General features: G+C 35.4%; 1 protein-coding gene across 1 annotated transcript; it reads right to left on the reverse strand.

Moving 5' to 3' along the window:
• Positions 1-3,089: 3,089 nt before the first annotated feature.
• LOC124365252 (cuticle protein 19-like) lies at positions 3,090-35,096 on the reverse strand. Its single transcript, XM_046821216.1, has 3 exons — positions 35,021-35,096; positions 12,731-12,988; positions 3,090-4,060 (listed from the first exon to the last, which is right to left on the reverse strand). Exons 1-3 carry the CDS (start codon positions 35,030-35,032, stop codon positions 3,644-3,646), a joined length of 687 nt encoding a protein of 228 aa, XP_046677172.1. The 5' UTR covers positions 35,033-35,096; the 3' UTR covers positions 3,090-3,643.
• Positions 35,097-72,089: the final 36,993 nt, after the last annotated feature.

Below are 72,089 nucleotides of genomic sequence, written 5' to 3' on the forward strand. Positions count from 1 at the left end.
TATATAGGACTTACAACTAGGACTTTTCCTGTTTTGTACCTTTATTAAATGAATTTTCCAAGTATATTACTACTTCATTAACATACATACATTGTTTTTGTCTATGACCAGTAAAGAGTTTGACTTTGACTTTTACACTCTAATTTTACTTTTACTACGTATGCATACGCATGGTATTCATATTAAATATTAATACACGTAAATTTATGATTGTAAAGAAATAAATTGTAGGTCAATAAAATGTTGAAATCAAATCATATTAGTTATATTTTAAGAGTAGATCATAAATATTTTCATCTTAGCTAGTCGTTGGGTAATATTCGGGCTTCTTTCGGTTTTTACATTGATACCTTAATCACCTACACATTGGCCAGAGGATCTTTTGAACTAACATTAGTGTAATTGACAACTTTTTCTATTATATGTTCTATATATTTTATAGAACTTTATTATAGAGATTCATATAGAAAGAATGTACACTGATGATGGTTGAATACCGAAACACGTGTATGGCAATAAAAACATTTAAAGAAGAAGGGTTTTAGTTGATGTTTCATTATACTAACGAAATAATATAATTGTATTGACGCCAAATAAGATAGTTTAATGACGACTAGAAAATATATTGGAAAAAACCAAATTTACAAAGTATGTAAGGAATACTAGACAAAGAAATGTTTAAAAATAAATCGATAAAGGCGAGATAAATATCAGTACTGCGAAACCTTAGCGAACCGGTTTTCTGAGAATTTTAAGAAAACACTTCTGAGTTGGACCAGTCCGTATCTCCTTATCAGTAAATCTCACAGCTGTTATGGGAGCAGCGTGCAGATTACAGATAACCCGGTGTGGTAAAGGTCATAGAGGTCACGGCTATGTCGGGCACCATCACTTCTGCCACTTAGTGACCGACTTGTACTGGTTGTGTTTCTTCGACGTTTTAGCGCCAAACTCGTCCGATCCGCGTCTTCTCATAAGGAGCAGAAGTGGACAGAGCTTTTCCTGGCTAGTGATGACAGAATCGAATACAAAATCGAATAGTATTCGAATACAGCCTGGGTATTCACATATTCGAGTACTCAATAACATATTTGAGTATTTTAAATTACAAATATCCTATAGTAAAGTAAAGTAATGTATAATTGTACCAGGCGAAGTTAGAGCTAAGAAGACCTCTCTAACACTTAACCTGGGGACCAACGGCTTAAAGGTGACTTCCGAACCACCACCAAAGGCCGAGCAGGCGGATTGCTTGCAAGTACAGGATCGCTCAGCGGTCACCCATCCAAGCAGCAGTCACGCTCAACGTTGCTTGATCTGGTTATCTTGCGATAACCGTTGCACCCGCAACACTACGCCATTGGCTGTCTCAATACAACAATGCAATTCTTTAAGACTACCGTTAAGTATTGAGAGTCTGTAATATTAAAAAATAATCAGGTTTTACAAGTATTGCCTAAAAGTCTGTGTCAGGATATTACTATTATATCCATAAACTGATTTACGTGTTATCGGCATATCTTCATTTAAAGAATAATTGACTAATGATTATGTCCATACCCCTTCCTTTGAAGAATATCATAATGATTGGACTCGTTGAATACTTTTTAAGTCCCATTAAGCTTATTAATATTATCATTAAGTTGGTTTCCCTTAACGAACTATATTTTGTATCCAACAGCAATAAAAGAATCATAAATACAGAAGGGAAAAAATCTCGAAATTTCCTTTGGAATGCTACAAACAGAATAGAATCGCATTGTAAGCGATACACGTTAACTTGTATGCTGATTATCTACGCTTTGAAGATGCCTATGGATAAGACGGATTACTAGATATCGTGTGATTACAGTTGGTTTCATCATTCTAAATATGTTTTATATTACTATAATATATTTTTGAATTTAAAGTTTTTGTAATTCATACAATTAAAATAGTTTTCAAAGAATTATAAGCAGTTATACAGTACTAGTTCTACACATAACGCAGCTGTGGTGGGAAGGGTTGATTCAATGTGAAGGTCGAGTTAAGCTGCAGTTCACCTTCCCCTTACATGCAGCATCTGAAATCTCGCAGTCTTGACTCCTGAAATCTGGAGTCATGTTTGTCTGAAAGGATCCAAAAATAGTTGGCGGTGAAGAACCTAGAAGCTCAAAACTAAGTCCTTGCATCGTTTTGACATCACCTGTGCTTTGGAGTCTAGGTGTACTAACACATATAGACTACAAAATGTAGTGTAATCTAGGCGAAGAGGTGTTCTCACTGTCCCTAGTTTATTTGTTTGATTAAATATACCACTTGACAAAACTACATGTGTACGTTTAATAATACCTGATTTTCTTAGTACTTTAACTTAAAATGTAAGCAATAACGATTTTAACTCCACATGAAAAAGAATTTTTGTCGTATCCTACTGTAAGACCGATTTAAATTTTGATAAGTTTTCAACTATCATTAAATAACCCGTCAGCACAATATTTCATATTAATTAAAACTACTTTAATGGTTTACCACAATTACGTTAAAATAATAATCTGGAGTAATAGCCAATCCTATGAACAGATCGTTTCAATTTATTTTTTACAATCAATCTAAGGATAATTTTCTCGAACAATTATTTAATTAAATATTTATTTACAATTCGTTATGTTAATTTAAATGCGGTTTTGAGAAGAATATAAATTAATTTTTAGTTAATTGTGTTTTTAATAATATATTTAACAGGAACTAATAAGAATACAAGGAAGCGAGTAGCACTTATCGAATAGTCAGAATATTAAGTATAGGCTAGTTTAGTTTTGGACATTTCCTCGAACAAGAACAATTTTGTATGAAAGTTAAGTTAAAACCTATAAATAGTCTATGTTTATGATATGGTCACTGGAAGAGGCAAATATATCAAGTAAGAATGTTTCAAACGTATAAGTATAAATGACATTTCACAATTTAAGTATCTGTTACGTCTCTTGCACGCAATCCTGTGCTCACATTGAGTCAGCGTCAATTGACCACAAATCGTGTTGCCAGGAGGATTGCCAGAGAAGATAGTTCTGGGATGGGATCGTGCACTGGAGAAACAAAGAACATAATTAAATGCTTGACTAAATGTTTTATTGCAAAATATTGTCACAGTTGGGATCACGGATCACGGACTTAACTCTACTGCTGGTATCACGCCACTGGTGCTCTTGCATTCTTGCGGTGCCGGACTAAATAAATAATATTACAAAACGTTACTGGATTTCGTGACAAGAACGGAAAAGCACCGGTGGTGGTTGATCGAGGAACCCTAAACTATCTATATTACATCGTATAAAACCTACCTTAAACATACATTTTACGTACAATTAGACTTAAACTAGGTACAAAAGGCGCTCTATTATAAATAACACAATTTACACAGTTGGAGCCAGCTCGGTCGAGCAGGCGAGTTGGGCCGGCAGTCGGTTAGTTGTTGGGCGAGAAGACCGGGGTCGTTGGGTCCCGTTCCGGGTCGGGCAAGTTGTGGATTAAGAGGGACCTCACAGTTGTCTGGCGTTTACAAGGATTCCGTTATAAGGAAGAGGCGGTATTGAATGTCTTTGGGGGCAACTGTTAGGGCGACTCCGGCCGTTCAGAGAGAAATTGGCCACTGAGGAATTCACTAATAGCCACTTCCGGTTACGCCGTCGGGGGGTCCTCCTGCAGGGTATCCGGTGAAGGCGCCGCCGCCACCACCACCACCACCACCGCCGCCGCCGCCGCCTGATGGAGGACTAGGGAAGCTGCCGGGGGCGGGGTAGCCACCGGGGGGTGCCGGAGGGGGGCTGTACGGAGCTGGGGGTGGGTAGCTCGCCTCACCCTCGTACTTGACGTCGGCATGGAAGCCTGTGGCCCAGTCAGCGACGTAGGTGACGATCTGTGTCCTGCCGTCCGGCAGCTGCACTCGGTACTCGCCCTTGACCTGGTCACCGTCGCTGTTGGCGTTGTGCGAGTAGAAGGCCATGTGCACGGGGTCGTTGACGGCATAGTCGAACTCGAATGGCATTCCCGGGACGTGAGGCATGCTCAGGTGAGAATCCTACAACAGAACGTGCCATTAACATGCGTTAAGTATATTCCAAGTATTGTACGTTGTACATCCTTACCAGGTTTCCCTGAGGTTGCATCCAGAATATCTATGTAATGGCTAATTTTAAATGGCTTCATGTTTGAGCCAAAATTATTTGTCTCTGATTTTCTAGTTTCCAACATGGTTTTCAGTAAGACTTCGTTAACGCTCAGCCGAATTACACTGAGTGATATCGATATTTTAATTATAATTCACAAATACAAATAATAAATTAATAAAATAAATTCCAACATCAGTTATACGACAGTGACACACCTCTTTTGGCAAGTGCACTCGTTACAATTATTGAGCATAAAATAAAATAAATCTATATTCTATTGACTGTATTGTAGAAAGTGGTGGATAGTTCTCAACACAACCGTAAAGTGTTGTTTCCTCAAGTCAGACCTGACTCGACCTGACTATATGTCTCTGCTAATTGGTAGCTCAACTCGTCCTTTCTCTGTTTAAAATGCATTCCTTCCTGAAACAGGAACACGGGAAAGTGTAGCTCTGAGTATGGGACTTCTAGTTAATTAAAGCATTGAAGTCTTGGAACACACGAGGAAGTATACACTTAAAAGCAGGCTGCACTGCAGATCATCTTGGTTCTACCCTCTTAAGAAGGATTTTGAACTTGAAACAGGTTTATGAATACGCTCCTTTTTAGGCGTAGAATTATTTGTCTCATTTATACCTATCCTAACGCTTCTTTTCGATACGTTCATTAGTTATGTAAAAAAAGAAAAAATGTAAAAAATCAAGGTCGTTTCATTTCGGCTGGCTCTATTTGTGCTGTAACGTCTAATGGTTTTATCAAAGCTGCAAGACATCGTAAATATAAAAAAGAAAAGCTTTTGGAATATTCTTGCGCCATGCACAACAACTGTTGTTTCTAAAATGTTATAGGATCTCGTAAAATGTCCAGGTAGTTACTTCGAGAAGTATAAGATAACATGGAACCTAAGCAAGTGGAGTCCACATAATTAGAAACCATGTTTAGAAACAATGTTTTGTTACATTGCAAGATGTTGGAGTTTTTATTTTATTAATTATTTTGCTATGAACATGCTAACCGTTATAGAGTCATTATATCATAACAATGGTTGCACTTTTTACCTTTAAAACAAGTAATGCACAAGCAGTGTGACATTTCAGAGCATGAAAGACCCACATGAAACCTACTTTTTTCCGCTTTACCGAAATAGATGTGTATTCCTGATATATTATGTATGTAAAGTAAATATTGTTACATATTAATATTTCCACAGCCACCGCTGGCTGCAAATATTTCCATATTTCGCGCGCTGGCTGCAAAAATGGCGGGTAAGATCCACGCTACAGAATTCCGATTGTTACCAAGAGGACTCGTGCATTAGTAGCAGTGAACGTGTCAATGTATTACATGGTCATTTTAATATTAAGAGATAGCCCTGATTGAAATATAATAGTCTCATAGTTCCTTATGTATGATGCACCCACGTAGTCAAAGAATATGTTTAGATTCAACAGTTAAGTACAATTTTAATGAGGCTTTCTTCGGTTCAAATACTTTTCTATGAAGTATTTCTGCCATATAGTCGATGACATAGATTTACTAAGCAATTAGGTTTTGTGCGGAACTTATACACCATCCCGCATCTATATTACATCATATAACCAAGGCAACCATAAAGTTCTGTTTCCTAGATAAGAAATGTAGAATTTATCCATCGTAGCCTCACCCAATACGGAATGAAAGTGCTTAACATTCATCACTATCCGATCGGTACAGCTGGCACGTAGAGGGTGCCAGAGTGGAGGGCGTGGCCTGTGAATTACGATAATGAGGAATGAAGAATTACAAGTACTTTCCCTGGCACTACGCTGTCGGTAGTCCGAACGCGTGTACCTACGGGGTGTCCATCTTAACCGTTGCATCATTTGGATCAAAAAAATACGATACATATTTTACTGCAAAATTTTTAATTTCGGACTTCATTCACTTTTCATTGACCATGTAGGAATGAATTTCGGAAATCAACGGTTTGCCGCTATTTTTCAAAAAGTGGATCAACTTTAAGATTTTGTCATCACCATTCCTTATGTTCTTACAATTTTCAACGAAAAATAACATTTTTACTGTCTCTTTAATTTTTAAAAGTTTATTTCTTATTCGTGTAGAAGCTACGAAAGGTTTAACTGTAACACATTTTACATTTACAGGTAATTTAAAATGTCATAAAACACTTCTAGTATAGTGACTAGAATCAGCAATAAAGACAGTATAATTAACAAATCACCAAAATGAGTATAGAGGTGAAATATTAATAAATAATTAATTACCTTCATTGTTAGTTTCTTAATTTAAGAATATTTTCAACATTTCTAAACTAGTAACTTCAAAAGAAGATTGGCAAGACCAAAAACGTTCAAAAGTAAAAAAAATATATAGTGTTCTAGAACAAATTTTAAAGTAGTCCGCCATACTGGATAACTGTGGGATAATTTGAAAACTTAGTTAACGAGTCACTGAGAAATAAGTAGAGCCCTTCTTTTTAACTTGCCCGTACATTGAATCATTGTAAAAATTTAAGTAACACTGTCGTAAACTATTTCTGAAGCTTTTAAAAGTAAGAGTAAAATTAAGTGGCAACTTAGAGTGAGATCTTAATTGTATATTCGTAAACCTAGTTAAGATAATATCCCAGTCACATTGAGGTAATAGATATCTTTCGATTCTCGTTCAAGTCATATTTGCTACTCAAAAGAACTAAGTCGACAGAGTTTAATTTTGCATTTTCATTAAAATGCTATCAAGCGATTTTCATAACTCGACGAATACAATAGCAGTGATGACGTAACAATTGCGAACCACTAGTGAGAGAGGAGGAGAGAAGATTCTCACATTAAAACGTCACCGAAGGTTACAGCCTGTTTAACGCATCCTGTGTTGTAGCACTAATTGATGTCAATCATCGGGTGGTTTAGTACTTAATGTTTTAGGAAAGTCAATAATATTAGTAATACATGTTTTCTATCGATGTTAAATACAGTAACGTCTTACATATACTTGTGAATATTATTTAATACTTATAACAACCTATTTTTGGATTCATATTAGTAACCTAATTTAATTTAAACAGTGATAATCACTGTAAACAATAATTTAAATAGCAAAATTGTTAAACAGATTTTTCTGCAAATAAATTAACGCTTTCGATTTAGTAGATTGTAATAATTGATGAACAAGTATCGATATTTCGATAATCGATACCATTAATGAACAATTATCTATACCATCGATGCACAAGTATCGATATAATAGATGAACAACTATCGATACCAGCGATGAACAAGTATCGATACTATCGATGTGAAAAATCGGTATACGACAGCTCGCAATTATGACAGCGGCTAGTTACGGCACGGTGTGGGAATTGTTTCACCCAGTTCACAGTACCGAATGTCCAGTAGCGAGTTCGGTTCTCAGGCCGAGATATTTCCACGCTAACCAGTCTCCAGCTGTGACGTAACGCGGCTAATGAAGCTCTGTCCCATCTGTAACCGGCAATTACGGTTGCTAAATAGCGTTCGTATCCGATACCGTGAGTTAGTGCTGTAGTAGATGGTGATTAAACGACTGCGAATCCTAATGATGATTCGAGTACTACACGGCTTACTAAAAGACCTTAACATCGTTCGCTGTTGAGATATCCACTGGTACATACAGAGTCTTCAAGAACCACGAATGGAATCGTTATCTAGAGCGCTTCATTGCTAAACAACTGATTTCTACGATTTATTAAAAATTATTAGGGACTTTACAGGGTTTTCTTTAACTCGTGTCCTTGTCTGCCTATTAGTCACTTTTTCAATACCTCTGGATAGCAAATTCATACATATTTGATACTTGGTACATCTCACATCACAGCATCGTTTGGAAACAAACCAATACCAATATAAAACTTCCTGCCTATCGTACAGTCAAAACCGTAATGGCCCTCTGGTTCTGTATACAATAATAAAAATTATTAACCTATACATTAATGCTTTAGATAGATTATTTATTTGTGATATAAATTGGCTTTTTATAATTACAGACTACCTTAAGAAGCAATGTATCACTAGTGTTACGGGATAATGTACCCTTTCTCTGGACTGTCTGAGGTCTTATTTTTACCTATTCAATCCCATATTCTTTATTTTTAGAACAAAATATTGCTTCTATTAAAAAAATTACCAATATTAAGTTTACTTAGATATTAACTATTTTTAATTAATTGACAAATAATAGTTATAGAAAAATTGTTTACAAAATTTAGATAAGCAACTTACAGAATGCGCTAAAAACCGCGTAAGCCTAAATCACGGTAAGTATTGTAAAAATATACTTACTTTTAGCTGCCTAGTTTTTTACTGAGAATTTAAAATTGCAATATTGATTAACTTAGGAGACCTGTTAAAAGTTTATATTTTAAGAAATATTAACAGAAATTCAAAATATTATGAATAAATAAATATATAACATTTTTTACATAATAACTACTGTATTTAATACAATTTCTTTATGTTGTTAATTATTTTTGTGGGTTAATTTACTTGAAGTAATTGAAAGGAAGCATCAAAATAATACTACACCATTGCAAGAGCAATAAATCATACATTGATTTTATATGATTAGCTAATAAGCAAGAAATTCAAAACTATTAATGACATCGATCATCAACCTCGCTAGTTTTAATATGAGGTTATAGAGAGGGTTAAAAATATCAAACTATGACTCTTAATTACATTTTTCGTAATTTAATACGCTTAAAACTGACCGACAGATAAATAAAATAGTAGTTATATTTTCATAAAACAGCTGGATAGTAAATGGATTAAACGTCGCCACTGTGTACGGTTAGATGTTTAGATGATTTTTTTGATGCGAACATTGATTTATGTCAGCGATTAGTTTAAAGTAATATATGATCTGAGGAAGCAATTACTATTTCACGATTTTAATGATTTTGAAACCGTTTCATATCGACCTCCACCACTTTAAATCGATTTATTCTTTAATTAATTGCTGGACAGATTGCAATACGAAATCACAACTTCCGTCATACCTTTCGTTAAAGTCTCCAATGTAAAGTACGAACAATTTCCCCTGGGTGAAACAATACCGGCTGATTTGGAGTGCTTGGTGTTATACAACACGTGTTGGCCACTGTATCTGATAGCACTCGAAGTGAAGTGGCGCGAAGAGGAGAGGGTGTGACCCTGAGGTGTGACGAAACGTGAGCGAAGACGCGAGTCGAGCGAGGGGAGACCGCCATGCGCCGCCGCCACAGCCGCCGGTCACCCACCACACTCTTCGGTGAAAGGTCACGAGCTCGTCACGGCACGATCGTACTTGACATTAGCCCCGCAACTTTATGTACGTGTCGTAAACACCGGACCCACTTCACTAATGCGATGCATGCGGTCGCTGTCGCCTTCTCAGCCGCAACCCTCCATCCTGATACTCGCTGTAAGAAACCGCTGTCTGAACTGTAGATCACAGACTATCAATGAATTCGGAGAGCAGACGGCTGAGCGATTTAAGACATTGACTCCCTATCTGAGTTAGTGAGAGATAGCAGGAGATTGCCCTCTTTTATAATATAAAGTCTGGCTATTCAATTTGTATAAAATAGATTAGCGATAGTACTTTGATATCATTCAACAGGTCATTCAAAAATGTTGGCTCTAAAAATCAATAACGTAAAGCCTATAATTTTATCAATGATTTTCACGTCCTCCCATTAGAGTATGGACATTGTTATAGTCTGTGAAAGATCGCGTACTCTGTCCTGACAACCATGACCCGTAAAAAGGTAACGAACGTATCCTCGCCGACCCAAGAGCCGTTGCTCGACTGTGTTCCCAATATACAAGATTCGTAACAAAATAAAGGAATTTATGAAATAATAAAGAGAATTTAATGATCTTCATTCCACCCTATCAGAACCTCCCACAGGCTAGTGGCCCGGGGACATGGGCATAGTAAGGTTGAAAAAAGTATCGACCTATGCTTTTTTGAATAAGAAATAAAATAATATTGATGAAAATTATTTAGTTTCCAAGACAATTTATCCCGACTTTTGGACAATCATGGATTCATATCAAGTGAACAATGATCACTAGTGCAATTTAGCACTCTGCACAAATTATTGCCCAATGGCATTGACGCTACCAATAATTGCATTGTAAACATGATGCTACAGTATTGCATCAAACAGACAACAAAAGGCTATATACTTGTAATCGATCGACCAACAACCATTCGTCTAAGCGATGAGCACCTTTCACCATACTTGTCCCACACGTAAACATAGAACTTGACAAAGGTATTTTTCACACTGTGTTGTGACAAGGCTTTTCAGTTTTATGTTATTTAATATGTTTAAAAATATGATCGTTAAAGATCTTTAGTTGTAAAATAAGTTAATCTGAATAACATGTTATGCATTATTTATTTAAAGTTTGTTGTTGACGATGAAAGATTTGAATGGATAACAGTATTTCGGACGTTTTCCATCGTTATACGTTACAAATGGCATAAGACAACGTTAGGGAACATTGCTGATCTGAAAACCATCACATGAAATGGGATAAAGCCAACATAATAAAACGCGAGGCTTCATGCATGAAATTAGTAGACCTACCGGTAAGGAGGCGACATCGATATTCTTGTTAGTATCCCACTTTCGCCTGTGCTGGTGTGACATGTGATTGATTCTCGTACTCGTTACTTGTGCTCGGGACTGTGCAGTGATAACGCGTGGACTGGACTCTTAAGCAGCCTTTCGGATTTATTTTAATCCTTTTCTTTTCTTATTTCTGTTCTTTATTCTTGTATGTCTCAATACCTCTCCCACCTGACGAAGAGGATAGATTACAATCCTCGAAACGTTGTGTTTACCCTTCGTAACAAATACCGTTGGGAAATGTCCGAAATCTTGTTATCCTTTCAAATTAGGTACGTTATTTCAAAAATAAAAATTGTCTCCTTTTGTGAAACAGCCCTAATTTAAGGTTAAGCGAGCAGTAGGTGGATGATGCAAGCGAGAGTAAACGGTTCACATTCTGCATGCTCGTGACCGCTCATCGTGCGGTCTCTCGCCCTTGTCCGCACGCTGGCCGCCGTACCGCACCTCTCTTTCCACCGTTTGAATATTTCAGCTGTGATATTTCACGCGGCCTTCACACACAGGAGCACCCCACTTTCCATCCTTCAAGGCTCTCTGAATTATTGTTGGCCGCAAGTCGCTCCACGGTTGCGCCACGGCATTGTTCCTTCATTGTTTGCCGCTCCGAGATTATCAACAAGTTAATATTGTCCGATCTTGATGCATGGCAGACTACGTACAGTGCACCGCTTCAGTGTGGGTTGGCTGTGTAGACCTGTTCTAGGCGGCTCTACTGGAGGCTGTTATGATTTTAGCTCCATAATACTATAGAAGGTTAACTAGTTAAACTTACTTATTAACTAGTCTCTTGTTAAACTGTCATGTAGAATTTTAACTACTAAAATTTTCCAACGAAAAACGTAGTAAATGTGAAATATTGAATCTAGCTCCAGTTCACCTTCATTTTATTGGAACGTCTGGTATCTGACGCTGTCTCAGACTTGACTCCTGAAATCAGGAGTCATGTTCGTCTGAACAGATCCAAATAAAGTTGGCTCAAAAGGAACCTTTACATCGTTCGTTATCAGGTAATTAACATTTGAAGTGACAGTCTCATTGTCTCATCAGGTGTATGGCAGAAAGGGTTGAAAATGGTATTTTTTTAAATTTCTCATACTTGTCTGAAATATCTCAAATTTGTATGAGACGAATTTTATAGAAGGAGGCTAAATTTTTAATTAGCCTTATTCTTCCCAACGTCATTTGTGACTGGTCTATGTCAGAATGTTATAAACTAGCGTAAGAGGTGGAATAGGTTCAGTACAAGTTCCACAGTAATGTTGGGCTTGATTAAATCATTCACTCTAATCTAGAGTCGACGCCTACAGCATGATGACCGGTTCTCCCACATGGGTCATTTGTTTATTTAGTAGTTACGGTATACATTAATGAATGAAACCTGAGTATGTTTTATCATATTTTAAATAGTTAGTCGAATATTAGTGTTAGGTTTTGTTTGTTCAAGTGTTGCATTACGGCGTTAAGAGGTAGATGCTCTGGCGGCAATCTTGGGCTTAAACTGTAAGTTCATTGTTAAACTTAAACCCTTATAGGCCCTTTTATATTTAAAAAATATTAAATAAGCAATCAAATGCTTTTAAGTTTTTTAATGTTTTTGTATAGTTACTTGGGCAAGATTGTCTTGCACCCCACCATTTAAATGTAAAAAATTATATACTTTATTTTAAAAAGTAAAAATCGTTTGGATCCGTAACAATTATGTTTTTAAATCAAGAATTCTCCCACTATTCGGCAATACAAAAAGATGGCATAAATGTTTTTCAAGATTACAACTGACTCTTGATGAAACCATAACGGTTTATTTATGTATTGGTGATTTTTAGTATTGATATCAGAAGGAAATTTCTAGAAAAATTGTAGTAATAAATTATAGCAACGGTCAAAATTTGAAGAACTCAATCAACACCGGTTTTGTACTTACCGGGCCGTAATTATTTGGTGGACCCGCTGGTGGGTAGGGGGCACTAGGGCCTGGTGGTGCAGGGGTGGGTGCAGGTGGTCCCACTGGTGAAGAGGGGGGTGGTCCGTACCCTGGGGAGGGGCCCGAGGGGGACGGCGAGGGGCCCGAAGGGAAGGGTACACTGGGGGGCTCGTAGCTGTAGCCTTTGTCAGGGGGAAGGTACTGGTTGGAGGGCCCTTGGGCGACACAGGCTGTGGCCAGGCATAGCAGCGCTATACCCTGCAACACACACGAACAACACATTAGTATGATATAGAATATGATATATGATACAATCTAGTTTTACTGTACGATACTTTGGCAGTTTTGGAACAATATTTCGTTCTGGCATAATTATTGAAGTGACTACTCTGTCACGGAACGTCACGCTTGTTTATGTTTTCAACAGTAGAATGATAGCTTTACCGAAACGTAAACAAACCGCGTCATGTAAACATCTGATCTGAACTAACATGCCATTTAAAGCATGTTTTACTGAGACTACATTAGTCAACAACTAGTAATGAGAATGTTGTCTGTAATCAGATGTGACGGAGTGTATATACTATTATTATTTGGACTCACAAGTAACAACTATTTGTTTATTTCTTTTTCAGCTAATTCAAACAATTATTCCAAGTCATCCACTAAACTAAATAAAAAAAATGGTGATAAAAGGTTTGAAAACAGCAAAAAAGAGTGTTATATTAAAAAATAACAGAAAACAGAAGTAAGTGTAAATTAAAATACAACTGATGAAGTGACTACATTTCATTCAAAGACCGTTCAAGACAACGTTCGCAAATATATAGAGCCAATAAAAGAGCAGATCGTTTAAACAGATGGTAGCAGATGGCGCTGATATTCCTCAAGCAAGGCAAAAAGAAATTGCTAAATTAAGTAAAATGAGATATTTAGAAATGGTACTTTTTCAAGTTATATATTCACCGTCCCGTTATAAGTAGTCACTTCTGTCCGCCAGTCCCGTCACTGCCTTACTTTTTTCCTGTAAAGTATTTTTTCGTTAGACTAGAGCATCTATATATTACTGAATTAAGGAATTAAATTCCCCGCGAAATAAAAACAAGGATTTTTATTTTCCTCAATACGTTTCAGTTCAGTATTGAATTTAAAAATATCGCGGTAATTTGGATGGCCGTGGCGTTCACAATTATATTTACTTTTAGGATATTCAACTGTCGATATAATGAATGAAATATGTTTTATAACTGAAAAATTTAAAATCATGAATATGAATAATAATTTAATAAACTATACCATTATGTCTGCTTAAATATTGTTTTCTCTGAAAGAAAATTCTATTAACTGAATAAAAAGACCAATTTAGAGCAAATGCGATGATGTATAAAAAAGATATAACAATTATAGTAAAACACCGCAAAGAAGTTAATTGAGCAGAACAGTTTTGGGTATCACACATGTCAAAAACCCGAATATTTTGGCAATGTTTTGTTGTGAACATTCGTTAAAGAAACTTTTGTGAAACAAACTTGAGATATTCCCAATAAGATCAACGTTAATACCATGTAATTAAAAGCCATATTGCTTACCGTAACGTTATGGGAAATTTCTCAATTAATACCTTATTAATATGCATGTAAACGCTTTTTAATTTTCTTCTAAAGTGTCTTCTTTTTTAATAATTAGAGGGGAAGAACAAAAAATGTATGCCCTTTTTTAAATAAATAATAAAAATATACAAAAAATGAAAAGAACTTGAATGCGTATTGGGTACAACGATAAAATGAGACCCATACATAATTCTGAGCCTTTAAATAACTAATAAAAAAATGTATAAAAAATTTAAAATCTTTTGGATGCGTATTAGTTACAACACGAAAATGAGACCCATAATTCTGAGACCGTAAAAAACTAATACACATATCTTAAAAAATTAAAAAATCTTTTAAATGCGTATTGTAACTAATACTAAAATGAGACATCTCCTGTAAGTATACGACTAAAATAAATTCGTTAACTTGCCGAAGGTTGGAAATTATTCTTATCGGACTAAAATCAAGATTGCCAAAACTTCAGCCGACTATTAATAAATTGCCGGCCGTAGTAAAAGTGACCTTGAGTTGTTAATAGAGTTTGGATATGTATTAAAAAAATCTTTAAAATAACCCATCTTCAATAACGCTGTGACCAAAAAATTGTTCTTATGGTGAAAAACTCAACGTTTTACTAACATCTGTTCTTAATATAATAACATTACGGTTGGTACAGTTAAAATCCGAGGTAACCGTGAAGAATTATTGCGGATGAAAGGAAGGTCACGAGTGCAGATTCATTGTTCGTTCTCACACCAATCGTGGAATATTGGAACATTATGTAATAACATACCAAAGGTCACATGGGGAAAAATCAGTTCCTGAATCCTTTATATGTGAACTGTGAAACGGAACAATAGCATATTGTGGATTGCAAAGTCATCTAGTGGTGCTATCTAGATCTTTACTTCGCGCAGTAGCTTAGTATAGAATTTAGAATCGTCGATTCTCCCTACAGTGTCATAATAGTACTAGTATTCGTATTCATAATTGACTTCATCATGTATGCTAATTCCCACTGAAAATTTGTTCATTAAACTGCAAATTTAGATATAGTAGCTTCAACAGCTGCATATTTAGATTTCTGTGACTACCTTCCACAACAGGCGACAATGATTAAATTAGGTACGACTGCACCACTCCACGGGTCGCGTAACAAGGCTTCGCCGAGGTTGCATAAAAGTTTTAAGTTTATGGCTCATTTCATTAGGGTACATGTGTTGCTATGTTAAAATGTCATAAATGATTTTACTGCGTTTGTTTACAAATTTATGTGGATTGCTGTCTTATTAGGCGTGTCTTTTGGAATTACAAGAAACGGACAAGGAGAAAGCCTTGAAGATGAGCCACGTCCAGGAGGACATAAAAATCGAAAAATGTGGTAAATGTCAACGTCATAGATGTCATGCTACGGGATGTACTGCTGACAGGATGAAATAAAGGCATAATTACAACGCCTTAGATGAATTGTGCATTGAGATAACGCACCTGATCATCGAGCGAAGATATCACAAAACATACATCATGCCTAGATAATGTATCTAGGCATAACATCATGCCCCATCCACCATATTCACTAGACCTGGCAACTCCATGTCTTCCATTTTTCCCACAGGAAAAAAGGGCGCTTTTGGGATTCGATTATCAATCAGACAGTGAGTTGAGTCATGCTCTTTCGGATGTACTTAACAGACTCTGAGATATGGGCTTTAGTGAGACTTTTGAAAACAGTGGGAATCATTGCAGAAGATCAAAAGGAGTACTTTAAAAGTGTATAAAGAGGATTGTCCACAAAGAGTGTACACAGTTTTAGAGTTATTGTCGTAGTCCTGTTATTTGTATTCACCCTCAAGAAATAGACACATCTGGATTCTAGTTGAAAGCGGAAAGTAGGTTCAACTAATGACTTGCTAACTGCCTACAGTGAGTATAGATTATATATCTAGTGGGTATAGATGAGATATCTCGTCAGATATCAAGCGAGTTACGGCATCAAGCGATATTGCTTTGACACGACTGGCAGTTCTGCATGCTAATGTCCCTAGTTGCCAGTGTTCAGTGCGTATAGATGCGCAATTTGCATGCAGCTAGGAATTTCTAAGCTGGCATAGTTGATTACTTTCAAGGTCGATACGGTAAATAGTGAATCAGTGAATATGGTATAGCCATTGACCAACATATGGATTTTGAAATTGATTCGTATACTAAGGCAAAATCGTTACTAATAATATTCTTTTTAGTCCTTCTCGAAAAAACGAAACCAAAATTATAAACCTTAAAATTTCAAAAATATCTTAACCTTAAAATTCTACATCTTACATGTTGAAAAGAAAATTTTCAACTTTCCTTCATACTATCAACGTATAAATTTAAGCACGGATTGTATAGCTCTAGATTTCTATATATAGTATTGTTATCTTTTCACACAAAAGTATCCAACTATATTTCATTTTGGTTACTTTACTTCTAAAGGCCGAATGATATTGCCAAACTTTAATCTGGCTTAAACATTGTTTTATATTTACATTATTTGGGTATGTTACTTATTTAGTAAGTTTGGGTTTAAAATAGCAATTCACAGAAGTATTATCTAAATGTTACTTCACATGCGATAGCAAAATTGAAACGAATAAATGCATTGGAAAGAGTTTAAAATGGTCAGATCAATTTCTGGTTGGGTATTTTTTTCAAAGTTGTTAGTCACAATCCTTGGAGATAGAAAAGTAAAACCAAGAGTTTTTTTGGCACTTCAAGAGATCTAGGCGTCGCAACGGGATTTTCTTGGCATAAACGACTTTTCCGAACGACTCTGTCGCGGTGTGCCGTGATGAAAGTAACCGAAGTGGGGGTCAATTACGATTTGAAAATCAGAAAGGTTCACCAGACATCTAATTGTTACACGGGGATTCAGAGTTACTAATACCCCTGCCTGCGCTGTTTACACCCCCTGGGGAAAATGCTAATATGATAGGAAATCAAGAACTCGTTGTATTCATATTACGGTATGTATTTAACTACACTTTTCCTTATAATAAAATGTAGTCCACAACCCAAGCACTTGTTTTTTAGTTTTTAATTGGCTGATTAGTCGACGACTAAACGGACACATAAGCCCAACGACATTTACACAACACAAATAATTACATGGGAAATAATCAGAAGCGACACACGTAAAATACTGTTTCTACACATCAATACTAACATTGAACTGGCAGTGATTTAAACACAAGTTAACCTTATTCTAGCTAAAGTTTCCTAGGTAGTGAAATTCAAATCTGATAACTTTATATCTCTTGTTGGTAGGGAGGATATAAATAAACATAAAACATTGTTTACGCCGTGCACCCGTTTTAACATGGAAATAAAGTTTAAAACTGTGTTAGAATTGGAATTCGTCTATATAAATAATTTTACTGTTTCATTTCATGAGTTTTAGTCAAGGGCGTGGCAAACGAAGCGGTCCAAGGGGTCCGGACCCCCAAGTTTTTAATTGTATCAATATCATTTTTACTAAACGATTATTATTATTTAAACAATTTAGTATTACTGATATGTACTGCTGAAAGATCGTTCTCAACATAGATACGGATCAAGAAGTTTTTAAGGAACAAAATTGGGCCTTACTTTCTGTCCACTTTGGGAAAATATCAGTTGTCTTACCCCCCACCCAAAATATTTTCCTGGCTATGTTCTTAGTTTTAGTGCCTTGTTGCATTCTTATAAGTAAAAATATCAACTAATATTTTAAAATAGAGTATCTTATGGGTAATTTTATACTTGGAAGAAAATACTGTACAATTTATAAAGATAAATGAGACTTTTCTATGATTCTCTTATAAAATGCAAATACAAAAGCCACATCAGCTTTAGTTTACTCAGTTATAATAATGAATATATAAATAATAACGAACATTCATTTGAATACAGATGAGTCCTTTGGAATTCTTGAATTCCTAGAGCGTGACGTCGCACCGTTGTGACTAGTTGTGGCCGTCACGATCAGGGGGTAAAGGTAGCTTCAATTTGTCGTAATGAAGACGCATTATACCAATTTAGACCTGGTGGGCTGAGGGATAAGGCCAGCCTTTGCCGAGGTCATTAGCAAGTATTAATTGGAGAGGAAGCTGTTTATCTAGAGGCTATCGCGGAATCTGGCAACGGCAACCTTTCATAGCAACCACTTGCCTCTCCCGACCACGACTTGGTGGTCGGACTTACCCAACCAAGGTTTGGTGCTCAGCTTTTGGTTGGTTGCTCGCCTTGCACTCAAATCCAGTTGCAGTTTAGTGCTTGGGTACTTGGCTGTTAGACTTTGTTTTCATCAAGTACGCTTTCAAAATCAAGTTTAGTTTTTTATTTACTTCCTCTAAATCGTCGAGCAAGAACTTGGAAGTCAGATTTGGCATTGCTGGAATTTCTCTCTCTTACAGCTACAACTTGAAAGTTATATTTAGCTTGGACAAATAATTATCGCCAAGAAAGCGATACTTCTGCATGGAATGATTAGTAATTGGCGAGATAACCGAGCATTTTTGGCAGGAGACTATTCTAGTACTTACTACTAACTCGTCATATATTCATCCTATGCATATTCCTTATCCTATGCTATACATATCCTATTCAAGTATATTGCTTTGTTAATTAATTGGGGCTGTAGCGGTTCAGCGTCGTTTTTCGCTTTATCTTACTTGCGAAAATTAGAAACATAAATACACATATAGAAAATTTCGTACATAATTCCCATATTTTACCATATCGTATGGTTCGTACATTTTTGTGTGAAAAAGGAACTAAATGGTTCTATGGCCCGTGGAACTTTGTATAGCTGTACTTGGTGTCGCTAGACCGAAGATTTAAACCATGTTCATCTATAAAATTCATAGAAACCCCTTTATGCTATAACATGCAGTATCGTGTCATGCACTGCTAAAAACGAAGGAAATATGTATAACTATTATTCGTTTCCTTCCACGAAGAAACAAAAACAATTTGATTACCGTCAAATTATTAAGGAGTAGAATTTACATTTGCGTACAAATACGTTTTCTATGAAAAGGACGCTGAAATACATAACCTAGAATAACCTCCTTATTTTAAAATAATTATAGTTATTTTCCAACGTATTTTAAAAGGTTTTGCAATAAAAATTACAAGTTTACCAATTTTGACATACTACGTCACGGTAACACCTTTGAGTATTCTTTTATATTGGAGACTAGTTATGCACTATATGCGTTGTTGCATATGGTATCGTTTTGAGTAATTTATATGTTCGACGTAATTTTGGAGCGACTATCTAATTAGAAGAAATAAATCTAACCCTATCAAACAAATTTTTTATCTGGACAAACTCAATTTTTCATTATTTTTATACGTTTTCAGCTGGGTAAATTAATTATTTATTACATTTGAAGTAGCGCCTAATTAAGTAATACTGAGATAAAACGCAAGAAAAAACTTTGGAAGACCTAGAAAATCGATATACTATTATGGATAAATCCAAAATGTTTCGTTAATACTGGCTAGATATATTTTTTATTTCTATTAAGTGTGAATGGTGAATTTAGCTCCAGTTCACCTTCCTCTTACGTGCAGCATCTGAAATCTGATGCTGTTGCAGACTTGACTCATAAAGACTCATAAAAACTAGAGTCATGATCATCTGAAGTGATAAAAAAAGCCGGTAACGAAGAACGAAGACGCTCAAAACGAACCCCCCGAATCGTTTCTACATCACAGACACCCAGACTACAAAATGTAGTGCAATCTAGGTGAAGAGGCATTCTCGTTGTATCATCAGGTGCACTGTGCATTGTGTATCAAGTGGATATACAATCTCAGATAAATCCACATTATTACAGATAAATCTGCTAGAACTGAACTTTTACTGTAAATCGCATTTTCTGATTAGATGACACTTCAGAACAACTTGACACAATAGTACTGCAGTATTACACCAACTGGAGATGAAAGCACTTTACTATGACGGGCTTGATGAATACAGCTTGCCACATCCCTTCACGGCTAGCGGCTCAGCAGGCAATCAGCGTAGGAATATTGATGTAGCGAGCAATCAGCGCGGCTCAGCAGGGAGAGTCAGCACCTAGCTCTCGCTATCAGATCCACGAGCCGTCACATTGAGTCACTAAGGAACACGATCCGGTCAGGTTCGACTCGGCAGGATCATGCTCATGCGCATGCGCCATAATCCAGTCATTCACCACGGACTGCGCAAGCGTTGTGCCGTGAACAGTCGTTGCATCGCGTCCCACGCCCAGCGCTCTATTTCTGTAGAGTAAAACTTCCCGCGAACCGACACACAGCAGTGAAAACCACGTCATCACCAGAGGTCGTTAAGTGTTGCATGTATTCCCCTCAAGATTTGCATATCAAGAATGCCGCATCCCACAAAGATTACATTAACCACCTGTTGGGACTTTTAGATCTTGTGGTATTTTTCAATTTCTATTTGACCGGTGTAATTTGCTCTCCTTCAAATTTGCTTAACTTGTGAGGAAAATGCTGAAGATTGAGGGCAGATCCCCCTTTAACTTTTTACTCCATTGAGTATTATTATGCAACTGCGAATCCTTTGACACAATAAGCATTTGAAATGTTAAACCAAGCATAACAGCGATAATTTTAATGGCAGAGTAACTGTGATGATACAATGTTTGCCTGAAACATTAAACAGACTGGTAAGGTAATTTAATTCTTTATATAGACAATATTTAATTACTATTTGCAATTGAAGATAATTAAAACCATTAAAAGGCTAATTTCAATGTGCGCCTATTATTTATTGATAGTTCTAAGTAATTTAGAGTTTTACCTGCTTATTTTGTATTTCTGCCTCTTTATCACTTAATGCCTAATTTTCATTTTTTCAAATGTGTTGCACGGGTAACATGATTCATACGAAGATCCTTGCAGATAGTTAAACTTGAATTCCTGTGCGTGGTTGGTTTGCTTACTGATCTTATAATCGCAACATCAAAACATGTTGACTAATTTAAAACTGACATACATCAATACCTGGTACAATAAAATGTTTGTCGGTGTGTCATTGAATCAACATCAACACTGTTTTGGAATTCTATCTTGGAAATAAAAAGGTACTGGTAAAGAGGTTTTTATTTCGCCAAGAAGCTTTCTCTGACACAACTTGGAAACCAATGGCCGAGCAAGCAGACTGCAGCTTGCAAGGACAGGATCGCTTAGCGGTCATCCATCCAAGCAGTAGTCACTCTAGACTTTCCTTGATTTGGTTATCTTGCGATAAGCGCTGTCCCCTTCGATACTGCACAATCAGCCTTAGAATTTGAGGAAGAGATTGGCGCCGATCAGTTAGCATCAGAGGATTGCCAGAGAGGTACTTCTGCGTCTTGCAGTATTACAGGACGTATGATGTTAGGTTTACTAATTGTTATTCTTCTCTGGGAACTGTTCCTGGAATTGATTTTATCAGCTGGCCTTGAACGATAACATCAAGGAAACATGGCTGCGGCCAATAGAACTGAAACCTCTTACTCGATACAACAGATTGCAAGAAGAGAAGGAAATGCACTCAGCAATGTGAGTACCGAAGTATACGATGTGTATCCGGTGATACAAAGCAGTGACCGTCTGATCCTTGGCCTGTATCCCACTGCGACCTTCCTTCCCTCACATCCTCGCCCAGCACGCCCGCGTCACACGCTTTACTAGGATCATCGCGATTGTGTAAGCCAGTAGACGCTACAGCCGCACCCTTGTACTCCGTTCCTATGATGTATTGCAATAATCCGGCCTCATAAATTATGTCCCTCGTACAATCCAGATTCACCATTCTTCTCCGAAAATATCCATGTCAATTTAGATCACCGTGGCGTCGCATATACAATCTGGAAATTTCATAACTCCCCACCTCATTTCTTTGGAATTTCTTGACTGTTTATGCATCGACTACGGCACTACGCACTATCACCATGGGGAGCTTACAAAGTATGTATTTCATCGATACAAACTTATCATACAAACAAGTCATATCTTTTCTAGGAAGTCTAAGTAGAGAAATATTCCTCACCCGCCAGCTGATTTCTAAGGAGACCATCTGTGCGATAAATAATAATTTTGGACTACTTTATTATCGTCAACCTTAAATTGTGTTATTTTTAGTTCTTTAAAATAAAGTTATTATAACTGATGCCATGCGCGTATATAAGCGGTATCTCAGGGCGTAAGCCCTCCCCCATATATTAAAGGACAAGCATTAAAAATTGCTCCCTGTAGTTTATTTTAAGCAAAAGCGCATTTTAAAGTTCTTATCTCATCAATTCCATCCAGGGGGTAGGGGAAATTCCCGAGCAACTATTCTTGGAGGGTATTCTGTACCTCCTAAACCACCCAGTGTGTCAGACCCCCTGGAATAATTTACTATATACACCACTAATTGACACCCTTGATTTAAAAATTTAAAAAGATTTTTGCATTGCATGAAATATCACCTCAAACTTGCATTACTAGAGCTAATGCCTTAGTTGAGTTCTGTACCATATGCTTTTATTCAATCAAATGAAAGATTCTACATACCCGATGTAGAATAGTTTTACGTAGGCTACTACCATGGCGAACTACGAGTTTCACTACTCGGCCTACTGTACAATTTATCATAATTATGTTAGAAATATCATTTGGAATTATGTTAGAAGTATCATTTGAAATTATGTAAAGAAGTGTTCATGCATTGGTAAAAATAAACTAAACAAGATGACTACAATAGTACGTCCACCCTTACTTCGGCAATGCAGTGGCCTCGCTATCCCATGATTATGTATACAAAAATATATTTTTGGTCGAGCAAGTAACAATCCTGAAGAAAGTAACTGTTTAAGTTATATATATTTTAAGTTAACAAAAAATCGCTAAAATGTGTTTAAATACGTTTTATAGTTAGTATAGAACATACAAATTTTCGTAGGAGATGCAGTTAAAATTCGTGATTTTGAAAAAGATAACGCGAACGCGCTTCTGGGAAGGACGGACGCTCCACATTGCGTTGGAACATTCTTGATACCAATCCTCACACTGAAAGGCAGATGTAAATGAAAAGTAAGAGCACTCGCACTGTAATACTTCGTATCCAAAATACTGCAAGATTGGGTTCGTTTCCATGCGAAATAACTACAAACTTAAGGAAGCGGGAAACTGTTTCTGACACGATAAAACCTTAAACGTTGTATCAAACTTTTTTTGCGAACAATTTTAAAAACACATCCAATTTCAGTGCTTTAACTGACGGGTGAAAGGATTCGTGATCAAAGTAAATGACGGTTCAGTAATAGCGATAAAAACAAACTGGCCAGGTAATGATGAGCCCCGTTACAGTCACTCCAAGCTAGCTATGAGATGACTTGCAGAATAGCTTGCAAGGACACGCTCATCCTGGCACCGGTTCCTCCCCCTCCGCCTCGACGCAGGGAGTTATGACCACCGTGTCTGATTGACAAGTAGAATGGCAGCGACATCTGTTTAGGTTAACGGATGGAATGTGTACTTCAGTTTTAATGAGCAACTGCCAAGATGATTCATACTGCCAGCGGTATAAGCGGCAGCGGTATGTTTATTACATAACAAGAAGGATGGCTGGTAACGTCGGGAGACAGGAGACAGGATGACCTTGACGGCTCCTCTCCTTGGTCCTGCCTCCTCGCAGTCCTTCCCGCCTTTCCTCGCTATCATCTGACCACTTGGATACTAATTGTCTGCGCAATTAGTTATAATTGGAACTCAATATTACTAGTGATTTGAATAAAGTGATGACTTCAAAAATACCGGAGATATTTGTAATAGTGCATTTATCATTTCCAAATTTGTGACATTTAATTTACCGCTTAGTTAAATGATTTAAGAGCTTGCTGTTGACAAATGACCTTGAGTTTTTTCCCACGAAACAATGTTAAACTTTATACATTTTGTATCGTACTTTAGGGGATATATAAATAAAGTTATAAATAATAATAAGTGTATACCTTTTGAATATTATTAAGTACAAACTGTTAGACATTATTTCTGAATAACGTATAAAAATACCGTATGAAAGTATTTGGATTCTTATTCGTCACATTTAAAAAATTAGATATTTCCCAAAATTCTATGAAAAAAACAAGACCGTAATTGTGAATGAGGTATAACATTGTTCTTATAGGGAACTACCAACATGATCACCAGTACAGACCATTCTTAAATGATATAACAGAAATAAATTATATAATAACAGGCATTTACCATCGTTACGGTGTTATATTTTTGTAACATATAACAACAGCAATTTTCCGAAATCATATTGTCATTGAAAATCATCCAGCGTTAATAAAACAATAAATGAAGTAGATTAAGCTATTTTCCTTAGAATTACTTTTTACAAAGCGTTAACACCCATTTTTCAACTTAGCATTTTGAGTAAGCAGTAGTGTGTTTACTTATCAAAAAAGGCGAGAAAGAGTTATTTAAAAATTGGGTTCAAACACTAATAATATACTACGGTAGTTTACTTAATGGTGACATATAAAAGTAAAGGTTAACATTGCAGCTCTATGAATTTCCTCAAAAGAATTTTTTTTTCTCAGAAACGGTGGTGGAGTTATTTTAGTATCGGTTTAAAATAACGCACAGAGATTCCCTCTGAATGATATACAATTTGATATTTTGTATTATAGAAGAAATAAAACATCCATTAGTTTTTTATAAAGTCTAATGGAACATATAGGCACAACAGCAAATATTTCCTTGTTGAAGTTTATCACCAATTCGAGTCACGTGACCCTGACTCACCCGCTCGTATATTTTGGCAACGTGCGGCCCACTGGTGGGACATGTGGGGTGAAAGTGTGGTGAAAACTAAGTTGGACATAAATAACACCTGACATAACATTCGACCGTAATACTGCATGCACTGGTTCCCCCACAATGCGATACACTTGTTATAGTATACAAAATTTAGTATTTTATAAAAAAATTAAATTTATACAAATGTTGTTTTTAACCAAAAAGACCAGCTCTAAGTACGTAGGTATTTTTTTCACTTTTATTTAAAATATTTCTACATTTCTGAATATTAATCACTGTTTGTTACAAAAAGACGTATTCTCTGACCTTAACCACTTTTCGTAATGGTAAACACACATTTTACGTTATCTACGTGGTTCATAAAGCTATAGATTTCTTACATTTACAACTTACTGAAGTGGTTCCACGAGTAGTATTTGGAAGAAACACGCAGTTTTAATGTAATTTCATTTAGAAACCTTTAAAATTTACTGTAGCTTAGGTGCAAAGAGGAGGTATTAAATAACAATTAAAAATGCCTTTGGCACAAAAACGTTAACTTATAAATCATATTTCCGAAGTTTATTTTATATTGTATACACCTATATTGGAACAAGGACTTTTAAATGCATATTGAAGTTGAAGGAAATTAAATAAAAATTGCCAGCAATGATTTAAAATTCACAACTCGTTAAGCGTGCAATACGCAATTGAGATGTCGAAGGGTTCTAAGTGGTCAGTTGAATACTATGTTCCAGCCACTTAACGTCTCATAACAACAGCTGTAAATCATGTGTAGCCGTATTCAATGAGCAGCTCTGCCTGTCTTATACAGATGGGCCAAAGAATCTGAGTGCGCGGCCGAGGCTCTACTAGCCATTCACGAAACATTTACCTCATCTACGCTTTGTTATTCTGCCATTGATTTAAAAGAACCCAGCTAGTGGAACACCTTTTATTTGAATATAACAACAAGACAACTGGATTACATTTAAAACACACAAACCAATACTTAAAACTTTTATTTTGTGAGGCCTTTCGGTAGCAAGGCTAACTTCGTCAGACACATCACAAAAGTAAATACAAAACGTAAATTTGATTTTAATAATAGTTAGACATACGTGATTTTAATATTAATTTATCCTGTGTGGTGCAGTGTGTAAATTAAATTAAATCATTACTGGAATTATACTATACACATTTTGAATGTTATTTTTGTAATCTTCGTGAAAGTAATATTGCATTATGTATTGGTCCATCTTCTTGATTTGATAAATCTTCTTTGTTTGTTTGAATTATGTAACATAATTCCCATGCATTTAAATATCTATGTGTGTTAACGTATTTCAATAGTTTTAGGTTTTCTTTTGATACGCGTACCGTATATCAAATAAAATGTGATAACTGCAACAACAAAAACATTGGGCAGACAAAAAGAAAAATCCATACAAGATATAAAGAACATTGCTCCCACATCAAATTCAACAGAAAAGAAAAATCGGCTGTCGCACACCACTGTATGAATACTAGACTATGGAAAAAAATAAAAATGGCCTCACAAAGTTTTAAGCTTTGGTTTGTGTGTTTTAAATGTAATTAAGTTAATAGTAGCCAATACAAGCTCTATCTGCAACATTACAAGACAACTGAATGAATCAGTAAATAGTCCAGTTCTTGCCTCTTGGATCACGAGAAACACTGAAGGCTGGACTCTAAGGGAAAGCCCTTTGGTCCCTCTGTACCGGATATATCTCGGCCAATAGCGTAGTTTAGAGGCTACTGCGGTTATTGCTAGGTAACGAGTGAGGCAATTCCTTGGATGGGTGACCACTCAAGGATCCTGTCCTTGTAGCCAGCCAGCTTAACCGACTGTTGGTGATAGCTCGGAGATCATCTTCAAGCCATTAGTTACCGGATTTTGTAACATAGAACGCTGTCCTATTTTGCCGGACATCATATTCTCCTTAGCGATAATCCTAACCGTGGTAATTTCGATCTCTTAATAGCATTATTTCAAGAACCAATCGCAACTGTTTATTTTTAGTTTACACGTTTAAGGAGTTTCAATTTTTAAAACGCCACAAAAAGGAAGGAGTACGCCGCCATACCATGTGACACGTAACACGCTCGCTGAGGTTCAATGCTAAATATCAAGACTATAGGTCGTTCATATTGACGACATCTTCCGGTAAACAAAAGAGAAATGCCAGTCTATTAAATGCTAGTTAGGATTCAACGACGGTCAGCAAAATTCTATGACCGCACATACAACATCATAGAGCTCATAATTTTCTATGCAGAAATGAAGTTCCATGTAAAATTTTAATTGATTAAATCTTCCTCGAGATATTCTGCCACATGGTAAATTCATATTTTTGTTCATTAAATCGGGTTTCATATCCGTGTTAATAACAAAAGAAGCTGAAAACGAATGAGCCACTTCACCTATTTTTAGGTGTTTCTGATGTCGAAACTATATAAAGGTTCGTTTTGAGCTTCTTCTTCACCGACTTTCTTCGGATCTCTTCAGACGAATTTGACTCCAGATTCCAGAAGTCAAGTCTGAGACAGCGTCAGATACCAGACGCTGCAATAAAAGGAAGGTGAACTGTAGATACATTCAACATTCTAATTGAATCAATCCTTCCTACCATATCTACGTTATGTGAAAAAGTATATATAGTTACACAACATAATGTTGGATATGTTGGAATAAAAGACTACATGTGTTAATATGTCACATGTTACAATCGAGTTTGTTTACACATTGATTTATTGTACTATTTTCTCGTTGCCATCATTATTACAAAGTAAAAATATTCGCTAACGCTCAGCCAAATTCATTCCTTTGGAGTAACATCCACCATAATCTAACTCAGTGTTTAATTTAAACCTCATGAACAATTTAAAGTCTCCAGACCAGTTCGTTTTTGAAATATCATGTAAAGATTCAAACATTTGGACTGACAGAAAGACAGAAATGAAATGTTTCCATCTCCATGAGTCATAGGCTTCGCTAACACTCAGCCAATTACTTGCAGCTTTTGTTAACGAAACTGTGTGTGGATTTGTGTAAAATTCTATTTACCTATAAAACATGTTCGTCAAAAAAGCAACAAAAATAAAACACGAGTTTCATAGAACTCGTTCCCTAAGAAGATGCTTATCGCGGAATACGATCAGTTGTGCTGGAGTATGAAGCCATTCTCAGAGATAATAGGGTCATAAAGCAGGAGGACGGCGCTAAATTTACCGCGCCGCTCCGGCGAGCCACCGTGACGCAACATCGGACCGCATCTATATTTCGTCACGCGGGAAACCGCAATCGGACGGGCGGGAAATGAACGGATCCGACCCGGGACACAATGTGATGGCGATAAGGAACAATAGTGTTACGTCTGTTCACACCAGGACAGTTATATAATTTATGTTTAATGTGTCCGGCACAGATCGAACTGTTCGGTGGGCCATAGACCTGATGGAAGATGTAGCAGGTGTTATTTAATACCTCATTTGCATCGGGCAGTGTTCGTCTTAAGTAACTAATCTAAACAAGGAAATAAAGAACAAAAGAGCGGAGGCGCCCGGTGGCCTCACGGTCTAAAGCGTCGAACAGTGAATCTAAGATGGAGGTAGCGCGGGTTCAAATCCTGCTGTAAAAAAATACTCAAAGACGGTTGAGATAAAAGTTGGTCCTTAAGAGAATTATGCTGAATACGCCTTATTCATGTTAGCCACAAAATGTAATTTGCTAGGACTTTCATAGTGTATATTATGTAAAATTTTAATCGAAATGACTGTAATTAATTGCAAATAGGTATATTTTGTAATTTAAATTTTACTTCATTAAGATGGAATGTTTTGACAAATTTGAAACTTGAAATTGAAACTCAAGGAAAGTTGTTTTTTAAGAATACCTCAATCCTACTCCAAGTCTTATTCTGACCATCGTCAAGTGCCACAGGCCTGTGCGAGGATCTTACCAAAAAGAACAATATGGAGAACTGATACAATACAAGGCCGATAGTACTGATAAAAATTGCAACGGCTCAGACATCTTAGAGGACTCTATCATCGGCACTCACAAAAATGGTATTAAAATAGTTAAGAACACAAGTTGTTTCATAAGTTGTAGTAATATTTTTCTGATTTAGGTAAGAAAGTGATATTTCAGATGTGCAATTACGAAATAATGAATATTTTGAGGTAATGCCCGGACCCTCTGGGCTATTAGATAATCGAATTGACAAGTTTCGTAATATATCGCATTATGACACGTGCAATGAACCGCTACCGCGCATGCGCAAGTACGGCGTCTGCGCAGTGCCGCGCAGTAGGAAATTAAAAAGAGGTTCCTCATTTTGCAATGTCTGAACATAATTTGCACTGACGAACTAGAAGTAAAAGACCTGAGGTTATGCTATCTGCATTATCGAATCTTAGATTGGCTGTCCAGTCTAAATATACCCTGGTGACTACTGATAGAGGTCAAGCATGCGGAAGATCGCTGGGGTCCGCCTTCTTAATTTACAGCCGATTGGAAATTGGAATTATGGCTAAATAGCAATAACTGAGTAAGTTACAATTGATTTCTTGGTTGTAGGTTATTTGCAAACTGTTTATCAGTTCGTCATTATACCTCCGACTAAATTTACATTTCAATCTTTTTAATGTATCGAATGCAATGTCAGTGCACACCCTCTTGTAATGGAACAGAGGAAACTCAAAATTCTCAAATTGAACTACTTATCAAATGGTAGATAAAAAAATGAGTTAAGATAAAAACACATGATGACAAGAAAACATATTTCTAATTAGAGCCAGTCCTATACCGGAATAGGTTTACTCACATAACACTGAAACCGTAAAATTAAAAGATTAGTTTATTTAAAAGGAAATTAAATGAATAATGAACATTTCGAACTTTTGAAATAGTAATTAATATGGAATTTTTAATTTTCCTTGTTTTATTTAATCTAAACTGTTAGGTTATCCTACATGTAATTTTATAGTTGTTGCTCTTCGAAAGGATGTTGGTAGTTTTGAAAGTAATATAACAGGGTTTTAAAACAAGTTTTTATGAAAGTTACAGATGAACAGCTATTTTATTATTCTGTACATCGTATAAAAAGTTAAATAGAATGTTTTCTTATGCTTTAAATTTATTGTGTCTCAAAAAATGGAGTCAATATTTGTCAAAACAATATTGATAATACACCTTTAGAATCTGTTTACTTAAAACTGAATGTAGAAGAACGAGTGATATTTATGAAAGTTCCATTCATCGTTTGACATTTAAAATCAAAATAATATTGTTCTATTGTATACAAACCTATTAAATTAAAGCATATCAAGTTCAAGAAGAAACAAATATAGTTTAATCTTGTAATGTACAATGTTTAAAAATTACATAGTCGAGGAGATTGTCGTTTTCCGCCGTATTTGTTTGGAAGAATCTTTCGATGTTTCCTAATAGAGGTAGACCTTATATCAATTTGATTCAACACAAATTAGTGTTTAGACAGTATTCAAGATAATAATAAGAGACAATTTTTATCTCTATTAACGAGCTTTTATGAGCTGAATTTCAGTTTATTCCTTCATAATTAGCATAAAACTAGTAATTGTTGAAAACAAATTCGTTAAGGATTATGCGTATAAATTTTCGTGTACCCCAAAAGGTATGCAAATTATTTTCTTAATCCTTTCGTATACGATATATATTACAAACATAAAAAATATTGCTAAAGACTTAGTTTTTTCCCGGGTGTGGATCAAGCAGAACCAAACCATTACAAAATTACAGTAGCATCATATTTAGCAGGCCAGAGCTAGATACTAGCATAGATAAGTGATTTTCTTGTTTATCAAACGATTACAAAATAACATATATTACATGAAAAATTAGTGTTTGTAAATAGTATTTTTTTCCGGAAGGCATAAAATATTAGAGGAAACGTTAACATCCACCTCGTCAAAAATTCAAATTTGTTTTTAAATTAGTTATACTGGATCTATCTAGTGATGCAAATTTGCAATTTTTGTTTCCCATTTTAAATTAACCTTTAGACATATTCTAATTCTAGATATTTTACTTTCCATAACAACTCTTACATTTTTATGTTCTTACATTAATTTAAGTCTGTCGCTGTTTTGGAACAAATACCGGAAATAAATGTTAAATCATTTATTCGAGTAACAAAAACCATTTAACCATTAACCATTAGTGGAAAATTTAGAATTGCGTCGTTGACTATTCGGTGAAGAAACAAAATGGAAAGTGAAGCTGGAGCTACTGCAGAGCAGAGCAGCGAGTACGACGGCAGTAGTTCGATGGCCTGCTGCCCCACTTCGACATCGACCGACCTTGACGGTGACATTGGACTCCTCCACTTCCACTTTCGCTGTCAGCACCGGTCACCGGTCTGACACTACCGGTACCGGTCCGCCACAGTTACGTCACACACCGGCCTACCGGCCATTCCGCATTCCGCGCACTCTACCTCCGCTAGCGGAGAGAGCTTTTACTCATTATCAATCCGCAATCGTTTATTTTTCTGCTTCGATTACGAAAGGGTGTAGCAAACTATGCTATACTTAGTAGAATTTTGTAATATTCTGTGACTTGTTGGAGGGCAAAGAACACAAAATGAATAGTTTTCTCTAATGCTTTCAGTAAATAATAATTAATGTGAGTAGTCATTTATGGTAACAAAATTAAATTTTCTGAAAAACTATATATTTTTAGAAACTTTTGTAAAAAAACTATATATTTTTGAGTTAATAATTTCAGTTATACAAACATAATGTTAGTAAACATTGTAACTAACCTTCAGACAAGAGTTATATAAATTTAACCCCGAAAAGTTATGTTTATAAAACATACACAATACAAATTAAATTCGTTATAAAATATAGATCCACTGTCTTGTAGTGAAAGCAAATCACATAAAATGTTCAATGTATTAAATTCACTATGCAAACAAATTAATTAATTAAGGTGATAATTTCAGTATCGATTGTTTTATAAACCACAAGTATAACAAACTATGCTATACTTAGTTGAATTTTGAAATATTCTGTGATTTGTTGGAACGCAAAATACATAAAATGAATAGTTTTCTCTAGTGCTGTCCGTAAATTATTAATGTGTGTAGTCATTCTACTGTAAAACAATTAAATTTTATTTGTCTATTTGTTAAAATAATCAACATATTTTTTGACTACACACTGTAACTAACCTTTGTAAGATAATTAATTAAATTTAACCCCCCAAGGTTATGTTTGTGAAACATAGGCAAGACAAATTAAATTAGTTCTAAAATATATCTAGTAGTTTCTTTCACTACCATGCATTGAAAGAAACAAATGTTGAATTTATTAAAATGTATTCACTACACAAACTAATTAATTAATTAAGGTGACCATTTAAGTATTGATGGTTTTATAAACCACGTCTGTTTATTTTAAATAAATAAAAAAATAAATTTCAGATGACTGCTAGATAGAATAGTTTTGTTAATTATAATTAGTGTTACGTTATTTAATGTTACGTGAGTCCATAACTAATTTAATTGTACAATACAAATATATTATTAAAACATATAACTTACGTTAACAATTAAAAAAGATGAACCATCTTTATACATGACGAGCGAATAATAATTTTAATACGTAAATAACTTTCTTTAAAAGAAATTTCAACCAAAACGGATGATAGAATGTAGGGAAGTTTGGCTATTATGTAAATTGCTGTAATATTAATTAATGGCATAATATTAATTTTCTATGGATTAATTTAGAGAATAATCGCAATAACCTCTAGTTTAACTTCCATTCGAACATTGTATCCCTTCGTTAAAGTCTCCATTTGCTAACAATACATTGGATATTCCAATACAGCTAATTTGTGAAGAATCAAATTATTTCTAATATTTATACAAATAAACATTGGTAGCTTACACTTTTTAATGTTGAGGATAGTAAACTATTGCTTAATTATGTTTATAAAACATCTGACGATGAAAGAGATAGTAATATTTGTAATTTTTTAATAGAAAGTAAATAATCTAAAACTATTTTGGCGTACAAAAAAACCAGGGTAACCCGTTAATTTATTTAATTTTAATTTTTTTTCATGCAGAAAACTAAAAGGTGAAAAATTAGTACGATACATTTAAATGAAGAAAAAAATATAAACCATTTAACAACTTTTGGTTGATTTTTTTTGGTGTAATACAGGAACGTTAATCGGTATAAAACAGTACTATAACGTCAATACTTAAAAGTAATTAATAAATTAAATAAATAAGTAATTATTATTCCCTTATATTTCTTTTTACTACTATTATAATACGGAACTTTATTAACATTCCAATGTTTTATTTTACTTGTGTGAACAATAAAAAATAAAACGCCTATTATCACTGTTTGGTTTCGAACAACAAGAATTTATTGGGCACACTACACCCATTTAAAAGTATATTTTTGTATTAGGCGTACTGGCTAAACTAACTTTGTAATATTTTTTTAATAAATCAACCTTATTTTTAGTCATAAATATATCTGGCTTAAGGTACACCATGTCGGTTTTATTAATGATTTTGTTTTGCAGAATAATTTAATTTATAAATTGATTAAATTTGGTTTAGAATAACGTAAAATTCACATAGTTCATCTAAAGAACTTTTATTATGATATTCGTGAAACACTACAAAAAATGTATACGTGGGTGATAAATGTAACAAAATATGATTTATAATTCCAACTTCAGGCCTGATACTATTTAAAAGATATTAAATGAGATCTTTGTGACTTTTTTAAATATAATACATTATTCTTCCACGAAATTATAAAAAATACTTTATTGTCATTCACTAAGAACCCCAAACATGATGGGTAATTAATTCAATATTAATATCGATATTATCTTATAACTGACTGGAAGAAATATTCTAATGGAATTATCCAAACCGACTTGTTTGATTTTACTGAGTAGGAATTTTCCTAGCCAGAATATCATTATATTATTATGAATGCTCAATTGAGCTATCGGTTAATCAAAATAGTACTAAATGTGGTGAGTCTAATCAATACACATACAAAGAAAAATAGGCATTTTAAATACTTATAAAAACCTAACAAGGAATAGTATTATGCATTGTGTTATTGAACACTTAAGTATTTATGGTTTACGTAAAATTCACCTTGCTAAATAATTTATATAACTGCATATGTTAAGAACATTAAGTATAAAAAGTTACGGCAAATTATACTATACATCTTGTTTATTTAATACTTAAATGTAGCTTTGAATTTTTGTAAAAATGTGAAATATTTTTATTTCAGAATAATTAATTAAGTCTTATAGTAACTTCAAAAGCAACAATTTTTTAATTCTGATTATTTATATTTTAACAAAAATATAACGATATAAAGAAACACACTTTAAAAGTACAAAAAGGAATTCTGACTATTTCATTGCATAATATTTTAATTCCAGTGAAAATAAAAATATATAATTTCTTTTAATGTAAAATCTAAAATTGTGTCACTTTTAACATTTATTTTTTATTATTATGTTGGTTTGGTTAATTACAATTATTAAAATAATACATAATTTCTCTAAAGTGCCTGGTTTAAATTTTAAAACATCCAAAAGCCTGGTTTATAACAGTTTTAATCCAGCATAACTTGGTTATTTTTTTTTAAGTTGTAAAACTAATAAATTACACGCTAAGCAGTGGAAGTATAAATTGTCAAAAAATGTCAATGTTATTAATCTATCCATTTTAACTCAAAATAGTTTACTTTGAGTTGTTTTGAAACTTTACTTAACACTTATAAGAAGTACAGAAGTAAGTTTATCGCACACTAGCACCCGCACTCTCACCTGATATGTCATCGTAATAGTCCGTATGGGACGCGCACACTAGCACAACTGTGCGCCCCCGATGTCTAGCGCACTTTTATAGTGTACTAGATCCGCAGCGCGAGTAGCCGGGCGCTGGGAGGTCGGGGGCGGGGGAAAGATCCCCGAATGTTAGGTCAGCCGCCCCCACCCACTGCTGAGTCAAGTACCATTCCATCATCGCTCCTGGGCCGTCGATGTCCGGAGATCGCGGGCGCCGAGCTTGTAGAAAGTCGCTCACTGATAACAGAGACCGGTTCGGGCTGTGTTTGTTTTCCTACGCGTGTTTTACTATCTGCTAAGCTGATTCGGGTACCATAATAATCTCTCTTTATAGAGTCCAATTCTATCATTTATATTCGGCCACTTATTTATATACTTATTCATTAGTATGTTACCAGTTCGTTAGTTATGCATTAATATTGTATTTGAACAGTGCTCATATACGAAAACTTTTAAATTCGTACTTAAAAAGGAATCATTATTAATTGGTTTCCAATACTGCTTAGTTGCTTACGTAGCAACAACCGTGTTACTCTCATTATGTTGGTCTACAATAAAAGAAATACTTTACTGTTCGTATTTTTGTTCGAATCAATCACTCTTAAAAGGTGCTTTGAATATCGTTTTCTAACATGTATGTGGCCAGATTTCACTGTATGCGCCGAGTGAATGACTTGTTATAACTGTAAACGCAAGATGATCAAATCAAAACACAAACGAGATTACGCGTAATTGCAGTGTGTTGTGAAATGGATCATGTTGTAATGATACTCAGTGTTGTGTGACAGTGCAGTGTGCTGGAGGACCGTAGTAGATTGTTATCTTATCGCTACTTACTCTATCGCTAAATCAGTACAGTTCGATAAAATTTGAATGTTGAGTTTAGCTCCAGTTCACCTTCCTTTCTGGTATCTGACGCTGTCTCAGACGTGTCTCCTGGAAACTGGAGTCATGTTCATCTGAAGAGATCTAAAGAAAGTCGGCGACGAAGAAGTTCAAAACGAACTCTTAAGATCACTTTGTGGGAATTGAAAAGGAAGTGAAGTGTACAATGATCATTGATGACGAAACGATTTTAAGGTTCGTTTTGAGCATCTTCATCGTCGAATTTCTTTGGATCTCTTCAGACGAACATGACTCCAGATTGCAGGAGTCAGCGTGAGATACAAGGCACTACAATAAACAGGAAGGTTAATTGGAGATAAACTCTACATTAAAATTGAACCAACACTTTACTACCATTGCTACGTTACAAGTAGAAAACTTCGACAAAAGAACAAAAGTAGGGACAAAAGAAGTTCATGAAGTGTGTTTTTTTTGTAAAGTTGGTGTTTAACATTTCTAAACATTTTAAAGTTGGAGCTGTTAATATAAGTGGTAAAAAAGTATTTGAGCTACATTCTCACGTTTAATGAAAGTACCATGGCTACGCTGTAGTTTTACCTAAAGAATTTCCATATTTTTTTAGGATGTAGGAAAACGATGAGAATTTTAAGTGGCTATAGTCGCTATAACGAGAAACCAATTCTATTGTTTCTATCTCTTAAAAATTATTGTTTTTTTTGGTATGATAAAATCTTGCAATTTAAAAAGATTATTCAGGACCTGACATAAACTTCTTAAAAACTCATTGTCCATCCGTGAGATTCTAGAGCCTTGGAGATTGGTGCATAGGTTCCCCTTGGTCTAAAGTAGAAACAGACAGGTTTTGAGGTCAAAAGATCAAAGCACAGTCCGTCCTTCAGTCTATTAGTAAATATCGTATTTCTTTTACTACTTTTTAAAGTCCTTTAGTAATGATAATGATAGTGTACTTACTTCACTTGACAATAATTTACACAACTTTATTGTAATGTACAGCAATTTTAACCTACGTCGTATCGGTGTATTGAATTATTAAATTTAAATCAACTATGACAGTTTTAGTAATATGTCTTATATAAACATTTATTAATACATTGTTTAATACGTTATGTACAACATCATGTTTCATATAGATTGTCTGTGACATTGAATTTGTCGTCGAAACAAAATCATTTATAAACCGTATTTTTCATTCATTATAACGTAGTGTACGATTTGGAGAAATAAAATATTCAGTCATTTGATGAAGTGCTTTGGATGATTTCGAAAGGTGATAGGAACTTTTTGGAGTTTTTTTTTCCAATATGAACTTCATCCCACATGTCTCAAAATTTTGGCAGAACTACTAAAGTTTCGAGTATTAGTGAACCAGAAAAGTTTGCAATAGTATGTGTTGCTTTGTAAATCGTACTCATGTATTTGGGATGACATTGAAACGAATTGCCTGCAACGTTCTTTTACACTGCAGGGAAAGGAGTGTGGAGCCGCGGGTAACAGCTAGCATAGCCTAACACAAAAGAGGCGCTGCAAATATTTCATTTATGTTTCTCTATCCGCACCATATATAAAAAACGAACTCAACTACAGACTTGAAATTTTGCATTACACTTAATTTCTGTACAGGCAAAATCGAGTTCGTTGGCAGTCATAGCGCATTTTGATTAGTCTAATCGGATACAAAAGAAAAATAACAGAAGAAATACATTTGTAAACACCTTGAGTACAATCTTGTTATTTTCAAGTATTACATTATATATTGCTATTGAAAATTCAATTTTGCATTCAGATTCAGCGAAGTCTGTTACGTGACACAAATTGACGTACTCAACTGTGCTATAAATATATTTCCGAAAGGAGGAGATGAGTAAATATTTACTGAAATCCTGTTACGTGATGAGCTCTATAAAAATATCTATAAATTCTTGCTAGCATGGAAAGTGTACGTTCAACAATATTAAGTTTTATTGATTTGACTACATGACAACCGTAGTTTAATTACTACTACAGCAGAGAAAATCTTCATAAAACTATTAAGAGGAGAAAGTATTCGCCCGCCCGCGGCAAGCCTACCAGTATAATTACAAGGTTTTTGCAACACAGTTTCTTCCCGTGAATTATTAAATGAGTCATTAGCACTATCATTGTTACACAAAATGTTACGCGATTTCTAATGCAACTGCTTTGTTACTGTCAGCGATACAAATGCAAGCAAGTACGATCTTCCCATTAATTAATTAACAAGGCAGGGAAACCAATACCGACTAATTAGCTACTCCTGGGATTGCACGATAACGAGTTAACTGGCTAGCTCCGGAGTCATTCTTCGACTATAGTTGCTAATTTACGGGGTGTTCCAGACCACCAGTCCGCTATAAGGGGAACAGTATCAGCGATAACCACCAAGTATCGACTCTGAGCAGTCGGCTACATGTCAAAATTAGTTTTGTCTCTCTTAATTTACAGTGTCCTATATTGCTGTTGGCCTTTTTGACACTATTTGGTAGTGAATTCCCAGTTGAAATGCCTTTAAGCTGTACTTTTTTTATTAATTATAAGTAAAAATAATAGATAAATAAATATAAAATTTAAATTACTTTTTGGGTACGTGACACCTGTCGCCGGTTCCTCGATAGCGGCCGAATTCTCTTAGATATCAGAAGGGGAGTTATAAAATTGTTTTTAAATATTAGTGAAGACTATCCCAGCGACCCATCGTAAACTCGTCAACCGAGTAAAATGCCCTAGACACTAAAAAGTGTTTTAATCGAGATTTAAATTGTTGTGGTTATTGACGCGTTTGATTTTTTCAAGGAGCCTATTGAATATTACGCAAACTTGAGATGGCAAGCATTCAAAAACAGTAGTTCTGTGCTGTGCCATACGAAAGTTGTCCCGCCCTCTAGTTCCGTATTGGTGTAAGGCGCTACCCCGAAGTGAATCGGCAGTATAGCACGACGTCGAGAATATAGAGGACAGGCAAAGTGAGTAATCCAAGCTCCCCGAAGGCCACTTTACACGACTCTCTTTGATTTAATTTGTAAATGATTCTAACAGCTTTCTTTTGAAATCTAAACACTCTATTAAATTTGTATCTAAAATACTTTGAATTAAAAATATAACACGGCCTACCTTAGCATTTAATGTTTTACGTAGTTCAAATTTAAAAAAATTATGACTTTTCAAAATTTTTAATAAAAATCCAAAAATTGCAATTCTCCTGCATTTTTGGGTATCGCTTGAAATAAATTTTTATATTGTAATAATTTAAAAAGTACCTAATGATAACAGAAACATTGATTTCCAGATTGGTACAATTGAAGAGACCCTAATTTTGAATATTTTTTACCACCATTTTGTAACTGTTATAAACAGTTTTGTAAAACAAATTTTGAAATGTTTGGCTTGAAACATACGAGAAAATCGTGTATCAATTCAGTTTGAGACATCAATTTATATCTAGTAGACATGTCTATTAACGTTTGTTCAGTGCTGAATATCTTTTCTCTTTATGTCTGACAGAACATCTTTCAAGTCCTTTGCGACAAACATGAACCCACAGCTCTCATTTGTTTCCTCGGACTACAGTCTCAGATAGAATGGTACGTTGCACCTTGTACAATGTCGTTAGTTCCTCCTGTTTTTTCTCGTCTCTCTGTTTTTTCTGTCACTGTAAATATGCCGTGCTATAATGACAGAGAAAGTTATTTCCAGCACTTTATGAGCAAACGGTAACATATTTGTTTATTATGTAGTGTTTTATCTCCAATTTATTAAAATGGTTAAATTCATCAATAGCGGAATATTTATTTAAAGTTATGGCGACCTGAATATTGAAGTTCACTGTTAATAAAGCACAATGTACACAGTACTTCCTCAAATCTGCGACTAAAAGTAACTTTTAACTACAACGCCTTATTTCCTTATCCGAATAATATTGTAAACGTCAGTAATAAATTTTGTAATGGATTAAAATAAAAAGTACTATTTAGAGAATAGCTAATTCAGAACTACAAAAGTACTCAAATGTACTAGTCTGTAATTAACAAACAGGGAGTCTCGACTACATGGAAATACAGTAATAGCCTGTATCATAAATAAATTCATTAGTAGCCAATTGTTTGAGAGTGGTTTGATAAAAATAAATTAAAATAATTATTATACTAGCAATAATCCGCGGCATCGCCAGCATTTTTTTTAACAAATAAGGCATATATTACGTAAAATAAGGTATATACAGTACGTACACGGTCATGTCACATTTTTAATTCTTTATAGCTACTCTATTATTGATCATAAATATATGAAACAGTTGTTCACTAAAACAGCCGATCATAAAATATTGTTTTTATTAGTTGAGTTAAATGGACATAATACACATTTTATAAGCCTCATTGTTTTTAGTGAGGAGGTCACCTTTCACTTTTATGGACATTTGCATCGTCATAACGTTCGTACATTGGGCACTTAGAGAATCAGATCCACGATTATATCAGTTACTCTAGAAATCCTGATCAGAGTATTTGAGGAGATCCTTCGATTGGATGTCTGCTAAAAGTACGCTTAAATCATATCTTAATCTCACTCTCGTGATGTACGAGTATATACATTTGTAAATAGAATCATTTATAAGCGTAGCATGATTTTGTTGATACACTGTACCTTTCAGTGCCCATTGTTGTTAAAAGAAAACTATAATAGTAATAATAGTAATAACAGTATTGCGGGGGCTACAATCAAAACTCGACATGACCAGTTTTAGGATAAATCTAGTTACCTCTGTACGTGTCTCTATTTCGATGTGTTTGTTACTTGGAATCAAAACTTCCCAAATACTGTATAAATGTATGATTGGAATACATTCTGGTCATGATCATAATTGATCTTGTACAGAATGCTATTTAAATCAAACCTGGCCATGTCCACTTGGTAACAAATCTAGTTTTGTCCTTTGTAAACACAATTGGCCAATACTTACTTTACTCGTTGCGTTTTCTTTATGCAAATTTTCAAAGTTTCCTAGATTTAATCGCTAGGGAAACTATATTTTAAGTTGAAATAGAAAATATACCAACAGCTGGTGCTAGCGATTTATTATTGTTGGAAGTGTGCTCACTGCGCTCGCTTGTTCCTCGAATATTCTAGGCACGGAGCGAATGGTTTGTTGAACATGCTAATGTCCAGACCATATTTTTTTGTTATTTCCCGTTACACAATGTTTAAGGGAAGAAAACTCAATACCGTACATGTTCACATTCACAAATTTAGTTCATTAAGTAATATCCTTAATAATTTAATTGGTTTACTTTGTTGCCACGGTTTTGAAATAAGACGTGTTGTTACCTTTATTATGTTTTCACTCTAAACATGTAAACAAATTGAAAATAGTCGTTAGACTAATGGTGGTGATGACGTCACACAATGTTTACATAGAACAGTGGATTACATGTAACAGGCTGTTTCAATTAAAAAGGCAAAAATGGGATTTTTAACTGCCTTAGACACCAGTGGGCCGGAGTCCGTAAGGATTTTCTAAATAGGAATAGACCTAAATTCATTCCAGGAACCCTAAGAATGTCCATGTAAAATGTCAGTACAGTCTGTTGAATAGTTTACCCGTAAAATAAAAACAAACATACAAAGGAACTTTCGCATTTATAATTTTAATTAGGAATTACTTGTTAATTTTTATGTGTATCAACTACTATATTTTCGAAGGGAAATACTGGATAATGGCCACTGCATGATACTTTCAGTTCAGCGATTCGATAAACCGTCAAAAATATTGCCCATCTTTAAAATATATAAATTTTCTTCAAGAGAATTTGTGGGTGGTATTTTAGAATAAAGGTATGCACATACTTGATTCTAATATCTAAGTAATGTACATGGCAAATTTCGTCCAAATCTGCCCACTGAGTTTTATAGGATTGATTATCAAACGTCATAACACCCAAAACTCTGTATGAAGTTTCACATTTATACCATACCTGCAAGTACCTGCGGCTTCGCGCACATTATTATTTTGAAAAATAGTGACACCGGGAGCATATAATTTTTAAATGGCATCCCAAACAATTCTGAGTTAGTGTTAAAGATATTTCAATTCCTTGATTAATTTTATATTTATATTTAAGGATGGGGCCATGCAGTCAAAGTACTGATGGAATATATCGAATTTCTCTCCAATGTTTCATAATATTTTATTGAATAGCTCCAACGATTTCAGTTACAATTGAACTATTTCAGGCCGATCTGGGAAATCCTAATTTTAAAGGGGGAATAAAGTCCTTAGCTTTTTAATCAACACACTTATGATTCAATAAATAATGTCATTGTACAGTATTTGATTAAAATCCCATCAAAAACAAACCCAGACAAAGAAAAGCTTCTGCGCGTAACATGACATTTGCATAGTGAAAAGTACTTGACAGATAAATAATAACAGACATTTACTATCACTTGTTCAAATGTGTGTAAATTATTATAATTATTACTCTAAAAATGTGTTTATAGTCCTGTAAAATCAATTGGCTTAACAAGCAGATAGTAAACGTGTTTTTAATTACCCGTAAATATGCTGACTAAGCCAAGTCCATAAATATAATGGACTAGCAGGCACTCGCGCCTATTCTTTTCAAATAAACTTAAAAATTAAATTTTTGGACTCTGATATCAGAGAATTATATACTTTTTACCTTTAAAATAACTCGAAGGATAATTTTATGTTCTATGACATTATTAAATAGATCCATAAATGTCAGTAACAAATAACTGTATTAGCTCAGTGTGGAGGAATCCTAAAGCTAAGATCATTAGCTTTTATTGCATTTTTAGTGTAATAAATGTTGGGGCATATATGTAATTTTGAAACGGGAGTAGACACTTTTGTACGTTCGCGTTGTTGCATGCGTATGCGCACTTCTGATTCGAATAAACTAAATTTTCTACGCCTTTCTTGAGTTTGCCTTGTTATCTAGATAAAAAAATATAGATATGCAGTTCTGAGAACCGTCCTTCTGACAAAAAGAAACAACTAAGATTTGTATCAAAAGTAAGATTGTTATTTTGTATTTGATATCTGCATTACGTTACTGATCAAGCTCCGGACACTTAATATTCGATATAATGTACAGTTAAAAGTGTATTATTACTAGAATGTTCATTTTTATTTTCTGAATAACCTCTGTTCTCAACATATATTACAGGAAAGGTTTAAATAAGAAGTGTCATTACTTTCAGCTTACTGCATGCTTTCAAAGTATACGTAAAGAAATTTAAAATGGTAGTTAAATTAATGAAACATACGATTGTCTGTTCACATTATAATCTTTAAAGAGAAGAGTTTATTACAAAAACACATCTACTATCTGCTGATTAAGCTAGAAAGTAAGTTCTTTTATGCCAGTGGGACGTAGTCCGGAGGGATAATTTATATAAGATAGGTCTATATGTTAACCAAGGCACCTTGAAAACATCCATGTAAATTTCCTGTTTAATAAGTTTGTAATTTCTTTTAATAATCTTAAATTTTCATTAGAGATGATGTGTCCAGATTTAATGCAGTGTTTCACAATAGCAGATTGTTTTAGTTCTTCCATATTTTATGTGTGCAAAGTGTTCTTTGAATTGTGTCTTAATGTATTTTTTTGTCTGGCCAATTTACATTTTTATCACAGTTGTGTATTTAATTTCATACATTCCTGACCTATTTTCGGATGGTGATCAAGTGTTACAAACACAACACACTTGAATACTTGGGAAACATTTTACATTATTAAAACTCAAGAAAAATTATCAGTAATGAAGACATACGTATTCAAAATTGAATTCTACTCTCGTCACAATATACAAGAAAATTAAAATGTAATTTTGCTTAAATATTTTATAGGGGCTAACGATATTTCTAAATCCTTTACTATATGTTATTTTAATATTTATTGTTTAGAAAAATGTAAATATTTATTCATTTGTGAAGTTGCCTGGCGATGGAGTCTTCGATTCTGAAAGGCCTCGCAGAAATAAAATTTAAGAAAATGTGTAATAATTTACTAGTGATAATAAACAGATAGACATCATTATGTTTTTATATAATAGTATAGATATAGGATGTAACCGGGTGTTTATGCTTTTTATGATTTAATATAGTTAGTTATTTTGCTCATTATTTGTCTTACGCCCTGTAGCGATCTCTTCCTTAAATTTAATGAGTTATGATTGCATATAATTACGATATAGGAGGAAAGTCCATTAGCTATTAGAAAGAGGAAATAACTGGAAAGAGTCGACTATGGCTACCAACTAAGGAATTGTTCTACGTGTAATAAGTAGTCCTAGAACCTCAGGATTGTAATCATGAAGCTGCTGCTCTTTGGATCCATTCAATGTATTAGGCCTATCACAAGCTTGTACTAATAGTAAAATGATAGGTTTTCTTATGTTTTCCGAGAAGCTTTGTAAGAGAATGACTATCTGGCTTGTGTTGCCCTTATTCAATTTTCTCTATAGGAAAAATCGTAAATCATATCCATTGTGATCACAGTAATTAAATTCTAGGTTAGCTCAGAATGCATTTTTGAACGATAAGTTGTTCATTTATTTTCTCGTACTAATTCTTTTTGTGTCATAGTGAATATGACGTAATATTTGGCCCTAACTTACATATCATTTTCCTTAGCTAAGAAATCTATAAAATTATGCACAATTATGTTTGTGATATGCCATTCATTAAAATATTGCCCCATTTTCCCTATTAAAAGTTTTAAATGATACACAATTTAATAGATGCCTCACCATATCTTTTCTAGGTTTTTCTATACTTTATCACAACTTTAGTGGCTGAAATTGTTAGTACGTTAGCTCAAGTGTCATACTTCTTGTGCCACTCTATTGGTTCAAAGGTATATTGAATATGGCATATGCCGTTTACTGTCTTATATTTAAATTGATTGAAATGGAATTTTTCGGTTCTCAGCAAATCGTAAGTTATCGTTTGGGTCCTTTTTTAAATAATAATATGACAAGATCAACCACCTCAACACCAAGAAATTTAGAATGAATTTTCGTAGGACGTTAGTAAGATTTTACTTTTCAAAATCTTTGGGGTCGCATAAAATCGGACCTTAGCGTATCCATTAAAATCTTTTACGGATTTCTTAGATGTCATCGCACTGAAGTTAGAGAGTAAACTAATAATTCTTTCCTTTTCATGTAATAAAAACAGATAGTCTCTGAACCTGAAGTAATAGGCACGCATTTAGACATTAAACAGGCAGAAATTACTTGTATACAATGTCATTGTTATTTTAAATTATTACCTAAGAGAAGTTATAATATTTACTGTAACCATTAAACCGAAAGTAGACAACAACGGCTGGAAATGGAAGTTTTGTGCTGTAGGGTTATCATACGTACGTGTGTATGTGTAAATTTTCTTGATCGGGGTAGGAAGACAAACCAACAATGGCACAAGAAATGTGTTAGACCGGAAGTACATTACAGGGCTTAGAAAGAGAAGCTTTTTTACAAAGAAGAAGTCTTAATTTAAATGTTAAACTTGGCTCCTGTTCACCTTCCTTTTATTGCAGCGTCTGTTATCTGACGCTCGCTCCGACTTGACTCATGAAATATGGAGTCATGGTCGTCTGAGGAGGTCCAAAGAAAGAAGAAGCTCAAAACGAACCTTTATATCGTTTCGATATCATAGGACTGCCCATATAGGTGAATGTACACCTGATGAAACAATGACCCTGCCACTTCAAATATTTATAGGTGTCTCTGGTGTCGAAACGATGTAAAGGTTCCTTTTCAGCTTCTTCGTTGCCGACTTTCTTCGGATTTCTTCAGACGATCGTGACTCCAGATTCCAGGAGTCAAATCTGAGAAAGTGCCAGATGCCAGACGCTGCAATAAAATGGAAGGTGAACAGGAGCTAAACTCAACATTCCAATATTGAATCAACCCTTCCCACCATAGCTACGTTATGTATAGATGTATTAGATCTACATACAGGTTATATGTATGATTATATTTTATTTATGGGGCAACAATGCAACCCAAGTACGGTTCCGGAAATAGATGTCATTCAAAACAAAACTGCTGCTACACGTGAAAACCAGGAAATAAACGTCATACATGGATTGCGAAGCCTGTTACGGGAAGAATGAGCGTACTTAAAGCTTTAAGAAGAAGTCATCAATCGTACGGCCATACAGGAAAGAGTAGAAGAAAGTATGGGTCGTTAATGGGTCACAACAATGATATACTTCTCGGAACAAGAGAGGTGACCTAGTTTATTATAGCCATTGTTTACTACTAAAGTTGAAGTTGACAACGACACCAGCAAGAGGCCGATCATAATCTCATCAGATCTCTAAGATAATGTTGTTGATAACAAATATAAAACAAGAACTTTTAAGTGCCACCGCTAGCTACAATGCTCAGGTAAACAATCCTTCAAATATATTACCAAATGGGAACTAGTCGTTTAAATATTCCACAATATTTTTGCAAAATACAACAGAATATTACTGATTATAGGGATTATTTTTGCAGCTGTTTGTTTACACATGGCACTTTCAACATAAAAATAACAATAAATTAAAAATGCAGGTTTACCAACTCAAATTAAAATATAAATATGTATCCATAAACGTTTAAATCGTTAGTTTAAATACACTTATGTTTCATCATCGTTGTCTATTCAACAACAGCGACAAGTTTTTTTTTTTTTGGGGGGGGGGGGGGGTTGTAAATTCTTATTCTTTCACTACATTTCCTACCCATTGCAACATTGACTGGGTGTTCAGCAAATATTTTAAGCTGAAATTATATAACTGCAATTGAGTGCACTACGATGTTTACTGACACGATCCCCACTGTTGATTCAATCAGCCCTTTCAACCATAGCTGATTTATGTGGAGAAGATACGGTTGGTTGCTCCACGGTTGGTGCTTTGGGGTCGTGTCAGTCAACATCGTAGTGCACTCAATTGTCCACCTGACGAGACAATGAGAATACCTCTTCACCTGGATCGCACTACTTTTTGTGTCTCTGATGTCGAAACGACGAAGGGGATTAGTTTTGAGATTCTTCGCTCTTCATAGCAGACTATTTTTTTATCCCTTCAGACAAACATGACTCCAGATATATCTGCAACACCATCAGAGTTTAGATGCTGCATTAAGAGGAAGGTGAACTGGAGGTAAACTCAACATTCGCATTGAATCAGCCATTCCCACCATAGCTGCTTTATCCAAATAAGTTTTATACGAAGATAGCAAGTGCCAGTACGGGTTAAATTGTGTTGAGTATATACAGGTCATAACAAAGAATTTGTTATGGATCGGTTTCTCTTACTGCTAAGACTGAGTCGCCACCCTATTTGGCGCAAACAGTACCACTTACACTATGGAAGAGGATGTTTCGTGCCGGAGTCGGCCGACCGCAACAGCGTATCCTTTGTCCTGCGACATCGCCCATCTAAGGTCGGAGAAAGGACGTGATCTGCAGTGAGACTGCAGACAAAGGATGTCCAGTTGCATTCGTCGTGTAGTTCTATCTAGATGTTTACAGATCCGTTGGATGAAACCCATGAGGGAACTACTTTCCTTACCAATTAGTATGTTTACCATGGTGTGGAATAAGCAGCATGATACAATAGCCAAACTGTTACAAAAGCAGTAATAGTCAGGGAAAATTTTCAACTGCATAACAAATTTCTTGTAACAATGAAACTTTTCTTTACAATAATAATAATGTCAATATTGTCATAAAGAAAACATTGGATAAATTATCAACATCATTTAGGCTAAGGAAAAAATCATCGTACCGAAGTTTGAAACCAAAATGTACTTTGATCCTGTCTGCACATCTGTGCAACACAATCAGATTTTGCAACATTTGTTCTCTCTAAAAGAAATTTCAAACATATACAAATAAAGATAACACCAAATTATTGTTAAGAAGATATAAGCAATTGACATATTGGCTTTTCAAACAAAATCACCAGTGGCACTAAATCTAAAGAATGTGTCACGAGATCAAAGTTGTAATGGATCAAAGTCTCAGTATAGCTTTAATTTTCAATTCTGACCATCCATCAACTAATTGAACAAGTAACAATACTAGTATACCGGGTGTCCCGTAACTCGCTGGACAAAGGTAGTTAGTTAGTTATAATGTTTTCTTTCTGTTTAGATCTTTCTCTGTGTTTAGGAAAAGTTACATATAGCATATACTAGTTTTAATACTATATAATTGTTCTTTTATTACAAAAAAAAACATTATACATGCTTTTAATTGTGTACCTGAAAATAACAATTTTTATTTTTATTTGTTAAATTAGTTGTTGCATAGTCATAGATGAAAATTAAAGCCTTGCAAAAACTTTTATTCACTACAATCGCATGTTAAATTTAATATTTCTTTGGTTAATAATATATTTTTAATAATTGTATGCTTTTAATAAAATGACTTTTATTAACTATCCCTATCGGTTTTATTGTTTTAATTGTATATTAAGCGTTAGCGAAGCCTTTCATACGAGGGGCTGGACAAATTTAATCTGTTTGTCTTTCCGCACGACATTTTGAGAAATAATATCCATATCTACATTAGAATCATCGAGTTTAAAGATAGTAAATGTCACTCCATGGATGGCTGAGTGTTAGCGAACATTTTAAATATTCTCCTATGGAAACGATGATGGCAACGAGAATATCACATTATAAACACATTTGTAAACAAATTGATGACATTCACATCAGGTTTTATGATTACGTTCTTTTAAATGCGATTTATGCGACATGTAATATTTGGTGGTTTGGTTAATTAAGACTTTCGTTACATCCTAGACAGGATAGAGTTCGATGATGATGGATTCTGCTCCAAGGTATAAGGTTCAGACTTAATTTATACGTAGGCAAAAGTGAGTTCGGTGAAGGTGCGCTAGCCATAGGATTTGGCTTAGCTGGTTGTAATTGAAGTCTATTAATCAGTTGGCTGATGGATTTTCACTTCTATCTATCTGGGAGTTGTAATTTTTTGTATTATTGTCCGTCTACAATACAACTCGGGAATTAAATGAACTATAGACTTGTAATTTAGCACGCAACTTTACCAAAACCTGTAACGCGACACGTGGTGTGGCGTACTCCTACCTTGTTTAATGTTATCGCAAAAATAGGTTTTCTCTGTTTAAAGTGTATTATTGACGTTAGATGTTTTCGTAAAATAATATGTTTTTGAACAATTTGGAATCTATCCTCCTCATCGTAGACGGCTAAGGATAGAAATCATGTTATTAAAATTAATGTAATAACACGCGGCGGGTAATTTTGTTAATAGAAGTCGATAAAATTTAAAACACACCATAATTATAGATGAGCCGCTTAGAAAGCGACCTGCGCGATGATTTCTTGCGCATAGGGGGAGGGAGGAGCAGGATTTAACCACTCCTACCGCTACCCCCTCTTTCGCTGCTCGATCTATTTCCTTTACAAGATACAAGTGGAAACCGACTGCTTTGCTTCACTGCGTTGGTGCTTTAGAGCATCACGCTATGTTTTGTTATTCTCGTTGCTATGGAATAACAAATATTAGTATTAAATATTATTATTTATGTTAAGAATAGTCCATTGCATCTATTTAACATGTTAGTATAATTGAGAAGTATTTTTTAAGTAGCAGAGCTAACGTGCACGGTTGGCAGTGGCCTGGGCTGGGTGTGTGGGGAGAACAAGAAGGCGAAGAGCCAGTAAATCGGCTGGCTGGTAATCAATTTGCCTCGCTCCATAATGTCGTAACCGCCAAAACGAGTAGCTTCGCGGCCCCTAATCTGAAGGACTGGCGGCAACAGCATAATACTACGTTGCTGCTCCAGAACAGTATTAATTTGGGTTTGAGCGAGAACTGGTCAGATAAGCAGAGTGAGAAGTAATTTAGCCATCAGCATCGTGGTTACACAAGCGCTGAGTCGCGTGCTGATACCAGCACTTCCTGAGACCTGCAGCAGTGTTGGGTAACTGTGGACACACACACACACGCGCGCTCTCTCACACACACAAACACAGTGCAAATATAGCCGTCACTGACCCAACACGAATCCCGCAGGTGACAAACGAGTTATCCTGCTCTTCTCTTACCTCGAGGATAAGGTAATGGCAGGTAAATTAATTATACACTGCTGTAAAACGTTGCAATCTCCTAATGCAGCAAAGCTGCATTGCTAAATTTCTTTATAACTGATTAAAAATAAACCGATTCAAAGGAGTATTAAAGGTCTCGACAGGACTTAACGAAAGTCTTACCAGCCAATCTAACAAAGCAACTTCTTTATATAAGAACACAACATTTTTTATATACTATATAAAATAAGCATTTCACTTAAAGGAATCCGAATTGCATTTAAACTTTATGTTTACTCTAGGACTCCATTACACAAGTTATATATAAGCTAGACCCATGTAGTTTTTTTAATTCTGCTTTTTCCAAAAAATAACCAAACAAATTTTAAGTTTTTTACTTTTTATTTTATGTATTTTTACATATTAATAATTCTTGTGTTAGGAATAAAATTAGAGATAGCTACAATATTATTAATATGTCTTAACTTTTAAACATGTGGTAAAAGTTTTGTTAACCTATCGCAAACGTTTTTCAAAATGTGTTCCGTAAAGAATTTAAAACTTATTTTTTCGAGAATTAAGCAAAATGTAATTTAAAATCAAACATTTTACATTTAAATTTTATCAATGGTCTCCCACACTATATATGGAATTGTCTGAGTCTTCTATGCAGATTCATACATGTCCTCTACTTTTCTTTTAAGTAATGTTCTTTTCAGCCTTACCTTTTTTCAAGATCAGTAACAGTCTTTTCACCCTCATACATCCGTTTCCGATCAAGTAGCTCCATAGTTTTTCTAACTTCAAGATCCATGTGTTCCATTATCTTTATTTTGGTTATGTAGCCATTATTAAGGGACAATATTGCTTCTGATACACCAAACGTCAGTGTTGGGAGGCTGACATATGTTCTTTCTGGAAGTCTTTGACCAGATCAAATTATTTATATTCGTTAGGATTCAGGGGTTTTCCTCTGGAAATTTTCTCAGTAATTCAGGGTTGTCTAGCTGTTTAAAAATGGGTTCCAAAGCAAGATGATGGTCTCTGGTAAATGGATGTGATTGTTATGGTCATATATTTCCTTGGAAGCCTTTGATCGTTGTTTGATCAAGAATACACTCTAAAACCATGTAAAACACGTGTGTAATAGTTTTTAACGCAGAAAACATCTTTTTACCCTTTGTGTTATATATCATCGTAATAAGGAAATTGTAACGAACAATTATCAATAAAAACTTAAAATTGAAAACACATTTTACAGCTTGAAGTGCCCTTAGCAACTGCGTGTTAATGACACAGGTGTGACTGCCTCCCTGGCCATATTTGACACTTCATTCCTCGTGTAACAACTATTGTCCAACAATTACTAATATGCCATAGCATCGAAGAAAGCTGCAATCTCAAAGAGTTCAACTCTATAACAGCTATTCACCTGATTGGCAGCATCCTGATAAGATCATATCAAATTTCCTGGAAGTGAACAACATTGTTTGGATTTGTTTCGTTTATGAAGGAAATTACTCAGACAAACTAGAACCTCACCATTCTACCATGGATTGATAAAACAAACAGCGTATTCTGTGTGAGTTTTTTCATAGCTATTCGATGGTTTATGGAATATTTTATCTATAGTTGTGTTATTACTTAAAGAATAAATTATTTATGGCATTGTATCTTGTACTTACTATCGTTATTATGATATTGGATTTGTTTATCCCACAAATAAACCAACTGTTTAGATCTATTTTTTTATCTGACCACTTCTTTTGCCTGGTTCCAATGCAACGGGGTTCTCTGTGAAATATATGAGCCAATTCTCGGGAGGGTTATAAACTTGAAGTATATCGTTAAGGATCACTAAATATTTATTTTTATTTTTGTCAAGATATTTTATTACAAAACTGATAACTGATAATTATGAAAAACTATATAAATCTTTTAAGTATCTCAGTCACTATCTTAGGTGTCCGTTTTATAATACTTTTGGCCATTACATCCTAGACATTTTAAATTATATTAGTTACATTTTCAGATAATTATGAATAATAAACTTCATTGAAGAGTACATAAAGTTTATTACACTCTGTATCATTCACTATAAATATTTCTACTTAGTGTAAAAAATGTGTCTCGAGTAAACTGGCATAACTAGATAGTACGATCAGCATAATAAGAACTTAATGTTTCAAACATCTTTAAAAAAAACTATATAAATATCTTAATCTTTTTTATTCTTCTAATTAGGCTGTACATTTTACGTTTGACCTCAGGGTATTGAGTAATTTTGGTAGTTGTTGATGAGTAAGTAGAGATTGACTAGAACTGAACAATAACAGTTGTTTAACTACCCCTTCTTTTAGTTGGTTGTCGGGTTTACTGTGTTGTTGTGTACGGAAAGTGTATTTGTTTTTTCTGAAAAACGTAATCAACACGTCAACAAGCTGTGTTTTGACAACACTTTGTCACTGTCTAGCCAATGGCATTATTTTGTACTCGATGCTCCTAGGCAGGGTGACTTTCAACTAGTATATTTTTAACCCAGTGCTTGCAACATATTTTTCCTAACCCTAATTATGGCTTTCGTTGTACAAACTATTATTGGACAATGTTCAAAGTAGGTTTTGAAAATGGTCAATGTGGATATTCAATTAATATTAAAGAGATTGATTGTATAGTTGTCTCTCCGTAACGCAAGTAATACTAAACTAATATAGTTGGAGTTTTGAACGAATATTAGGTTTAAGTTTTGAACACCTAACGTTACGTTATTTACGTTTATATATTTCGGTCAGACTCACCACCACTGACTTTAAACGAACCACTTAAAATATAATAACAAGAAATGTTGAAATTTATTGTATTCTTAAGCTTTTGATACCAATAATACCCACATCTTAAGCGGATAAGAAAATTAAATGTTTTAATTGAAAGGTGCTTATAATAGCTGATTTTAGTCAATAACGGTAATAGAGTTGATCAGTATTATCATACATTTGCAAAATATGTACCAATTACGAATTTAAATCGTTTAATCTATTATGGACATTGTTTAAACATTGCTACATTACTCACCTTAATTAATACAACTGTGAAAAATTAAACGTAAGTTATTCAAAATTGGCTTCCCTGACACTGTAGCACAGCATTTTGGCAGTGGTTCAAGGAAACGGAATTACTACAAGCAAAAGTCATTGTGCTTGACACTATAGTTCTTTGTGTTATGTAATGTTCTGCTCATAGAAACTGTATCCCTATATGACAATGCCATAAACATAAATATTCGATTAATCAATAGTGACTTTGGACACGGGAATACGAGTGTTATAAGGACAATTACTACCTGTAGCAATGTGCTCTGAACATGAGATTACTGCAATGCTTTCTATATTCCTGTGGATAGTTTCGTGCGAAACTGCAGGTAACAACTAAACTAAAGTTAAATCCAATGGTTTAGAACTATCACAAGATAAATAATGTAACAGAGAACATTTTAAGAAATCTGTGTTTACTTTAGAATATATTATACCAAAATTGAAAATAAAGTTTCTTAAGGTTATAACACAACCATAAATGATGAAGGACATTGCAATGTGTGTCACCATTACTATCTTAAAAACTACTTATTTTAAAGGACTTCTCCTAATTTTCGGTGTCCATTAAAAATATAAATTTAGAATTTCAAAATGTTTAATCATTTTCCAACGTGGCCGCCAACATTCCAAGTTCTTATAGAACAACCTATATTTTCTTGCAATTTGAATGTTTTTCAGCATCAAATTTTTATTCCTGACCTGTAACATGCAAGTTTTGGTACCGATAGTTTCAGAAGTTGTACTGAGAACACAAAGTGGAACTTTATTGTATAACTCACTACCCACACTAACATAAATACTTGATTTTAATAGGTACTGACAAAATATAAAAGGATTGGATACATTTGACATTATTGTGTGAATGACACAATCTGAGTCTGTGATATGCCCGGAAGTAGTTTTGGTTATTCACATGTCCTAGATATTTAGTTTCCCTTGAAGAACTTATTTTTTTAGACATCTGTGGTTTAGTTATATTTCTTAGCTTACTTTTTTATTTCCTTTATCTTTTACGATTTAAAGTCTGAAGAAGAGAATAATATATAACGATTTCTCCAACTGTGATATCCTATGAATTATCACCCTACCTCTAAGATCTTATCTCTGTAAATTCCTTTATTTGGACTTACACTAGCAATACTTTGCTTGGATGTGGAAAGTGAATCGAGAGTGTTACTCCTAACAGGGTTCTTGAATAGTTTTGCATTAACCTCCTGAATCATTAAGGAGAGAATCCCAAAGTCCATCAAGAGAAGAATTTTCAGAGTCACTTAATGACTGGCGTTTTCCACAGAAATGCAGAGTTGGGCAACAAACGCCTCGATGAAACGATCTGACAGGTCTAATAAAAGGACATTCCTTGAGACACCTGTGACTGGGCCACGGTGGGAGCAGGATGGGAGGAGTGGCGGCTGTCAAGGAAAGGAGGAGGCGGAGGACTATGACAGCATGGAGGGAAGACTGACTTCGGATTTACTGCCGACAGCCCATCCAGATACTTATCTGGCGATCAAATATGGAAACGTCCTCAGTCGATGAGTGACACGTGGCAAAATTCGCGTATAGTTAATAAATACATATCTATCCTACTAATAACTGTTATTACACCTCAAAAAGTTGTATTATTTAAAAGGTGAAGCAAATATGAGTGTTAGAACTAAAAATGCTGATTAGCGAAAATAATGGCAAAATTGACAAAGTTTAAGAATCACTTCACCAGGTTGAACCTTTTAGCAAAATCATTCTGATGAATTCGAGGACCATTTTCCAAAATTTGATTGTATTAGATATTGCGTAAAGTGATGTATGCTCAGCAAATAAACATTTATCATAAGATTTATACAATTTTACTACGAACCATAAAATAGGAAATTCTTTAAATTGTTTAAAATTGTGTATCAGTTCCACGAATGTTCTTACTAAAATTATGGTAGCTGACTTCATTCGAAAATGGTATGAAAAGTAGAAGACTTGTCTGAAGCATTTTAAACATAATGTGCCAGTGCTATTTATTTGGTATTTTGTAACCCCTAATAATTTTAATTTCGTTACAAATAGTCATTTATATGGTATGCCATTTAACGATATGCTAGCTTAAGTAAAAATATGTGAAATAATAGACATATTCAGTATTAATATTTGGATTTAATAATTTGGAATGAAGTATTTAAACATTATTCATCTTTCTAGAATGACGGGGCTGATTTTTATTTAACTTTGCTGCATAAGTAATTTTATTCTGCATTTAAGAAAGAAATCTTCCAGTTATTTTTTATTGTACCTACAGTTGTTAATTTGGGTTATTATATGTTTACAACATTGTTAGTATTGATTAAAATTAATAATTCTATGTAATAAAACATAGGATTTTCCATAACAGGTTTTTCAGTTGTTTTGCTACCGGAGTATAAGTTTATTTTAATAGCAATTATTACCATATCAGTTAAATTTTATTATTAAACTCGTACTAAGTCATGGGACGAAAGAGAATGCCGTGATAGATTCATTCTTTGAATCGTTATATAAAACAATATTTACAGTTATTAAGTTGTAAAGTTTATGTGTGCATCACTGATTACGACAGTAACACAGAGGGTATGATAAACTGAACATGAACTAACATATGACATCGTGCTTCATGAGTCGATTCAAACATGGAACTTCCATAACTCAACTGCCTGGAGAGTTGCCTGGAGAGGTAGGCTGGAGAGGTAGGCTACTCTTGCACCGGATTCCGACCGGATGGCGTCAGATCACCCGGGGTCACTCCGGTGGGCGCCGCAGATCCGGAGAAGATAGTGAAGTGCTAAGATCGGCCAGGCCAGTTGCGTAATCCGCACACGCAAGTCGCCTGTGGGAACATTGCTGTACCCGTGGGAGCTGACACACGCACGTACACTATCTACTGGCTAATCTGGTGCGAATATTGCCACTGTTCCCGTGGTACTTGGAGATCTACTCTCCTCTTTACCGGAAACTGAGATACGAATGTTTCCTGAAACTGTGTAATGGGATTATGAAGGTAGTTTCCTTCTTGATATCTTCGAGCAAAAGAATATAAAAACACATTTTAACGAGTTGTTTAATGAACTCTAAGAAAATTTCTGAAGCAGCTTTTAACTTGTTCATAGATAAAAACCTGTCCTGGGGGATAGTTCAAACTCTTCTGTATAGTTTCTTCCTTGCTTAAAGAATTTTAATTCCACATAAAACAGCCTGCGCTTTATCAACTCAAAACTGACAGAGTTGCATAATTCTTCAATGAGCAAAATTTTAAAGGATTACATTCAAAAATACAGTAGCCTCCCTATCCCGAATCGGGCATGGGTTGTATAACCTAAAATTCGGTTAAACTAATAGTCGGAGAAAGAAAACAATCTTGTATAGGTAAAAACCCATTAGAGTCATTTAATTCGTGATATTCAAACACTAAATCAAACTATTTTAATAAATTACTTATATTAGTAATAATATATTCACCCACATTACTTGTTCTTTACTGTCCGTAGTGCAGCAAGTTGTAAAAAGCAGTAACTAAACACTTATAGGTTTAAAAACAGTGACAGATGAGGTGGCTTGTTTATTTTTATCGTCGTTTTCTCGGATGAAATCAGGTCTAATCATTTCTTCCTGGAAAAGGTCGGTTAATCCGAAGGTGGTTAAGAGGAAGCCTTCTGTAGCAAATTCTTTAAATTTACCTTAGAACGTTATCTAAAATTATAAAATTTAAGATAGTAAATACTAAGCGCTAGTATGAACTACTCGTTCTTGAACATATAACATCATTGTTACTTAGAAATAGTGAAGTATTGCTATCCGCTAATACAGAAGACTTGCTGGTTGATATTATTTCGTTTATAGTAAGGTCTTAGAGCATTATTTCTTAGAGTGGTTATGAGTTGTTTTATTTATTTTTACTTGTTATAAATTTATGTATCTCTCAATCAACCGGTTTAAATCATACACACACAAGTAGAAGTATCGCATGTAAAATTTTTGTATAATCTTTTACAAACTTATTATTGGAGTCTTTATTGCAATATATAAGGGAGAAGAAATACAATTATTTATCAACAGAGTATAGAAACGTAAGGTCCTTGCAGAATACTGGTAGCACTAGTGAGAAAATCTATGACAAACATTAAAAAATATCTTGAATTTTACTTTTTTAAATCTTTGAATCGTCTCTATTTTGTAACGAATAAAAAGCTTTTGAGTCGCGGTTTTCGACATACTTCTTTTCTTGGCTACCTATAAACCTATGCTTACATTAAACATTTTTTATTGACTCCTCGTGGACTGTTTCCATAGAATAAGGGTAGGTCACTTAATACATCTTAAGTAGGTGTTTGTCTACAGTAATCATGTGTAATGAAGTTTTTTTAACTTTATCTGATATAGTTACAGTAAAAGTAAGCACTTGTTGAACTTGCACATAAGATCAGTATTGAAACTATCGAGTTCCGCCATTTTGTTTAGGATTAACCTTTTTAGATCTAATCTAAGACCTTTAAAATGGTATTCACATCGACCTATGCTTACATTTCAGATTTTCCACCGACTTCTTACAGGCCATCCCCCTGAGATAGTGAAGAGCTACTTATTGCATTAAAAAGTTCAATTGTATGCCCTATATCACTGTACAAAGTTTTATATTTGTAAGTTTACGAGTACAGAAGATATTGGACCGTTTCAAGACTTTTTCGGCACCCCTGTATATATTCTGGACTCCCCATCTCTCTGTAAACTGTGATATTGATATAATTCCTAGATTGTTCTGGACTAGTAATGGAATTAACGCTCATTCAGAGGTACATATTGTTGAAACCTACGCGTCTTGACCCTAATGTTTAAGGTCAACGAGAGGCTCTGCAGAGTTGTGGATTATGTTCAATCCGATTATCTTCCAAATTGCTCCTTCACGCACGCATTAGTTTAAACTGTCTTGTTTTAAATTAACTCGTACCCGTTAACTCCCCTCATGCCATTAAACATAATAAATGTTACGTGGCTCTCTTTGACCTAGCCGGTGAGTTAAATTACGTCACTATCTATTAACTGACTTAAAATACCTACAACATTAGAAAGCACAGCCTACTTATATTTTTAATGTATTTTGGTTTATTAAACAAGCTAATGTCGACGTGTGGTAGTTCTATTAAATTGAATGAATACTTCAAGGCGCATTTCTGTTAATTGTATGCAAGGAATTCTTTTTATATTGAGAATGTAACATTTATTCTAGATTTTGTTCTATTCCAGTTTTATTTTGAATGCACCTTTAATATACGGTGACAACCGTTTACTACAACCCAGAATCGTTTAAGGCTGTATAAGAATCTCTTTAGGGGTAACCCTCCTTTATTTTTGCTCTTTTGGAATTTATTGAGTTTCACTAGGATGAGAAACTGAGAACGTCTTTCATTGCACAGCTAACAGTGATCCTAAAAGGATCTTGCGCAGATTCCGCGGATGGAATATTTAGGATGGGTTGGATGACAGAAGGGGCGACAGATTGACTCAGTTACGTTACCTTGGATGACGCTCCGTTCCATCCTCATCCAATCGAATTAGACAGGACTAATGCCTCGTATTTAGGTTTGCAAAACGGTTTTAAATTCATGGGAGTCCCACTAATTCCAGGAATCAGTCAGTACAGTAAACCAAACCTATAAACAAGTTGGGACAAGAACCGCTGAGGTTCCGTGCAAAATTTCAAGACTGTAGTTCATTTAAGCCACCCTGCGAACAGACATACAGGCATGTAATCATACTTAAAAGGGATTTGTAAATCCCTTCGGCAGAAAAAAAGAGAATTTGGGCAAGCCAACTTAGTTATAGGCTTCAATGATGATCTACCAAATTTCATAAATTAACATGTATCATCAAAGAACTCATTTTTGTCCATTGAAAAGTCTAAAGATGATAACTTTCTCCACATATTTTGCGGCTATTAGACTGCATGTGTTACCAGGGCACATGTTGAAAATAAATGTCATATGATTGTACTCAGTTTGTTTACCAAGTTTGTTAATTATTCAGCGATTTTATAGCTGCCATCATGTTTACCCTTAATATCAATGTAAGTACGTTTGCTAACACTTAGCGAAATTCCAAGGAATCGTTTATGTAACCATCCTTGAACTCGATTTTGCTTATGTAGAAATGAGACTTTTGAAAAGTTTCGTCTATAGGTGAATTCGTTCTCGAGAAGTCGTGGGGACGGACAAATGGACATGTTGTTTTCCAGCCTCTCGAGTGATAGGATTTGCTGACGCTCAGCTCATCAGCCCATTTACTCCCATATCATAAAATTTCTGATTATTGATGGCCCCATTCATGGAAGTCCCTTTGGCTAGTGCTGTACCTGGTGTTGATTCTACTGGCATGTACATACCCACCGAGAAATGAATACTAAGGGTGAAGATGGTGAGGAGAAATATAACAGACGATATTTATATGTATGATCAAATCCCGTAACACACATGTTATAGGTGCACTATGATTTAAACTGATAGTATACAATAATTGTTATTTTAATAAATAACTAATTCATAATTATTTGCTAATACAAATTTCTTAAAGACATTCTTTGCCAATGTGAATAAACAGTAAAAAATCTGCCTTCTGTAGTATACCTCCTACCAGCGGTGAATCTAAGGAACTATCTTACCCGTTTCTTTTGTTGCAGCCTTCCCTGGTGCATAGAACGATGAACGCTGGACATTACCAAGGTAACAGTTGCCAACCAAGTACCTGCTCTTGGAGGGGTTGGTGACTTAGTTAAATCTTCCATTTCTTAGCATTATTCTTACTATGTTTTCGTTTAATGATAAGGATTTGCAAGATATCTTAAAGCCGTTAATATGTATAATATCTGCAATATATTACATAATAAAACCTGTTCCATCATCTTGAAGTAATTGATAACTATTATCAATTATTTAATAATTACTTAAAGTAATTGTGATTTAAAACATTGAGCTCTAAATTACATTATTTTATTTTGAATGTAATAAAATTTTTATTATTTTTATGAGATACATTGTTATGCCACTGATTAATACAAATAAAAAGGTCAGGTCCAGTCAACATTTAACCGACTGAAAACAGCTTTTAGAGTAAAACATATTAAAACATATAGAGTAACATAAAAGTAATGTGTATGTTTTGTGGTAGTTTTTGCAACTGGTAACTTCTTTATGTGAAAGTAAGTTAATATACTTAAGATAAACGTTACTTCAAAATACTAAATTTGATAAGGTGAATGATTAATATGTGACTGTGCATATTTTGGCGTCTTAAATATTATTTTTGTACGATTTCAGGGCGAATTCGGTTTAAAAAACAGGTTCTCTCTCAATAAACCTAAAATAACTACTCATTACTATTCATGAAAGATGTGCGATAAAGTTTCAACTTAAAAGCGTGCTGATTCCCCGTGGATTTGTTTTCGTTCCGATTAGAATTACAACCAAACATATGTGACCAATTATAGGCATAGTTCATTTCTAGAGAAAAACATTAGTTTACACAACATTATTATTATTATTACAAAAATACGCACTAAAAAGAGATTTCTTTTGTTAAAAATCTATTATGCAATATAAATTTTGAATCTTTTCTGCAATTATTCTAAAATTGGTTTTCTCATTTGTGATGCGATCCTCTTGAATGTTATTTTGTTGCGTGACCAGCGCTATCTCTAGGGATTTTTGGACGTCATGTCTGGAGGCATTAGTGGATAAGATGAGATAAGAATGTTATCCGATCCCCATTTTTGCAAAACAAACTAGCTTTTACTTCGGCAGAATATTTACAGTGTAATATTTATGTATAAGACTTTGAAAATTGTGTAGACAAACAAAATAGACTCAATACTTGTATTGTAGGTCTAATAATAAATGTTACGTTTGCTGCCAGTAAGATAGAACAATAATAAAATGTATTCTATAATTTCAAGAAAGTTAATTGGTTAAAATTACTATTTAGAACTTGAGTATAAGTAAATTAAATAAAGATAGAAGTGACATTTAAGCCAGTTTTCTTCATGAATATATACGTACAAAATAAAAGGTGAATAAAGGTGAATGAGTGCCACTGTTGAGAAAATAATTTTGTCAGTATAATTAAATTTGTTTTAAAAGAATTAGGGGATCTCTTAAAGTTTTATCTTACCTTATCTACTAAAGCCTCCGGCCATGGCTACGAAAGGTAAACGTCATGTGTGATGACCCCTATCTCGTAACAGAATTAAATTTTAGAAGGTCTGATTACAAATGGCAGAACTGAATGTTGATATATTAACTATTCTGAAACAAGCGAAATCATTTATCTCGACGATGAATTATGCGACGAATATCATATCTGACGAATATAGTATCAACTTAGAGATTTCACGCCACAAAATTAGACACTAATGATAGGCTAGCCGGAAGTAGGCGGGTTTATGAGGGAATTCACTTCGGAGAGCGATATTCGATCGGGCAGCTGAGCAACATTCCAGTGTCCCTGCGATAGTGGTGCCATCTACTCACACTTCCGCTCTAGTTCTGTGTATTGTTGCGTAACTATCTAGATTAGACTTGCCAAAATGTCCCATGTTTATATAAGCCGCTCAGAGACACGAAATCAAAAATGTCACTAGTTAATGTTGTGATATTGGCGTTTCTATTTCAGATAGAATCGAAAGCTGTTATGATTAATGATCTGTTTGGGGACAGAACCGATATTTTGACTATTCAAAATGTAGCAGTTATAAATGAATAGTGACAGACAAAGTTTAGAAATTCACTGCTATTGTATACTCAATTAAAAGAGTTAACAAATTTACAAATTATAAATAAAGTACTTATGTTGTTTGTACATGTTTTTCATCAAACGCAAAAGGTAACCGTTACAGTTTACAGTATAATATGTTCTTCTTGCGTTTCAAAAGAATAATTGCTATCGACATTTCATTTATTAGAAAACAACACGGTTTCAAGTATGATTTAAGATCTTCTATGATAATGCCAGTATAGCCAAATATCGGTGTTAAATTCAAATTAAAGATTATTTTATTTTTGGATGTGAAACATATATAAACTTAATCTTCTGTAAAGCAGCATTGGAATGAAGTGACCAGTAGAAATAGAAATGGTATAACTATTGAAAACCCATTTAATCAAATATAAATCTTTAAGAGAATAATAATAATTACCTCCAATAATACATATTATAGATTAAAATAATAATAATCTGATACAACAAAGTAATGAAGGACCCTACAGAACATCCCCAGAAACATCCCAGAAAGTCCCTAGGATCTTTCTATAAACCCTATGGTGCATATAGGAAGACTGATTTTCTTATCTAGATTCCTTATCTTTGTATCTGGGACCATGAGAAAGTCATGTACCAAGTGTCAAGTCCCTAGGAACTTTCTATAAAAAGTTATAGCCCATATAGGAAGACTGATCTTCTCCAGATTCTTTATCTTTCTTTCTTGGACCATGAGGAACTCATGTAGATAGTTTGAAGTCCCTAGGACCCTCCTATCAACAGTTATGGTACAAGGCTGACACACTTACTGATCTTCGACTCCAGATTCCTTATCTTTGTTTCTTGGACCATGAGGAACTCATGTAGATAGTTTGAAGTCCCTAGGACCCTCCTATCAACAGTTATGGTACAAGGCTGACACACTTACTGATCTTCGACTCCAGATTCCTTATCTTTGTTTCTTGGACCATGAGGAACTCATGTAGAGAGTTTGAAGTCCCTAGGACCCTCCTATCAACAGTTATGGTACAAGGCTGACACACTTACTGATCTTCCACTCCAGATTCCTTATCTTTGTTTCTTGGACCATGAGGAACTCATGTAGAGAGTTTGAAGTCCCTAGGACCCTCCTATCAATAGTTATGGTACAAGGCTGACACACTTACTGATCTTCTCCAGATTCTTTATCTTTCTTTCTTGGACCATGAGGAACTCATGTAGATAGTTTGAAGTCCCTAGGACCCTCCTATCAACAGTTATGGTACAAGGCTGACACACTTACTGATCTTCGACTCCAGATTCCTTATTTTTGTTTCTTGGACCATGAGGAACTCATGTAGAGAGTTTGAAGTCCCTAGGACCCTCCTATCAATAGTTATGGTACAAGGCTGACACACTTACTGATCTTCCACTCCAGATTCCTTATCTTTGTTTCTTGGACCATGAGGAACTCATGTAGAGAGTTTGAAGTCCCTAGGACCCTCCTATCAATAGTTATGGTACAAGGCTGACACACTTACTGATCTTCCACTCCAGATTCCTTATCTTTGTTTCTTGGACCATGAGGAACTCATGTAGAGAGTTTGAAGTCCCTAGGACCCTCCTATCAATAGTTATGGTACAAGGCTGACACACTTACTGATCTTCCACTCCAGATTCCTTATCTTTGTTTCTTGGACCATGAGGAACTCATGTAGAGAGTTTGAAGTCCCTAGGACCCTCCTATCAATAGTTATGGTACAAGGCTGACACACTTACTGATCTTCCACTCCAGATTCCTTATCTTTGTTTCTTGGACCATGAGGAAACTCATGTAGATAGTTTGAAGTCCCTAGGACCCTCCTATCAATAGTTATGGTACAAGGCTGACACACTTACTGATCTTCCACTCCAGATTCCTTATCTTTGTTTCTTGGACCATGAGGAACTCATGTAGAGAGTTTGAAGTCCCTAGGACCCTCCTATCAATAGTTATGGTACAAGGCTGACACACTTACTGATCTTCCACTCCAGATTCCTTATCTTTGTTTCTTGGACCATGAGGAACTCATGTAGAGAGTTTGAAGTCCCTAGGACCCTCCTATCAATAGTTATGGTACAAGGCTGACACACTTACTGATCTTCCACTCCAGATTCCTTATCTTTGTTTCTTGGACCATGAGGAACTCATGTAGATAGTTTGAAGTCCCTAGGACCCTCCTATCAATAGTTATGGTACAAGGCTGACACACTTACTGATCTTCCACTCCAGATTCCTTATCTTTGTTTCTTGGACCATGAGGAACTCATGTAGAGAGTTTGAAGTCCCTAGGACCCTCCTAACAATAGTTTATGGTACAAGGCTGACACACTTACTGATCTTCCACTCCAGATTCCTTATCTTTGTTTCTTGGACCATGAGGTACCGCATAGTCTGACACTCAGACAACGACACGATATTAATCACTGTCAGCCCTTAACTGAGAATTTGCAAACCTTCATTTATGGAGAGATACGAGCTGGACTAGTGGCATTTGGCCTGATGCACTGTTCACTGTCGCTTCGTAGGTCACTCGTGACTTCGACTACGAGACGAGAACGTGCCGCGCTACGCTGCTGGGGCGTGTCCAATACCCGCTTCGTTACTATATACCCGTCCATCCATCATGATGGCATCCGCTTGTGTCGGTAGTTGGCTGATAGTAACTGCATCAAACTGGTGCCATACCGTGTTTGGAAGTATCTGTTCGGTCATCCCCATCTTACCGAAGCTACCGTACGTTACCGAAAGGGAAACGTGTTCGTTAGAGTCAATTCCTTCATAGAAACCTCAGCAGAGCTCTTAAATTGTGTCCATAGCTGTCTTATTAGGATGATGGACTGAACGATACGCACTGATCAAAATGATTTTGAAATATGATCTTGCATATTACAACTAACCAGTGAGAAATGTAATTTGAGTTTCTCTTAGTCGAAACAAAGATAAGGAATCTGGAGTCGAAGATCAGTCTTCTTGTATGTACCATAACTGCCATTACATAACTAGGATTACAGAAAGATCCTAGGGACATGAAACTAGGTACATGAATTCCTTATGGTCCAAGAAACAAACATAATGAATCTGGAGAAGAAGATGAGCACATAGTTTCCTTATGACTCAAATAAAATATTATTGATTGTGGAGTCAAAAGGGTAGTTGGACCATCTTTCTGTGTGTTCATTATAGTCAATTCATACACAGAAATCTCAGCATAGCTCTTAAAACATGTCCATTCCTGTCTTATTAAGATGATGGACTGAACGATAAGGAATGATCAACGTGATTTTGAAATAGGATCTTGCACATTGCAACTAACCGGTAAGAAACGTGATATTCAAGTAAAGGACGGCCATGAGTGCTGAAGAAGTGCACCTAGAGTACTCAAGCAAGTATTGCATTACTCGGCCTTGATTGGTGGAAGTAAGAGACGATAAAAACATCTGTACATGTTTATTGCCAACCACTACTTTTATACCCTATATTATTTAGCAATTGAAATCAATCGACTGTGGTGTGTTAGTGTGAGGTTGCATCAAGGCAAGCGCCTAGATAACACGATATAGTGTATGGATGTAATTGGTTGCTACTGATCCAGTTTCATGTTTATGTAGTGAGAAATATGTATGGTTAGAATTTCACCATGCGTCCTTGTCAAATAAAATTGTCAGAGTAAAATCTGTAAACTTATTTGAGGACTAGATATATTGTTGAAAGTGATTAGCAGGAATTCGAAATAGTATGAAGTGAACGAGTCCCTGATGGGACAGAACATTTTGAAAATGTTGTTTTCTACATTTATAAAAGTGTAAAATGTACTATAAACGTATTAAACTCACTGCAATTCATGGGATGGCAGGTCACCTGTACCTTAGCTGAAAACGAATTCTTTCGACATTCGAGACTGGAGCAGCCTGTACTAGAATAGTTCAATGGCATTTTGGAGCGGTGCTGCGATATTTTGGAGTGGTGCAGGCACATGTTAAAATGGTGCTGACACATTTTTTAGTGTGTTGCAACATGTTGGAGTGTTGCTGCCACATTTGGAGTGGTGCTGCCACATTTTGGAGTGGTGCTGCCACATGTTGGTGTGGAGCTGCAACATGTTAGAGTAGTGCTGCCACATGTTGGAGTGGTGCTGCCAGATCGCATGCTAACCTCCAGCTTCTCATGGTATAACATGGATAAGGCTCATTTACTGGGTAATTGATTTATGTACCGGGTGACTTAAAAGTACCACCCCTCTATTAACTTTCTTATGAATAGAGATGGAGTGATTTATTTTGGGGGATGTTTATATGACCATCTGAGGAGTTTTTGAAGCATCAAACATTTTGCTCCCCCTTCAGAATTGTGGGGTATTTTGGGGGTAAGTCAAAAGTTTTAAAAAGAAACTCCTACCAGGTGTAATACACATCGTGTATCATAGAGTAGCTGGTAACCGATTAGAGATGACATTGAAAAACCAGCCATCGGCATCCCCAGGACCTCCAAATGGGCTTTGGACAAAACAAAACCTAACAAATTCAATGTTATTCATGGCTGTTGGTATTTGTTGATTCTTGTAATAACTTGTTTTATGAGTTGGTGTCTTAAGTTCCCAAAATAACTAGTGAGTGAATGTTTTATCTGTCTTACAATAATTTCAAATGTTACTCTGCCAAATTTGGTGGCTAATTAAAGTTTTAAATGTTTAATAAAACGTCCATAGTGTAAAGTTACAGTTAAAGTTATTGTAAGGAAGATAAAACATTTAATCACTAGTTATTTTGAGAAATTACGATACAAAACCGTGAAACAAATTATTACAAGAACTGCAAACATAAGCAGCATTTATTAGGTTTTTGTTTTGTCTGGCCGCAGCCCAGTAGGAATTCTTGGGAACACCAATGGCTGGTTTTAGAAATGGTTGGAATGTGTCTCAAATCTAACTGGTAACTAGTAAGAGATAACATTGCAAAACCTGCACTCCTATGTTCACATCACTACATATAGACATTATGCAAAGACAAAAACGTTATAAGTACAGTATACTAATATTTCTCGTTCAACAGATTTATTATGGGCACCGGTATTTCATTCAAATACCTCATTACAGAATTAATATAGTTATTAAAATTTAAGTTACAGATTCTATCTTCTATTTAATTGACATATATGAGATATAACATTCACTGCATAAAGCGTAATGGATAGTCTGATAACAGACGTACACCACTACTGGGAAGGTTATTTAATTTAAATAATATATTATAACTGTAGTTATAACATTTAATTTACAGATTTTATCTTCTATTTAATTGACATATATGAGATATAACATTCACTGCATAAGGCGTAATGGATGATAGTCTGATAACAGACGTACACCACTACTGGGAAGGTTATTTAATTTAAATAATATTTTATAACTGTAGGTATAACATTTAATTTACAGATTTTATCTTCACTTTCAATGTTAAGGCCCAAAATTTTCTGCAGAATATTTCATGGGTTCTTCTTCTTCTTCTATGTGGCGGCCTTTTGTCAGGCACTTAAGCCTCAAGGGCCTTTGTTGCGCACCCCCGGAAGCACACCACGAGGCCGACCAGTCTATGATTTTCAGCGGTTCTAAACACCGACAAAAAACGACCGATCAGGTCCTCCTGGGGAAATGTGCAACCCTTGTCCAAGCTACTAAAGATGGCATAAACCGCTCCCTTGCTATTGAAGGGCAGTCAAAGAGAAGTTCTTCATCAGTTTCCTCCTGCTCGTCACACCTTCTGCAGAGCGGATTCTCCCGAAGTATACCGACTCTGTCACGATGCTCCCTCAGGTGACGTGACCAAGTCCCGTGATCAGACCTATAACCCGAGAAGACATTGACCTATTTAGTGAGAGAAGGTTTAAACGCCACTCTGGGGGAAGGCGACTGTAGAACTCATTCTTAGACCTGGATGCAGCCTTCATCATATGTGAAGTTGATAACAATTTAATATACACACAATACTGGTGTAGCTTACGTAGCTACATGGCCCATACAACCTACTCACGCGTGTGAAGGCACACTTGCAACCTGTTTTGTAGCCATATTAAAATTTAGATAAAATTATGAATAATAAACATTTTCTATTTAGGCCCCTTATCAACAACTTTCCCCGTAGTAAAAAATCATCTAACTAAAATGTACAACTAACAGACGTTTTTTATGTTTTGTAGTTAAGAAATCTTTTTTCATTAATGTCTATATTTTATTCTAATAGAAAACCGCACTAGGCTTGCAAAAATGCTCGTTTTCATACCAATATACAATACATAACTACAAAATTTCATAAATTTTATTACCACTATAACTAATGGCTTGCGGCCGTCTTAATGAAATACGACGAATTAAAATGAACGACAGTTTTGTTAAATGTTTGTGTAGCTCCGGAGCCGGAATCCAATGAATTTTACATTTTATAAACACAAAATATGATTGTTATTTTAAATCGATATAGAAATGTTCCCTAAGAGAAAAATCTTCTGCTTCGCTAGTTTTGTCAGAGATTAAAATAGGAATGTATCAAAAGGGTTAAAAGTATGCAATAATAGTTTTTCTCCAAACGTCAACCATGTTAAACAATTTTTAAATCAGCGTCAGCTATCCATATATAGACCCTTGAAGTGGCGCTTTTCAGTTTCTTTATCAAGTATTCTGATCATGATGTAACAATTTTTTTTTATCTATGGTCAACTTTATGTTTAGCAAGCTAGAAAATGTATAATCTAAGAGGAAATTATCATTTAGGATGTTTAACCCTTTTGATACTTTCCATTTTGACCAAAATTAGCGCGGCCGACAATTGATTTATTTCTAAGAAAAAATATGTATAAATTAAAAAATCATGTTGTGCGCTTATATACTCCTGATTGGCTCGTAGATTATTTCCAATAAGGGGACCTGGTTCAGCTTATATAATATAATGGCTCTTATATGAGAATGTCAGTCAATTCACTTCTTTAGTCTACGGCTATAACATATAGGTTATCTTGTAAAATCATCTGTATTAGGGTTTTAACTTTATTGCGTTTTGTCTCATTATAACTAAAACTAAAAATAACTTGGGTTTTTAGAGACCAAAACACGCCAGCTTTAACACAGTGGCTGTTAAGACTTGACAAATACAACATTTATGAAGCTAAAAAGTATTTTAATTTTCCGAAATGCTTATAACATTTCCTAAAACCTTTTTACTGACAACTTGTATACATTATTCATAAATCCCATAAGAAACCAATAATTAAGTATTGATGTTGTACAAAATTTATTCTGAATGAGGATGGAAAAAAGTAACGTGAGATAAAGCATAAGTAATGTAAAGTTTTTATCGTTTGTTAAATAACCTGAGTTTATCACAAGTATAATGATGATGCCAGTTCCCCACACAAATGGCAGTGACAGTCTCTTATCTAGCAAAATGCCAGACATAACAGAGAATCACCGTAAATACTCCGACTCCTAAGGTGGCTTATTCTGCAGGAGACTGGCCTGGAGTGTGAGTCTCTTGTCTACCAGGATGCCAGACACACAAGACGATCTCCATAATTACCCCGGCTCTTAGGGTGGTGTGTTCTGTAGGAGATTAGGCTTGATCGTGAGTGTGGAGTTCTATTGTCTAGGATAATGCCAGACACTCGAGACAATCTCCGTAATTACCCCGGCTCTTAGGGTGGTGTGTTCTGTAGGAGAATACGCTTGATCGTGAGTGTGGAGGTCTATTGTCTAGGATAATGCCAGACACTCGAGACAATCTCTGTAATTACCCCGGCTCTTAGGGTGGTGTGTTCTGCAGGAGATTACGCTTGATCGTGTAATTGTGGAGGTCTATTGTCTAGGATAATGCCAGACACACGAGACAATCTCCGTAATTACCCCGGCTCTTAGGGTGGTGTGTTCTGCAGGAGATTGGCCTGGAGTGTGAGTGAGGAAGTCTATTGTCTAAGATTAATGCCAGACCCACGAGACAATCTCCGTAATTACCCCGACTCCTAGGGTGGTGTCTCTGCAGGAGATTAGGCTTGATCGTGAGTGTGGAGTATATTGTCTAGGATAATGCCAGACACTCGAGACAATCTCCGTAATTACCCCGGCTCTTAGGGTGGTGTGTTCTGCAGGAGATTGGCCTGCAGTGTGAGTGTGGAAGTCTATTGTCTAGGATAATGCCAGATACACGAGACAATCTCCGTAATTACCCCGACTCCTAGGGTGGTGCGTTCTGCAGGAGATTAGGCTTGATCGTGAGTGTGGAGGTCTATTGTCTAGGATAATGCCAGACACACGAGACAATCTCCGTAATTACCCCGACTCTTAGGGTGGTGTGTTCTGCAGGAGATTAGGCTTGATCGTGAGTGTGGAGGTCTATTGTCTAAGATTATGCCAGATACACGAGACAATCTCCGTATATACCCCGACTCCCTAGGTGGTGTGTTCTGCAGGAGATTCGCCTGGTGTCTGAGTTTGAAAGTCTATTGTTTAAGATTATGCCAGATACACGAGACAAACTCTGTAATGACCCCGACTCCTAGGGTGGTGTGTGTTTGGCAGGAGATTAGGCTTGATCGTGAGTGTGAGTGTGGAGTTCTATTGTCTAGCAGAATGCCAGACACTCGAGACAATCTCCGTAATTACCCCGACTCCCTAGGTGGTGTGTTCTGCAGGAGATTCGCCTGGTGTGTGAGTTTGAAAAGGTCTATTGTCCTAAGATTATGCCAGATACACGAGACAAACTCTGTAATGACCCCGACTCCTAGGGTGGTGTGTTTGGCAGGAGATTAGACTTGATCGTGAGTGTGGAGTTCTATTGTCTAGCAGAATGCCAGACCCACGAGACATTTCTGCGTAACTAACTCCAACCCTAGGTGGTGTATTTTGCAGGAGATTGGCCTGGTGTGTGAGTGTGAAAGTCTCTTTCTAAGATTATGCCAGATACACGAGACAAACTCTGTAATGACCCCGACTCCTAGGGTGGTGTCTTTTGCAGGAGATTAGGCTTGATCCTGAGTGTGGAGTTCTATTGTGTAGGATAATGCCAAACACTCTACACAATCTCCGTAATTACCCCGGCTCTTAGGTTGGTGTTTTCTGCAGGAGATTGGGCCCTGCAGTGTGAGTGTAGAAGTCTATTGTCTAAGGTTATGCCAGATACACGAGACAATCTCCGTAATTACCCCAACTCCTAGGGTGGTGTGTTTCTGCGGGAGATTGGCCTGGAGTGTGAGTGTGGAAGTCCCTTGTCTAGCAGAATGCCAGACCCACGAGATATTCTGCGTAACTACCCTGACTCCCTAGGTGGTGTGTGTTTTGCAGGAGATTGGCCTGGTGTGTGAGTGTGAAAGTCTATTGTCTAAGATTGATGCCAGATACACAAGACAATCTCCGTATTTTACCCCGACTCCTAGGTTGTGTGTTCTGTAGGAGATTGGCCTGGTGTGTGAGTTTGAAAGTCTATTGTCTAAGATTATGCCAGATACACGAGACAATCTCCGTAATTACCACCGGCTCTTAGGGTGGTGTGTTCGGCAGGAGATTACGCTCAATCGTGAGTGTGGAGATATATTGTCTAGGATAATGCCAGGACACTCGAGACAATCTCCGTAATTACCCCGGCTCTTAGGGTGGTGTGTTCTGCAGGAGATTACGATTGCTCGTGAGTGTGGAGGACTATTGTCTAGGATAATGCCAGACAGTCGAGACAATCTCCGTAATTACCCCGGCTCTTAGGGTGCTGTGTTTCTGCAGGAGATTAGCCTGGAGTGTGAGTGTGGAAGTCCCTTGTCTAGCAGAATGCCAGACACTCGCGACAATATCTGTAATTACCCCGGCTCTTAGGGTGGTGTGTTCTGCAGGATATTACGCTTGGTCGTGAGTGTGGAGGTCTATTGTCTAGGATAATGCCAGACACTCGAGACAACCTTCCGTAATTACCTCAACCCCCTAGGTGGTGTGTATTGCAGGAGATTGGCCTGGTGGGGTGTGAGTGTGAAAGTCTATTGTCTAAGATTATGCCAGATACACCAGACAATCTCTGTAATTACCCCGACCCCTACCGGTGGGTGTGCTCTGCAGGAGATTGGCCTGCAGTGTGAGTGTGGTAGTCTATTTTCTAGGATAATGCCAGAAATTTGAAACGATTCCGTACTTACCCCGGCTCTTAGGGTGGTGTGTTCT

The sequence above is a fragment of the Homalodisca vitripennis genome, chromosome 6, assembly GCF_021130785.1.
Source record: "Homalodisca vitripennis isolate AUS2020 chromosome 6, UT_GWSS_2.1, whole genome shotgun sequence".
Lineage (NCBI taxonomy): Eukaryota > Metazoa > Arthropoda > Insecta > Hemiptera > Cicadellidae > Homalodisca > Homalodisca vitripennis.

Bases quoted from the DNA above. Each gene is read 5' to 3' on its own strand.
- LOC124365252 (XM_046821216.1), bottom strand. The intron at 4,061-12,730 runs GTAAGTACAAAA...GTTCTGTTGTAG, and splicing joins CACCAAATAATTACGGCCCG to GATTCTCACCTGAGCATGCC.